This window comes from Rhinolophus ferrumequinum, chromosome 2 (assembly GCF_004115265.2).
Source record: "Rhinolophus ferrumequinum isolate MPI-CBG mRhiFer1 chromosome 2, mRhiFer1_v1.p, whole genome shotgun sequence".
NCBI lineage: Eukaryota > Metazoa > Chordata > Mammalia > Chiroptera > Rhinolophidae > Rhinolophus > Rhinolophus ferrumequinum.
This window is the reverse complement of record NC_046285.1, coordinates 31,530,083-31,602,171: the sequence shown is the minus strand read 5'-3', so window position 1 is coordinate 31,602,171 and position 72,089 is coordinate 31,530,083. Positions and strand designations below refer to the sequence as shown.

Genomic DNA, 72,089 nt, shown 5'->3' with positions numbered 1-72,089 from the left:
AAAATCATTATTCTGGATATCTTTTTAGATGTGCATTCCAGAATGCACGATTATATATGGAGTGTTTGTCATTGCATATTACTGAAATACAAATTAAGGATCATTAGCATTTTATTAACAGCATGCTTCCTTAATATTCAGTCTAAAAAAGCAAATTAAACCAAATTGATATTCTTCACTGCATTACATAAATGATGAGAGTAGGTCTCCCATTTGATATTTGACCAAAATAATGTAGCATAGCCAAATTTGTCCTGTACCTTGAGCTTTGTCACCAGTCAAAAACAAAACACTTCATATGTGTCATAAATGCTTTCAGTCTCGTTATTTAAAAAGAAAAATTAGCTACAGCCCTTCTGACACTAACCCTCACCCCACTCACATAACTTTTTTTTTTCTGGTAGTGACTACAAATTATGAAAACACTACTGCAAATCTCTCAGCTTTTATTGTATTTTTTCTTTATTCCATTACTTCTGGTTTTACATTCCATATTTTCAGTAAGATTCTAAACTTTATATGATGTGATAGCAAAATTTTAATTTAGAATTATTTCCAAGTACCAAGGCAGCCTAAATTTTTCAATTTGTAATGATAAAATCATGTCTTCTCCCACTTAAGATGATTCTAAATATTTTTATTGTTTTTACCTTTTCACCTATAAATCCATATACTCATGCATTTATTCATTCATACATTCATTCTTTTGTTTAATAAAATACACAGCTTAAAAGAATCTTGACAGTAGTAAAGAAAGCAGTCTGACAATTCAGTAATCAGGTGATTGCGCAGTTGAATGATAAGCATTATTATGAATCATCAGTCATCTTCGATATTAGGTCAATATTAGTTCTAAAAACATAATTATCTTATCTTGGAGTATTCCCAATATTCCATTTCTTCCATGGATAATATTTTCTTGTTCATAATAGACAGTTTCACGTAACCAGTTTTCAGTCGTTGACTGTATTCATTGTCAAGTTCAATCAGTTATAATTTACTGAAACTTCTACATATCAGTTCATAACCACCCTTAGGTTTTATGGAGAGTCATAAATGTTGCTTTTTTAGGTAATTCAATATTAGTTTGTTGTTTTTTCAACTGTATTAAAAATATATATATTTCTTATGTATGCTATCCCTATGTGGAATGTGCACTATTGTCAAACATATAAAGTTTTCAACACAATGTCTTAAATTCCTCTTCTATTTTTTTCAATCATAAATAAATGCTTGTACTCACAAAAATAAAAACCTGTATTTTTGAAAATCAATTCTAAGCTATTAACATTTTAATATATTAATATCATAATTAATATAATTATGATTGCATTAGCTCGTGGAATGCTTTAGAAATACGGTTTGATCTCTGGATAAAATATGCTTATTAAACTTACATTACTTACTAAGTTCACTCATTTCCTAATTAGAATTCCAAGTGCCATGATCAATAGCAAACGCAGTAGGAAATACACTAGATGGCAACATTTCATTCTTTAAAAAAAACAACCTGGTTTTAATTGCATATCTGGTACATTGTGGGTACAATTCAACCTCTAATACATTTGGTGGCCAATACTAAGTCTGTCTTCTTTCTCAGGTAAGTGTATCATCCAAAAGTAAGTCTGCATACGAGTAGTAAGTAACTTCAGATGGTGGTTATTCATCAGAAATCATGGCACTTGGAGTCATCAAAGTAATAGAAGAATTAAATTTAAATAGATCAATTTTAGTTTAGTATTTTGGAAGATTCTAATATCTTTATGAAGCAGTGAGGCTCATCAGAAACCTGAAAGCCACTCATGAAAAAGTACCCAAGATCTTTGGACAAGACTTTCATAGATCACAGAAATTCTTCCTTTCATTTCCAAAACCCTCACCATTTTTAACCACACCACACCTAGTCTATCCACACAAAATGCATGAAAGAAGAGGATAGTATGGTGTGAAGGGTTTTTTTGTTTGTTTTCTTTTTTGGAACTCATGCTCAGAATTGAGTTAATCATTTTTATCCATAATTGATCTGGATTATGATTATCTGCTTTTCTTTTATTAAATAATTATCCTCTTATTCTCCTCCAAGCTCCCACTCCCACAAAATCAGTTTCCATCTATCTTTCAAATATTTTTTTTTTTGGATAGTGTTATATCCTTGAAACTATATTGCAGCACAGCTTGTGGGCATTTATTTGAATTGTATTATATTTATAATATCATTCTAGTTTTTTTCTAGTATTATGTAGTGGTAGTTATTGCATGCTCGCCAATTCCTGCTATCACCCAATTGTGGACATAAATATCCCACTACATGTTCTTATTAGGTATACAAGAAGGTATATTTTGAAGAAATATAACCAGAAATGAGAATGCTAAATAACAGGCAGCTTAATTTCACTTGATATGGCCAAATTGCTCTCCAATATTTATACATCTAACAGCCATGCACTGGGGTTCCCGTTTTGCCATATCCCCACTAGGCTTAGATATTATGTGACTCTAATTTTTGCCATTCTGGAGAATGCAAAGTGTTCTTTAACTTTAACTTATATTTCTCTGATTAACAGTAAGAATAAACAAATGCTTACTGGTCTTTCTGATTTCCATCTCTCTGAATTACTGTTCATCTTCTAAATTCCCTCTTCTCTAAAATAACCTATTATTTAGAAAGTTCCTTAAAACACAGACAATAATTTAGTGATTATCAGGGGGTAAGGGTGGTGGGGGTGGGAGATGAGGGTAAAGGGGATCAAATATATGGTGATGGAAGGAGAACTGACACTGGGTGGTGAACACACAATGGGATTTATAGATGATGTAATACAAAATTGTACACCAGAAACCTATGTAACTTTACTAACAATTGTCACCCCAATAAACTTAAAGAAAGAAAGAAAGAAAGAAAGAAAGAAAGAAAGAAAGAAAGAAAGAAAGAAAGAAAGAAAGAAAGAAAGAAAGAAAGAAAGAAAATAAAAAGTTCCTTAAGTGTTCTTCAGATCTATACATCTCATACCTTATTTTGATACTGCATATATCTTCCTGTGATCACCCTTCCATATACTTCCCTATGTTTGCCTATGTTAAATAGAAATCCTTAATTTCAATGCAATCAAAGCTTTCCATTTTTTAATAGTGCCAGATCACAGTCAAATAGTCTAAGAAGATTCAGTACCTACGTTTCATTTTAGAAACACAAATGGTTCTTGCTTTAAAAATCATCCTTGATACATCCTTGAATCTCTTCTTATGTTCAGCATTAATAGAACAGATGAATTCCAAAATATGTAATTCCTATTTATCAACTTGAAGAAAAGTAAATATCAATCTATCTAAATAAGTGAATTATCATCTCATGACATTATTAACAGAAAAAGTATAAATGGCTATAAACATGCTTAATGCAGAGTGACAGAGCTCTAATGTAATATAGCATCTGAAAAACAAGGGAGAAATGTTACTTGACTTTTAAAAAACCCTGTTTTTGAAATACGATGTTCCAGATTACCTCCTAAATTTCAATAAACCTGTGTGTGTGTTTTCACTTTTTTTTAACCTAGGAAAATGATGATAAATATCATTTTGTACTCCTCTCATAATTAAGATGTCTTCTTTAATATCCTAAGTAACAAAAAAAAATAAGTTTTTAATTTTTAAAACTTGATAAAATTACTTTAGGTGAAAATTTATTGAAATATATTAGACACTTCTTTGTGTTTAAGAGCACAAGAAAATGGCTTCTGCTGTGTAGTGCATTTCGGGATTATCACATATTTCACTTGGCAGCCCCTCCACCTTGTCTGAAGCGGTCATTGAGGGATGCCTTGACCTACAATCAGTAACTACAAACCTCTGCTTTTTTAACCTCATAATCAGTGTGTGAAGCATAAATCAATTTATATACAAAACATTTATAGGGCTTGGCCCATAGTAAGTATTATGTATGTATCAACTATAGGCTATAAGTTTTATTATGAATGACATTTTAATTGTTGTCTTCAGTATGCCTCTATATAGCACTAACCCCTGTAATCAAATTTTCTGTAGATAATAAAATAAATAGCGAAAATTGTTAGCACTGTGTATGAAGTTATATCAAATCTTCTCTAAATGGTTCAACAGTGTGATGTCAGGCAAAATACATAGATATTAGGTTGTTGCGAAAGTAATTGTGGTTTTTGCAATTACTTTTAAACCACAATTATGTTTGCACCAACCTAATATAATACATTGTATATATTTGTATGTAGGTATATACCTTCCCATGAGGAGGTTACAACTATTATTACCTTTGTTTCAAAGATGAGGAAACTAAGGTAGAAAGAAATAGTGGCTTACAGTCTGATACTGTAGAAAAACTACAGTGATTAGGTATATATCATGTGTGCATGGATGTGTGTTTAAAAAAACTTTTTTGTTTTAATTTTGCATTCTAGGTTGGTTCCCAGACCATTGTAAAAGCTGAATGAGAGTCTCCTGGAGTAGAGAGGTATTAATCAAAAGGCTAATTTTGATTTTGTATACTTAATACACAAGCAACTACATAGAAGCAATGTTACTGAGGTTGCAAATAACCAGCCCCAAAGAACTTCAGCTCCAATAGCTTCCAACTCACTTATCCAATCTATTCCACCACCCAAACATTTGATTACCCATTTATGACATAATAAATTCTAAATATTCACTGTCTCATCTATTACAAGTAATGGTTATAAATGTAAAATATAATATTCTGAAATCATTAAGTTCTCCTGTTGCCATTACACTGTCATTATAGTGATGCCCTTTTGGAAAGAGAACACATCCAAAGCATGGAATTTAGGCAGCTATACAATGTAACCTTAAGATAATGAAGTCAAACTATATAATAAAACCATAAAATCTGTCATGAACCAGTGTTTAATAAAGTTTTCACTCTGATTATTAGCAAAAGTGTTCAAGTCCTGAGAACCTGAAATGATAGAAGGGCATTCTGAGGGCATCCTTTCATAAAGGAGAATTCAGAAGTCATAATCCTTACATTTGTCCACACTGCACTGAATGGCATATTTTTAGTCATAGAGAATTTATTTTTTAGAAACCCTGCATAAAGCTAGCCAGTGACACCAAACGACAAGAAAGTAAATCCTGAGCTTAAGTATTCTCTTTGTTCTTGAATCAGTTCACTGTGTCCAGATATCACTGTCTATATGCTCAATAAGATTAAGTACTTTTATAAAACGTCTGAAAGGAAAACTATAGTCTGTCTGAGAAAAGAGGGTTCTGAAAAATGCATATGGTTGTTATCTGCTTTGGAAGATGATACAACAAACCTGTGAGCCATTTACCATGCCAGTTTTCCAGACAGTTGTTGTGCCAACAATATCAGGGCATTGAACAAGGCTCTAATCTCAGCTCGAGCTGAGCTTTGGCATCTTGACTGAAATAAAACGTTCAAGCATTATGAGCCTCTGTCTCCTCCAATGATATCATCAGCTTTACTCTCTCTCTTGGACCTAGGATTGATTCCTATGTACAGTGATTCCATGGTATGCAGGGCTACCGTAAGCGTGTATATGTTTAATCACTTAAAAACGGCACATGAAAGATTCTCTCATCTGCACACTACACATAATATGACCAAAAATATGTATATATTCCCATGAATGATTTCCCCATCAATCATCAAAAGGTATGGGCATAAACACAACTAAAATTCTATTCTACTGCCACATGAGGAATTAAAAATAAAATTTTAAGAGAATGAGTGTACAAGAAATAAGCAAACCCAAAGCTGAAAAGAGTTCAGTAGTAGGCCCCATATCCGTGGGGGATATGTTCCAAGACCTCCAGTGGATGCTTGAAACTGCGGGTAGTACTGAACCGTACATGTAGTATGTTTTTTCCTATATATACGTATACATCATAAAGTTTAATTTGTAAATTAGATACAGTAAGAGATTAACAACAATAAGTAATAGCAAAATAGAACAATTATAACAATATACTGTAATAAACGTTATATGAATGTCGTCTCTTTCTCTTTCAAAATATGTTAGTGCACTGTGCTCACCCTTCTTGTGATGATGTGAGATGATACATGATGAGATGAAGGGAGGTGAATGGTGCAGGCATTTGTGGTGTAGCTATAGGCTACCATGCAAGTTATCTGAACACAGGCACTGAGATACCATGACATAGGATCTAATAGTCCAGTCGGCTACTAAGTGACTAACAGCGGGGTAGCAAGAATAGTGTGGATATGCTGGACAAAGGGAGGATTCAGGTTCCAGACAGGACAAAGTCGATGGCATGAGATTTCATCACATTACTCAGAACGGCATGCAATTTAAAAGTTATGAATTATGTATTTCTAGACATTTTCATTTAGTATTTTCGCACTGTGGTTGACTGTAGGTAACTGAAACCGCAGAAAGTGAAACCATGAATAAGGGAGGACTACCGTATAGCATAATAATTCCCAGACTTCCAGTATAGAAATTATTAAAGAAAAGATACCTTATCCTGAGATATTTTAATGCTGTGGGTCTCACTGGTAATTCTGGTGTGGGTAGTCTCAGGACCACATTATGTGAAACACTGTTCTAGCTGATGTCTATTAGCATGGTCATTTCGCTGGAGAGCATATATTGCATTTTAAAATGTACAAAGTCAAGTATAAATTTTTCCTTTAGTTTGTGTTTACAATAAGGCAGTACTCATTGCACTGAACATGAAAATTAATGACTTTAGCAGATTTGGGAAACAGAAGAAGGTGAACCTGTTCTAGCCATATCCTTCTAAAAAGTGCTGGCCTTATATAACTCTAAACAAAACCACTCCAGCTTCACATGGTCGGTGTGTCTGTCTACCCCATGTCAGAGCTATCAGCCAGCCTCTAACTTCTTCTGCAGCTCAGACTCCTCTATGGCTTGTCCCCGGCAGTGTGCTACTTGTCAAGGATGCTTAGGGGATCTTTCCATTGTTTGTTAGGCAACTTCCCCAAGGTTATGGCTACTCCCTCAACCCATGTGTAAATTCAGTCCTGAAGCGTGGGTCAAAGCCCCCTGACTGCTCCTGGCAGCTCTTCTCTCAGCTGGTGTGTTGTGGGAGAGGTTCTCCATATTTCTTAGGAGATCTTGGGGAATCACTCCCCAATATCCACAGGAGCAACCTCAACAACACAACTGAATATTGATCTTTTATCCCTCCCTGTCTCATTTTCTCTCTTTCCTAATCTCTGCTTCTTAGGGAAGCCAAGGCCTTGTCTCAGGTTCTGCTTTCAGAGGAACCCAATGTAAGACACTTCCCTATGTCTTCACTCTGCTTCTGACTCAGGTTCTCCATGTAACATAGAACAAGCAGCTCATAGCAATCCACGTCCTTATCCCATTACCCTTTCTGGGTCCAAAGAAATTATCTATAATTTTCTTGAAATAATTTTTTGGATACAAGTTTTTTGGGTTTTTTTAAATAAAATTTAACCTCTACATATGTTACATAAGTTGCTACATATTTTACATGTGTTATTAAGCTCAGTTGCCATAACACCTGGGCGTTATATCTTAGTCGAAATAAATGACAAAACTGTGATTCAAGGAGTTGAAGTAACTTATTTGATGTCATCAAAGTCATAACCAGTTTAGTCAGGATTCAAATCCACTTCTGTATAGCTCCAAAGCCATTATTCCGTCCATTTCATTTGCCAGATTCTCTGGTAAGCAGTTGGTATGCAGCAATGGGCACTGGTAAGGCTGCAGACTTTATACAGATTATAATGTTTACAGGCACTATGTAGATATTTTAATCACTGTGTGAGCTCAGAGACCTGAACATTAGGTTCTGTCTCAGTTTGCCAAACTCTAGCTTTGTGACCTTGAACTAATTAAGTGACTTGCCTGGACCTTGGGTCCCTCTTCTCAAAAAATTAGAGTAGCATCACTTTCAATGATTCAAATATTTATGGAAGAGTAGGACATAAGAAAGAGAAGGAAAAATATGATAACCTCACTTCTTCGTCTCGTTATCTAGGTCATACAGTATTGTAAACTCAGTGAGTGTTAGTGAAATATAATAATAATTTGTGGAATTTGTGTGGCATTTTAGATTGGTTGGTTAGACTCCTATTTAATCAGAATTACTTCTTCTGCTCAGAAACTGACATAGTGGAAGCTATCTGAAATAAGTGCCAAACATCACACAAATCAGAAAATTACAATGAAAGCATCTGAATCATCCTGTGGCATGTCCACCAAGAAGTTTTTCCTGTCTCTTTCATGATGAGTCAATACCTGTTGGTTAATCCCAGCTCTGCCATATCTGAGTTCACATGTGCTGAGAGAAATCATCACCCTATCTCTAGGCAAAGGTAAAACCGCTATCTAAGAGACACTTGACAGTTACAAAGTACAAAAACAAAAACAAAAACCTTTGGTTCCTAGATAAACCTAATGGGTAGTATATGCCATTTCACTCATTTGAAAGGTTGTAGTTTTCTCCTCTGGTGAGCAGAATTCTAAGATGCCCTCAATTACCTTCACCTTATAAAATCCCCTCCCCTTCAAGTGTGGCAAAAGTCTGTAACTATGATGATATATCACTCCCATAATGATGTTACATTATATGAAAAGAGATTTTTTACAGGTGGGTTTAATCTCATCACATAAACCTCTTCACTTTAAAGCAGCTTTTGTTAGCTTCTGAGAAAGGGAAAATGAGGGAGATCGGAAGCTTGAGATTTGTGGTGCCTTGGTTGATTTTAAAGATGGAGGAGGCCACATTGAAGAACCTGGGAGCAACTTCTAATTGCTGAGAAGTGATTTCCTGCCAACAGCTAGCAAGGAGATGCAACTTCAGTTCTACAACCACAAGAAAGTGAATTATGCCAATACTTTGAATGAGTTAGAAGTGAATTCTTCCCCAGACCTCCAGATCAGAGATCAGAATAGCTGACACCTTGATTTTGGACTTATGAGACTGAGAACAGAGAAACTAGTCACACTTACTTACCCCAAATGCTTGACCTCTAGAATTGTGAGATACCACATTGGTGGTGTTTGAAACTGCTAGTTTTGTAGTAATTTATTACACAGCAATATAAAACTAATACAACTCCTTTAGGAGCTGATGATTGTTCATCTTAACTGAGATTCTGTTAAGAAATGTTATCTGAAATTTACATCTACTTGCTTCCACATCCATTCTATAATACATGTATGCAATGTAATATCCATTAAAGTAACTTTAAAAACAATTGCAAGAACCACAGGCAACACTACGGATGAATCTCATAAACATAACATTAAAAGGAAAAAAGAGCCAGACACAAAAGGATACTTATAATATAATTCCAGTTACAGCACATTAAGAAAACAAGTGAATCTGAATAGTGGTGTTTATAGAATGCATACATAAGTGCCAAATATATTTGTAAAAGAATAAAATGGTCACAAAGAAACTCAGAATAGTGCTTAACTTTGGGAGAACGAAGGGAATAGTGATGGGAAAGGACCCTGGGGACGGGGTGGGTTCCTTTGTGGCACTGACAGTGTGCTACGTAATGACTGGGGCAGTGATTATATGTACAAGGTCTGACAATTAAGTTCGCAAACTCATCCTAGAAAAAGTGCTACATACCTCATTGCTGAATATCACTATGGTCACCTTTGAAGTACTCTCCTTGGAAAGCTATGCACCAATGTCAGGGCCTAGTGCAAAGCAATTTTGGAACTTTTTTCTGGAATGGCCATCAGAGCTGTCATCGTATTACCCTTGATGTCCTGAATCTCATCAAAATGTCTTTCTTTCAATATTTGCTTTATATTCGGGTAAAGAAAGAAGTCACTGGTGGCCAGATCAGGTGAGTAGGGAGGGTGTTCCAATACAGTTATTTGTTTACTGGCTAAAAACTTCCACACAGACAGTGCCTTGTGAGCTGGTGCATTGCTGTGATGCAAGAGCCGTGAATTGTTGGTGAAAAGTTCAGGTCATCTAATTTTTTCATGCAGCCTTTTCAGCACTTCCAAATAGTAAACTAGGTTAACTGTTTGTCCAGTTAGTACAAATTCATAATGAATAATCCCTCTGATATCAAAAAAGGTTAGCAACAATATTGCAATAAGTTCATGAACTTAATCAACAGACCTCATATATTTGTCTTTTGATTATTCATTAACAAGTAAAACTTGTTTTGTCTACCTTTTTGTATGTTGTACTTTAAAATTTTTACAAAGCCAGTGAACACTTTCAGGGGGTTCTGCTGATTCTTTTGATCTTCTTTCTTTCATTAGTTTCAGGCGTACAAAACAATGAAATGGTTAGACATTTCACCCCTCACCAAGTGATAACCCCACTCCCCCAATCTACTACCCCTCTGACATCGTATATATCTGTTACAATTCCATTGACTCTATTCCCTATGCTGTACTCCACATCCTGTGACTATATATATATCTATATATACACACACACACACACACACATATATATGTGTATATATATATATATATATATATATATGTATATATAGGTATATATATATATACATATATGGTTGACACTTTTTTATTATTCAGCTTCAGCTTCAGGTGTACACTACAGTGGTCAGGAACCTACACTGTCCATGAAGTGGTCTCCCTAATAAGACAAGTGCCCATCTGACACCCTATAAAATCTTTACAACATCATTGATTATATTCCCTTAACTGTTTTTCGTATCCCCGTGGCAATATTGTGGTTACCACTTTGTGCTTTCTAATCCCCTCACCTTCTCCCTCTTCTCTCATCCCCACCCCCTTAATACGTAGCGTTGGAGGCTCAGGAAAGCATTGGGAAGGAAAATGTGTGAGAAGCCCCATGCAACAGCTGCTGTAATCCCAGAGCCCTGATACTTCTTGAGTTAGGGATGCATTTCTTTTGTCACATCTAAGAAATGTACTCAAAGGCTCCACTTTCCTAAAAACCCCATATCTTTCCTTACTTTCTCTGGGCTCTTGAAATGGACTATTTTCTGCTCTTTATTTATTTTATTATATGTTCTTTAGTAAGGAGTCACCATTTTTTGAGCATGAACATAAATTATATCTGAAGGAGCTGACGACTGCTCTGATTCACTATCTCTGCTATTTTCTTGAATCATCTCATTTGCTTCCTGTTGTTTTGCTTCGATCCAGAAGGCAGCTGAATTTTTGCCTGGGATACTGGTGCTAATGCCTCCTGCACTATTACTTCACTGATGTGTTAGCCCCTTTTATATTAATGTGACTGCAAAGAAGTAGTAATAAACATAAACTGCTGATTTGCTTTGTTTCTTCTTTAAAACAGATTACTTAGTACTTAAAATAGTCATGTTCTATTTCATATGTCTACCAGATTTGTTTTGCTTTTAAAAATATCTAAAATTGAAATTTTATCACCATTAATGGCATGCAATATGAGAGGATCCAAGCTATTTGGCAGGAGAGAGGATGGATGGCCATTAACCCTGGTATCGGCTCAGATAGATAAGAGCTTTCTATCTGATTACTATAAAAGGAAATGAAAGAAATGCCTTTTTCTTAAACTTACAGATATGTTGGTACGGGTTTCTAAGAAAGTTCAATAATAAGATGGAATAAGCAATGCGTGCAATGATTGTAAAGCCTGACAACATCATGATTCAACCTTAATTCCATCTCTGTGGAATTAAGCTGATCCTCTCCCACGCAATCCCTGATCATCCCTACTGCTAAGTGGACTCAATGGATTTTTTCATTGCCCCCCTAATTTAAAGTCCCTCCCTTCATCCCTTTTCTAATCCAAATTCTACTTATCCTTCAATCACAGTTCAAGGCTCACTTCCTCCCTAAAACCTTCTCTGAACATATCAATATATGGCTCCTCTAATATGAGTTCTCATCATTCTTTAATCACACTCTATTTCATTGGTATCTAATCATGTTTTACACATTACAATATATCATCAACTCCTTAGGAGGCAAATATTTTTTTTTTCATTCATGATCATCATTTAAGGACATGCTAGATGCTGAAAGAGGGAGGTAGTAGAGAGTCATGGGACCATGAGACTTTCAAAAGAAGTTCTTCTTTGGAGGGAAAAGTAATCTCATCCAACATTAAAAGTATAAATTATAGAAACTCAAGGGAAATATGACTGAGCCAAGTGATTCCTGGCACGTATAATTGTGGATAGTTGGTAGATGGTCAAAAAGTCTTGTTAATTGGATTGATTTACTATTGGAACAAGAATATGGCTGGCTTTTCCTGGAAACACACAAAAGGGAGAGAGTTTATTATCTAGGGGGACTGAGAAAAGAAGAAAGTGATCTGAAATCAAATGAGTTAAGAATAACCCTCACTTTTGGCAATGACTAAGATCTGCCTCGAAGAAGGAAAGCAGGGTCGCTAGGCATTGTCACCATCCACATAGTCTTCATCAGCAGCATGTATTTAATATGGACCCACATATTTTACATGATGCATCTCATTTGATCTGCTCAAACATTCTAAGAAATAGGAATCATAACTTTCATTTTTTTTCATTGAATTGAACACAATGAAGTTCAAAAAAGATATATTAGCCTCCGATTGCTACTATAAGATATTACCACAAACTTAGTGGCTTACAATAACATGAACTTATTATCTTATACTTTTGGAGGCCAGACGTCTGAAATTGATTTCACTGGCCCAAAATCAAAGTGTTGTCAGGACAATGCTCCTTCCAGAGGTTCTAGGGAAGAATTTTCATGGTCCCTTCTTCCATGTTCATGGTCAGCAGCACACCATTCTCTCTCTCTCTCTCTCTCTCTCTCTCTCCCTCCCTTCCTCCCTCCCTCCCTCTTTCTATCTCTCTCTCATCCTTAAAATTACACTGAGTCCACCCTATCTCGAAATCCTCAACTTAATCATACCTGCAAAGTCCCTCTTGCCATGTAAGGTAGTATATTCACAGTTCTTCAAACGCATCCTTCTGTGATTGATCTACAACACTGTGAAGTAAGCTCACTATAGGTATAGCTGGTAAAGAGAAGGACAGCCAAGTGCCTGCAGAATCCGTATCCAGGAGGGTGGAAAGCCAGTCTGATGCTAGTAAGAAGGAAGTTGTTAACTAAAGGAAGGTCTAAATTATGTTTCTTGAAATGCGGGCAACCACTTCCCTGGAATTATCTAGAGAGATTTTTTTAATGCAATTCATGAGATTATCCCAGCATACTAAATTAAAATCTTATCATTATAACAAGTTTCCAAGGAGATTCTTATTCATGTTAAAGTGTGGGAGCTACTGGACAAGGAAAAGAAGACCAACAGTGAGGGAGGGGTGGCCAACAGAAACAGGTATTACAGGCTCTAAAAAGTTTCATAGTTAAGAGTGTTCAACATTTAACATGAGCAGCACTGATAAGCACATAAAATTAAGCTACATTGTCAGTGTATACTACCCCCTACGTATGATTCCTATGAACCATTAATATTAACCACAGCCCACAAGAAACCCAGATGATACCCAACTTTTTTAGGCAAGGTGACTTTGCTTACTGTGAAGCCTCCATAGAATGCACACATTCACGAAATCTTCTCTAATCATGTACACTTGTGAAGAACCATGGTCTCTGAATTTACAAATGTTAAAATGATAATTTCTGAATATGACCACCCTGCTAAATAAATGGATTAAAAATAACCTTGTTTTATCTTGCACATTTCTCTCAAGAACTCAATACATTGACAGATCCTATTTAGTTGCTGTTTTAACCAGCAGAATCCAATATTTACTATTGTTGCTTGAAATATGTATTTACTGGGCATGCCAAAAAAATGTATGCTAGTGAACACTTTGGTCAATGTTGCTCAAGCAGTAGCTAGCTCGCCATAACCAGAAGTGTCTGGACACTGATGGTAACCACTTTGAGCACCTTTTCTAGTTGCAGAAGTCAAATGAGATTTATATTAATCTTTTGTTATTGGTATATATTGAGTATTACAATTTTAATAGTTTTCCTTTCTTAAAATGTGTACACATTTTTTTTTGGCACACTCCGTGTGTGTGTGTGTGTGTGTGTGCGTGTGTATAATATCATACATATATATACACATATATGTAACATATTATATATGTATGTATATATGTACATGTGAATATGTGTGTGTGTGTGTGTGTGTGTGTGTGTGTGTATATATATATATATATATATATATATATATATATATATATTTTTTTTTTTTTTTAGAAGCTGCTGTATCATCATGTTCACCTGTGATGGGTTTCCCACTCTGGAAAGCAATTCAACAACAAGGTTTTCTGCCACTCTTTGATAGTCTCATTGTGACAGACTATATTTTCCAAAGATGGTCAGGGCAAGCTTGAAATATTTCTCTCACTAGCAAATATCCTATACTCGTGCATGTGATAGTTATGTAAACTTTGCTCAATAACTGAGATCGACAGGCAATCTTGAAGAATAGAGACGTGATGTTTTTTCTCCTGTTAAATTGCAATCCAAGTTCTGAGAATCCAAGTTCCAAAACAAGCAAACACACACACACACACAAGAAATATTTTAAATAGCAAATGAAGATTTTATCAATGTTTTCTCATTTCCCCCCTCACCCCTGTCTCTCTCTTTGGCTGCTTAGCAGATCTATTGTGTTCTAAGTCACAGCAAGGTGTCTGAGAGACCATAAAGACTCAGATCGTTCTCAGAGCATTGAGGTCTCCCATCATGGAAAACTGTCAAAGCCTATTAGGAGCCGAGCAAAAGAATGGGCACAGTGGTGGCTTGGTAAAACACCCTATAATATTTAAGGGGGTCATATCACTGTGATGAGCACCACAAATATAGTACTATTTGCTGTAGGAATTTCCTTTCTCCATTATGAGAGAGAGAGAGAGAGAGAGAGAGAGAGAGAGAGAGAGAGAGAAGAAGAGAGATTTCTGTCTATTGTGTCTCTAGCAATTCATTTTCAGATGTTCGCAAGGACTCTAGCATGATTCCTGGAGGAGGGAAACACTTACGAGAGCATCATGTTTTAATGGCCGTATTATCACTGTATAATGTGGTAATGTCACGTACTCACTGAGCCCATGTTGCTGATCTCAAAAGATATCATCATAGGTCTTGCTGTTAAATGAGTCATCTATTACCGTCAGAACTGCTCACCAGTGAAATGGGATTCATATGCTAAATCCTGGTATGACTTCGCCCTTAGTCTACACCAACAAATACAGACTTACGGAGAATGTCAAATAAGAAAAGACCTAATATCCACAAGCCAATTATTAAAACATATATCAAAATCATATGACTACATTTGAATCAGAGAGAGGAGCCATCATGTAAGATTATCTAGATTCTGAAAAGCAACAAAATACCCCTATGCCTAGACCTCACAACTGCACGGCTTCGTTTATAAGGGGTGGGGGCAACTACTGAGTGGTACCATTTGAGGGCTCAGGAAAAAATAATATATATCAATGACTGAGACTCAAGAGTAATTTAAACATTTGTTTACTCATTCCTATAACATTTATTGAGACTTAGTAGGTGAAATGTTCTATTTTAGACACTTAGGATACCATGATGGGTAGAATAGATACATTCCCTACCCTTGGCCTCTGGGCTTTTCCAAAGCCCTACATAGCAACTACTTCTAGAAGCAGTTATGCCTTAAGTCATAATTACATATTAAGAGAAGCAATCATTTCCCAAGTTCATATAAAAAAGCAAAACTTTACTCTGATAAAACAAAAACCCCCTTGAGAAAGGGACGTAAACTGACAGGGATGTGGGAGGACAATGAAATGGATGTGCCATGAGCCAGTCTGAGCTAGAGAACTTGCACCTGCCCAGCTCACAGCATTTATCCGTTACGTTAGACAATTTCTTTTAGATCTCCAATAAGGTTGATGACTGTTACTAGTGATTCACCAGAAATGAATTTGAGGAATAAAAATCATTTCTTTCGCCAAATGTGGACTAATCATCAGTGGAGTGAAGCCTCCCTAAGTGATAACTACGCAGGGCTAAGGAGACAGTTGGCACACCCAGAGCACACACTAGTCCTTACGAGTGGGGACTAAGTAAAGGTTCATGTATGGAACAAGTGTCAGATTTGGTAAAAACCCAAACACCTTTAAGTCTCTCTATCTTTCTATTTTTTTCCCTAGAAAGTTAAGAATTGCGTTTCATATAGAACGTATTTGATGGTTCGTCACTCCACTCGTGAGTAAATGATCATATAGGTAAAGCCCTAATAAAGACAGATAATCAGTTTATACCACAACAGCCTGTCATTCTCAATTAATAAGAGACAAGCTCTGAAGGCCTTAAGAGAGCAACATGGAGGTATGATTAGAGGTCATTGTATCGATTTGCTCTCTAAATGTTGTCTATAGACTGAGCAAAATATATTTCACATACTTCTATGCTCTCTATCATATAAATTACAATGACTTGGTGATTAATAACATTTAAAATATTTACTTAATGTATAGTAAACGTTAGTCATCGTATTTTTTTTTAAGTCAACAAATATTAAAAGTGTAACTGTTATCGCAGGAAGGGGGATATATTGTCTGGAAATTTTATTCATTAAGATAAAGGGCCTGGTTCTTAAGAACATAGGGAATGACTTACAAAGTTAATCTCACACCAAAACCCAACCACACAAACATTTATACCATTCACCTAACTGAAAAGAAATGTAGAGGAAAAGAAGTATAGAGGAAATAAACAAATAAATATTCCTGGAGGCCACAGTTAAACTCTTCAAAATTAAAAGACATTCCAGCAGAGTTTGTAATTGATTTCCTATAACTGATAGGACAGATATGAAAGACTTGGCACCTTTGTTATTTCAGATCTATATTGGTCTTGTGATCTTTAAATGGGGGGGCAGTCTGGCACTGACTGATAACAGTGCAGCTATCCTCACTTGCAAGCTTTGGGGAGAGGGCTTTGTGGCACTTGAAATTCACTAAAGAGGCCTGCTTTAAGAAAAGTTATTTTAGTGTAAAAAAAAAAAAAGAAAGAAAAGTTATTATAATGATAAAAAGGGGTGAAGAATTATAAATATTGTCCACCTAGCCCCACTGCGTGATTAAAATAGTAAGAGACCTATGTCTAAGCCTTCCCAAACTTTACCAAGAACCAATATTTACTCCTTTAAAAAAAAAAAAAGTTGATTTGATGTAAGGAAGTAGAAGATTTGAGCAGAGGGGGAGGACAAGTAGAAGCAGCAAAGTCTGGTCAGATTCTTTCAGGGAAAAGATGTGAGAGAATAATGCTAGTAGGTTTGAGACCAGAAGTTGAACTTGTTTTGTTCATGAGATAAAGTTTTCTCAAAAACAGCATTAGTAAGTGATACCTAGTGCTCCAATCTACATTCTAGCTATTCTTATTTTCTTCACCCCCCAATGAGAAGAAAAGTACAATGTTGGAAATTTAAGGAAAAAAATAAAAAATCCTTTCCCCCTCCGCATGCAGCCTTAAGGAGAACCCATGTGTGTTTTTAAGCAGGGGAGCAGCACACATTAATGTGACAGGAGCCAGCAAGAGACCCAGGGATGAGGTTGCTATGTGACACGAGGAATCTTATCTCTTCAGAAATGAGTGTGGCAATTATTGCAAATAATTACTTTCAGAAACAAAGCTTCTTTTGGCAAGTCAGAGTTAATTTATATATTTGAGAGCTGGTGCTACCTCAGTGCACATTACAAAAAAGTCATAAAGTTGAATGAAAACAGCATTGAACCAAATAAAAAAAGAGGGGCAATAGATTGCAGGAGGGGGTTACCACTTTGTGAGGGGTAAAATGTCTAACTATTATATTGTTTTGTACACCTGAAACTGAAAAAAAAACAAAAACAAAAACAAAAAAAAACAATTTGAAGTGTTCAGACCCAAGAAATACTGAGGTAGTTTGGTCCAATTGTCAAGCAAGGTGTCACGTGGGGTCTCTGGTCCTGCTCCCCACATAAGAACGCAGGACATGGTGAGGCCAAAAAGGAACACCCACAGAACCATAAATACAGGAGTCATACCATTATAGTCTCGCTGGTAGCTGGGTTGGAGACACAGGAAGCAGGATCCACATGATCTGCAACCTGCCGACCACTTCTCTGCCAACCCACCTCACGTCCTAACTGCAATCCGCTCTTGCCAGTTCAGCCACCATCTTCTTGCTAGCCCCCATTTGCTGCTAGCGTAGCCATAGCAGGTATATTAGTGGCCAAAGGCTCATTGGTTACAGCTGACAGCCAGCTAGCCACAGCTGATGGCCATCCAATCACAGTTGATGGTCATTTACTACTCGAGTGAGCACCTTTCCTCGTGAGGCCGAGAGCCTGGAAACTGCACTCCTGGCTCTGTCCCCACAACATGTTTTGATTAAATGCACCTCTCTAATTTCCATAAGCAGGACACAAAATAGCATAATTTCTGAAATAGGATGAAAAAGGAAAGCCCAAAAGATATAAGCTGAAGATTAGGTGGTCCTCAATTGTAAACAATTATATCACAACACATTTTCACATAAGTCTGAAACTGCCATGCTCCTCATGCTGTTCTCTTTTTATCTTCTATTCTGTACAAGTGGAGAGTAGTTATCCTGAGACATCCTTGCTGTCATGCAGATACTTAGACTGATTGAATAAAAATGTTCCTTGATGGTTCCTGGGTATAACCCCCAACTAAACTCTAATAAATACCCTGCTTTTTATCTATGCTGGAAATGGATGCTGCTACTGAGAGGGGAAGACTTAAGAATTACGAGAGCAATTGCCCCATAGAAATAATAGGGCATATGATGGTTAGATGTATTTGAAACAATTCTAATATATTAGGTACCTTGTGTGTTAAAGTGACTTTGCAACATTGATCAAGAACATAATAATCATTCATTATGTTATTTATTTAGAAAAATGCCTTCTAAGATCTGGAGCCACTCACTGAAAAATGATTTTTAGAAGGCTACTTACTCGTCAGTCAAGAAAAGTCTGGCTTGGATAATAACAGAATGTTTTGGCACACAGGAAATGATCCAGGATGCTTCCCTGCTGGCACAGAATTGCACTAGTATATCTTGCTAGTTCATCCTCATTTGAAATGTCCTAATTCCTCTTGAAGGAAATTTTTATATGGTTCCTTTCTCTCTCCTTTCATTCCAAATACATATCAATTGTCTTAATTGTTTTTTTTTAAATAATAGGTAAGCAAGATGAGAGACAGAGCAAATGGTATTATTGAAATCATAGAGATAATGTATGTGGTACAATGGCCATTCTAGAGATGTCTCACTATCAAATTAGTGGGGCTTTTCCCCTTCTCTACTAGATGAACCAAATGAAAATTACATTGTGAACATCAAAACTGGCCAAATATTGACTATTTCATTCATTTCTGCCTTGATTAATAAGGTCTTATTAGATAGACTCTAAGATCTCCTGATATCCTATGGCTATATGAGTCCATTCTTGGTGAGATACAAGTAGTTCTGAGAGCCATGGAGATTTCCACTTTCTGAGGAACAGGGTTAATTAGTACACAAGCAAAAGAAGCAGCCTTTTCAGAAAGCATTATTCCTAACTGCTTTACATTCACCAATCTTCATTTATACTCAGGATAAGAAGATGAACCCCGGAAGAGAGATGGCTTAGCATGTTTGGCTCATGGAGAGTGTACCGTGGTCTGTAATAAACCATCTGCTGCTCTTTAAAGAGAAGTATCACAGGGCCACTGTTTCAGTAGATCTAGAAAAATAACAAAAGAAGGATCTAGAAATAAGTTCATCATGGAACCCTTATAAATAAAGAAAAAATTAAACCATGAATTAAGAACTGAATACCTTATTAATATAGACAATAAGGTTGTGTATATCTAGAATGACAAAGAAATCATTAGGTAATTATTCTATCACTAATCATTAGGGAAAATAGTGAATACATATTCCTGAAGAAGGGTGAAGCAAAAACATTCCCTTTCAACATGAGCCATATCTATTGAGTTTACCAAATCAAATATTATAATGGTGAGGTTGACATTTTCCATTACCCTCAGATTATCCAAGTATCAAGTAGCAGATCATTTGCAGTTGAGTAATTTTGTCGTATTAATGGGCAAATTAAACCAACTATTAAAGCAATGAAAGTGATAACTTGGTACTGAACATGAACAATTAATAACCCAGATAAAGGCTCTGAAAAAAAGAAATAGAATAAAAGGGAGCAATGTTTATAAGACATAAATATGGGCCTTTGAATTTGGAAAAATACACCAGAAAAATTAGTAGACTGGATAAGCTCTCATAGGGGTGAGCGAGAGTCAATAAGCAAGGAATGTAGGGCATGTTTGTTAAGGATGATTTAAAAATTAGCAGTGGATCAAATAATTATTCTAAAACAAATGACTCTTCTGGAGTCTATATATTACAAAATAACAAGAAGTAAGATAAGTAGATAAATTTGGTTTCTGGACCCAATCCCCACGAGTGTGTGGGTTTGGGAACTTCCTACACAATACCAAGAAATTCTCAGACACCAGCAGGGACTCCTAAAATTTAACTCAATTCTGACAGTCTACCAGGTGATAACATCAGAATCCACAGGTTAAGGGCTCAATCCTACAATGCTGTTCCCCAGCACCATATCAGCTACAGACTGAGGTCCCCACAACCACCTCCTTAAACTTCAGATGCCAGTCATGAGTCCAGGTTGTTGTATGTACTTCTGACTGACTGGCTATAAATCAGAGGTTCCTATGACCTCTTTCTCAGATTTGATTAATTTGCTAGAACAGTTCACAAAATTCAGAGAAACATTTTACTTATTAGATTACCTATTTAATACAAAAGGATACCATTCAAAAATAGCCTGATGGAAGAGATGCATAGGTCAAGGTATGGGGAAAGAGCTCAGAGCTTCTACGCCTTCTCTTAGCTGTCCACTCTCCCCAAATCTCCATGTACTCACTAACCCAGAAGCTCTCTGAAGCCTGTCCTCTTGGGTTTTTTAATAGAGTCTTCATCACATAAGCACGATTGATTAAATCATTGGCCATTGGGGATTGATACAACCTCCGGTCCCTCTTCCCCCTGGAGGCCAGAAGGTGGGACTGGAAGTTTCAACCCTTTAATCACTTGAGTGGCTCCATTGCAACCAGCCCCCATCCTTAGGTACTTTATAAAAGTCACCTAATTAACATAACAAAAGATACTTTTTATCATTCTCAACACTTAGGAAATTCCAAGGGTTTGGAGAATAATGAGCCAGGAACTGTGAACAAAGACCAAATATATATATATATATATGAGAAATCTATTTTGGTTTTCAGAGTGACTAAATATAGACATCTTATAAATCACAATATTGCAGTAAGAAGCAGGAAACATAAATAGAAAAAAGCAAGTGAATCCAAATACAGAGAGCAAGTAGGGCCAAAGTCAAAAGAGTTCAGGAGATGATCTCAAGCTGAAAGGAAAAACAGAGAAGCTGGTGGTATCATCAGTAAGAGACTTTCGTCATCTCAGAGGGTTTTATGCTCCCAGTGGACTACACGAGAGACAACAGAGAAAATTCATGGAGGACAGCACTGGAAAAGGTGATGAATGGACCAAGAATAGATTTTTCTGACTTTCTATATTCAGTCTAGAAAAACTCAATAAGGAAATGTTTGGTGTATTATTTTAAAATAAAAACGAGGTTTAGGCTTTTGTAGAAAAGAAAAACACCAACAAAATTTATTTTAACATGAACTTGTTTCACTTATTTTAGAAATGAAATAACGGTTAAGAACTGCTTAGCCAAGAATAATGGTGTAGGAGAAGAAACACTTAAAATGGAGATTTGAGGCCTATCTCTCAAAAAGCATACATTTTTAGTGGTGAACTAAGATAGAGATCCTCAATAACTACAATTAAAGATATTACAAACATGGATACAATGAAATAATAGAAAGTGCTTTAGGGATTGAAAAAAAGCGATATTCTCTTTATTTTCAACTGAAGGAATTAGCACTACTGCTGCAGAACAAAGAATTCCAAATTTCAGTGGCTTCAAAGAGTAATCATTTATTATTAAGACTCACTTGTCTTTGTGTCTAAGAGCCCTTTGAAAGTGTAACTGCTAGGAAAGTGAAAAAAAAGTAGAGAAAAATAAGACAAGGGGAAATAAATTGTGTTGTGTTTATAAAATGGAATCTTAACATAGTGAAAATGAATAAATTACACCAACAAAAAATCTTAAAAAGAATAATGTGAAGACAAACTAAGTTTCAGGGAAACAATTATATTATGATAACATTTATATGCTTTAACAACATAAAATATTAAATATTGTTTCAGAATACACATATGTAATAAAAGTATAAACATACATTGCTTTGATAAATAACAAAGATATCAGTTATGCCTGGAAAGGAGAAAAAATGGAAGAGGGGATAATTGAGCAGTGGCAGTCAAATGAATATGTAGTGCTTAATTAAAATATCAGAAGCATACATGACAAAATATTAAAATTTTATAAAACTAGGTGATGGTAGATAGATATTCATCATGATTTTCGTTATATTTTTCTCCATGCTTAAAATATTTCATAGCAAATAAATGTGTTACGTATGGAGATGTTCTTTATTCAGAGAACAGTATTACTGACAGAATGAAAAGCTTATTTAAAAATGTTAAAGATGCTCTTAAGAAAAGCTGGCATATTTTCTACTCAGACTGGCACTGCTCTTGATAGAGGCATAGTTGTTGTTTGTCCAGTGATATTCGAACATGCCATTGAATATTTTTTTAGAGAATTCTAATATGCATAGAGGGCTTAAAATCAAGTACTGAAGAAAATATGTTTCAGGCTACTGCAGATGTTTTCAGTTCAACTAATATTTTCATGGCAAATTGTATGTAAGCTAGAGCCTGGAGCAAAAAAGAATGGTTGAATGGATTTGCATCATGACTTTAAAATAAATAAATAAATCTCCCTACCTGAATCAGTGCTGGTGCTAAAAGAGAAGGAGAAGGAGAAGGAGAAGGAGAAGGAGAAGGAGAAGGAGAAGGAGAAGGAGAAGGAGAAGGAGAAGGAGAAGGAGAAGAGAAGAAGAAGAAGAAGAAGAAGAAGAAAGAAGAAGAAGAAGAAGAAGAAGAAGAAGAAGAAGACATTTAAATATAACCATAAACTTAAGAGGATGTTTCAGATTAGGTAAAATTCTGTGAATATTGAGAAAATGCAACGGTTATCAGGCTTACCGAAGAAACAAAATTATATTCTAAATGCTTAGCTTTGAGAAAATAGGGTGTTAAAGCACATTCTAATATATTCTCTATGTCAAATAGAAACTTTAAGTATAGTACGAAATAGGTGTTCTTGCACACAAATCCAAAATGGGTTGGGGGTGCCCCACACCAACAAACAATTCTCGGACACCAACAGGTTGTCTAAGAATTCATCTCAGTACTGACAGTAAGTATCTGGAGATAGCATCAGATTCCACAGGTTATGGGTTCAGTTCTGTAAGACTGCCACCACTCCCTCACCCCCACTGCCAGTTGCGAGCCCAGGCTGTACCTGTGTTAATGACCAACTAGTTATAAATTAGAGGTTCCAGTAGACCATTTCTTGGCAACTCAATTGAGTTTCATTTGCAAGTCCAGGTTGTTACATGTACTTCCTACTGACTGGCTATAAATCAGAAGTTCCCATGACCTCTCTGCCCCCTCCTTATGTTCAATTAATGTGCTAGAATGGTTCACAGAACTCAGGGAAACAAGTTACTTACTAGATTACAGGTTTATTGTAAAATAATATAACTCAGGAACAGCCAGATGGAAGAGATGCATAGGGCAAGATATGTGAAAAAGGGCACAGAGCTTCCATGTCCTCTCCTACCTGGCCACTTTTCCTTGCATCTCCAACCCACAAGCTCTGGACCCTGTCTTCTTGGGTTTTTATGGAGTCTTCATCACATAAGTATGATAGATTAAATCATTGTCCATTGAGGATTAATCTAACCTCCAGCCCTTTTCCCTTCCTGGAGGCCATGGGGCTAGAACTGGAAGTTCCAATCCTGTAATCACTTGGGTGGCTCCATTTGCAACCAGCCCCCATCCTTAGGTGCTTTATAAAAGTCACCATATTAATATTACAAAAGACACCTTTATCACTCTCAACACTTAGGAAATTCCAAAGGTTTGAGAAGCTGTGAGTCAGAAACTATGGATGAAGATTACATATATATGAAAAATATATTTTGTCATCTAAATGACCAAATGCATATTTCATATAAACCACAGTATCATGAGTTAGATCTACTTATTCCCACAAAGATTTGGGTCTGTAAAACTAGCCTTACACATAAGTAAAATATATACTTATTGTATAATATGAGCAGTACTGTTTTCGGAAACATGAGTTTTTGGTGAATATCACAGGAAAGAATTCAAAGATACACTGAATAAGCCAAGCAAGCAAAGTCAAGCAAGCAGAGGATTTATTAAAAGAAAGGAAGACAGGACACGCTCCCAAAATAGTGGGAGTGATCAGGCCAGGAGAACAACAACTGCCCCGAAGAACGAAGAGGCTTCAGATTTTATTAGAATGAGGGCGCGAAATATTCAAGATTTAGGGGTGCTGTTAGAGGCATTCCCCAGGCTTATCCTTGCTGGCTACACCTTCCCATCAGGAGGTGGGATTCCCTTGTCCTTATTTGGCCCTTGTTGGAACGGTCATGGCCACACGGGGGTGGAAATATTTCCCTGCTCGTAGTGTTAATAGTCCATTACAATTAGCTAAAGTTCACCTGGAGGGGCAAGATGGCGTCCTGAGTCCCCACAATCTGGTTCTGACCAGTCTGGTAGCTGCACCTTTTCTTAAGAATGATCTGATCTCCTTCCTTTGTCTCCCCTCACATCTTCCTTTTTTCCCTCCCTCCCTCCCTCTTTCCCCATCGCCTTATTCTTTCTGGCTATGGTAACAGTACAACCTGAAAGAAGTCCTGCCCAAATTTTTCTTCTCTACTGGCTAGTCCCAGCCCTGGAACTCTCTTCAAGCTCTAAGTACGTTTGGGATTACCGTATTTCCCCAAAAATAAGACGGGATCTTATATTAATGTTTGCTCCAAAAGACGCATTAGGGCATGTTTTCAGGGGATGTCTTATTTTTTCATGTACAACAATCTACATTTATTCAAATATAGTCATGTCATCTTCTTCTGGAGCATTGTCATAACATACTAAATGCGTCCATCTGGCTGACAATCTTAACTGGGGCTTATTTTTGAGGTAGGTCTTATTTTCAGGGAAACACGGTAGTTATGGTAGAATGATGAGGCTCCTCAATGGAAATCTGTCCTAGGGAAAACAAAGTCAAAAGGAACTGGGTAAAAAAGAAGCCAGAGGGTAGAGACAAAAACAAAGTTGCTCCTGGAATGAGAAGGATAGAGTATATCTATATGAGAAGAATGATAACAGGACAGCTAACTCACTCAGGGAGCACCACAACTATGTGGTTACTTCTGCCCCCAAGGAAGAGGGCTAATTTTTCTCCAAGGAAGATGGTCTGATGTGTCCGCAGAACACGTTGCTTTAGGTGGGAAACCCGGGTTTTAGCTGGAGATGTGAAACTCTGTAAACTGCTCTCTATAAGAAACAATGGGAATTTGAGGATGCAGACAGTCTAGTAGAGATCGGAGGGCAGGGCGAGAGCAGAGGTGGGCAGAACAAAGAAACATTTGGAGGCAAGATCTAAAAGAGAACCAAGAAAATTTTCTCCTCATCCTTTTCACATTGACGGGCTGGCCCTAGGGAATTCTGATACTTCCATGCTTAGCATAAGAGTCATTTAGACAGAAAAAAAGTAGCAACTCTGCGTTGCTCAGGGGTCCTGTTTCTGTCTGCTTCTTTGTTCTTCTGCCGCTGATTCTGAATCCTCTATGTATATGCCCTCTCTTTCCCACTTCATTGGAACCACAATAAACAAAATTTTCCAGCCAAAGGATTATATTACTTGAATTCATTAAATAGTAATGATTGTTAATTATTATGACTGGTAATGTTATCAATTAAATGTTACATTCATGCTGTCTTGATTCAAATTAAAATGAGTATGTCTGGTAGAAATAATTAATACAACAAGTTGACAATGGTCAACAATGCACATGTCAAAACATGTTATTCTAAAAATTGTTGGGAAAAAATCAATATTTGGACAAAATTTAGATCTTTGAAAAATTGACATAAGGAAATTCAAATAATTATTAAACACAAAAGAGCCACAAAAGAAAAACGAAGAGCTACAATTGATAGAATTTGATATGGATAAAGGTACCAATCTCTGAGATAAATCTTGTTATCAAAATTTAGCCTGCACAAAAACTGCCAAAATTTTTAAAATTAAAGAAAATAACAATAAAAATTAAAATGATTTAACTGCACTATATAAAAATAGATCATTTGAATTACATTTGATTAATTATTTTCTCCATTTTACTGCAGAAAACACTTATAAAGTAAAAATCTATTCATACTAAAATAATTCTGATAAAATGTTTTTATTCAAAAGGTCCTCAGGAACAGTGTGATCAAAATATGCTGTACCCAGTAGAGCCCCTGGATAAATTTTTCCAGTTGGAAATTTACTGGCTGTTGGTGCAAAGGATAAGATGGTAAGAAAAGAACTTTAAAGAACAGGGCGATCTAAAACTTTTTACATGAATTGTTATTTGTTACTGCAATGCCACCACTCCCACCTCCTTTACTCTAAAGTATGATCTGGGGTATCTACAAATGCTCTGTGAATGATATGTGAGAGAACTTAAAGTCATAGGCAATGCTCCTTATTTCAGTAGATTATGGAGAAAACAGTTAGGGGAAAGGACAAACAGGTAGATTAAATTCAGAGTAAACCAGAATTAGAAGTGACCATAAGAATGTACACTCTTGGCAATTCGCAGGAATGTTGGGAAAAGCATTGGATTTTTTATTGGATATAAAGTAAAGAATGCAAATCAATTTTAAATGAATCTCAAAGGAAAGAGTAACCTCTAATGTCATGATTATAGTCAACAGCAAGAAAATCTATCTGCTTCCCAGAGTAGACCTAATGGACTCCAAATATGTAACTATAAAAATAAATAACAACCCCACTTTGTAAATGCATATAACATAGCAATATATATGTAAATATTTATAGCGTAGCTACTTCTGGAAGGAAAAATGGCAGGTTTCTCTATATAAATAAGTCCCTTTCCATGTCCAAATAAGAAAACATCATAAATATGTAAGAGTTCTACGTTTTCTGAAATAATTAAAACTTTACCACTGAGACCACATCTCATGAGAGGACCATAAATAAGCAGAGTAGCACCATAATCTTCATGTTCAGGAAGAGAACTAAATCCAAAGGAAGGTTTCATCAAATCGATATGTCCTCCTAAGACAGAGTGAGTCTCAGGTTTATCAATCCTCAGCGCACAGTCCTTTAATATCCTTATAGTAAGACAGATGATGGAGCACGTCTTAGTTTTGAGGTTGGAAGACTGTTATTTTGAGAATTGCAAATCTCACTTCATGTTCTAGGATAGAATTAACATTGGTTTTAGGGAAGACTGCTCTTTGATTTGCTTGGGTGCCACTTAATTTAACCTTCAATTTCTACATCTATAAGGAACAAATACTCTATTGTTCTTGATGAAAACTTGAGACAGAAGGGTTTGATCTTTGGTCTGTTAACTTGAATAAGTGTCCTTAGCAGAGAAGTACCCATAGAGTTGGAGAAATCCTTTAATTATGAATTTATTTTGTTTCCCTCTTAAAAACATCTCGATTTTGTAAATCATCTCTACTTGGCACACGTGTACCTTTGCAAAGAAATCTGTGTATTCCCATTAACACCCTAGATCAGACTTTGCACTGAGAAAGATTGATTCCTGACCTTACGTACACCTCATGTAACAGAAAATAAAAATAAAAACAAAAACTATTCAAAAGAAAAAGCATGGACTTGGCACAACTCCAAAGTAGACTAAGCAATGAATGTCATAATTTAGGATTCAAAAACTCAGTTTCAATAAATATACTACAGAATAGAATGACTGACTTATCTGGTGAATAAAATTCACTGCACACATTTGTAGTGAAAGGCAATAATAAGCATAAGAAAAATGTCAGGCTGTTATATATTCTGTGACAAGACACGAAATAGACTGGAGGAGGAAAGAACGTCTGTTTTGCAGAGACACAAAAGGAAAGCAGATGAAAGAACTGAGATGTACAAGCCTCAGAAGTTCCCATTGTGGAGACTGAGTTTGCCCTCCCCCCTCAACTCCAATAGCACTGGGAAATCTTGCAGGAGTTGGGCAGATATCCTGGCAAAAGTTTTGATCAAGTGAGTAATCACAAATAATTATGTCTCGGACAATTTTTAAGCTAGTCTGTGTATGTTTCAGTACTGCAAATTTTCAGTAGTCTTGTTAAAATTCCTATCCTGGTCTAACTTCCACTATACAAAAAGAAAGGGAGTGCAGTTCCCTTCCTTAGACAAGGCTATGCAATATCTAGGATGAAGAGACAGGATTGGAGAAGTCTAATGACCCAGAAGGTAAATCATATGTCAAACTGGAAAGAAGAGGTGAGGATGCGTGCAAAGTATAGGCCAGAAATGGATACAACCAGTACATCAGAATAGCCGACAGTGAGTCGCTTTGCTTAGCCCAGGGCTTGCTCACATGGGTCAACAACAGTAGAAACAACTGGGTAGTGACAAGAATATCAGACATAATACCAGGTCAGAGGAAATAGAGGACTTTTGCCAGAGCACAGTAAATTTACTACTCTAGGAAACTTCCTGGAATAAAATGGATATATCTTCAAAGGGGTGTACTTTCCCAGAAGGAGATCAGGGGATAATCACCCCCTAAACATTTGGGAAAAAGTGGAGATAATCTCATTTTCTAGTACCCGGCTAGTAAAATAGAAGCATATGGTTAAACAACAAAAGACGTTTGTCAACTGTTCAAGGATGTATAGTTGCTTTAGTCTGACATACCACTTCCACAATAGAAGTGAGTACTCCTAAAAGAAATGGTCAGATTTTACTCTTGGCTGACAAATACATAACAACCTCACCTACCAGATTTCAACTCTGTATGCTACCCACTTCCCTACCCTGCTACTAGATCTGGCATCTATCCTCAAGGCACCCTTTGGACTCAAGGCAGGAGTTTGCTTTCAGCTTTCTTGGTTTTCCAATTTTGCTATCCCTTCTCAGGTATGCTTCCACAAAATGCCTTAGGCATCTTTTCCCTTCACTTCAACTGTCCAGGGATCCTCAGACTTAGGTAACACCCCGAAGGATAGGGATCCAACTTAGCGGGAAGAACCGAAATCTAAACCATAATTAACCTATACCAGAGTTTTCCAAAGCAAAAATCTGAATAATTCCTAAGTAAATCATAACCTTATTAAATATACTGGTGTAACTGAGATTTGGATACCTTAATTTTTTAATACAGAAATCAATTCCAGTGACTGCATCTTTAGAAAGCCAGAGACCCAGAGAATTAGGGGAGTGACTGCAGGGGCAGGAAGACTATCAGAACTCTGACATCCATAAACCAATCTTTTTATGATGATTTCACTCACAAAGAACAGACATTCCTACACTCTTGACAGAAATCTTGCATTCCTGACGGAATACTCCGATTAATCCTAATACATAACTTCAAAATTTTTCTGGAGCAAATTTTATACTTTATAAATGTTTGCATTTCATTTTGGAGTCATGAAAGAGTATCTGATATTTTCCCCTCAATATGGTTTATAGTGGATTTGTTTTTTGCCTTTCATCTGAATGTTCTTGGCTCATTTCCTTTCTCTTTATAGTTATGCTTTGTTAACCTCCAATAATCCTGATGTCTCTCTTTGGCTGTACTCAGAGACATTTAGCCACATCTCCAAGATGTTACCCATAATTAAACATATTATTCTCTTTAAATCAGTGATAAATAATCCTTGCCTTAATTATTTATTAAATCCTGTGATTTAAAACATCCACAATTAAATGCAATTTGGCCTTGAAGTCTACTGTTAACTGGTACAAAAGAAATACTTCTATTTCAGAATGTCACTAGTTTAGCAACAAACACCAGAGCTTTGATGCTTGGCTTTATTTGTTTTCACCAAATCTGTGTTGCTTATTGATTGACTTTCAACACTGTCACCAGGGGGCTCACAGGGATGTCCAAGACAGGACTCAACCTGGAGCAGCAATGACTGGATTCTTGTCTCCATGCAAGAAAGAACTCAAAAGTGAGACAGATGCATGAAAGTGAAAGTGATATATTTAAACTGAAATTACACACTTGAGAGGAAAGTGCATCAGAACTCAGAAAATGAGTCCGGAGGAAGTCAGGATCAGGGGTTTTTATCCCTTCCTTGTGGGAATTGATAACGTCCCATTTACATAGTTCATTCACCTCCTCCCTTCGAGCGGAGCCCTTGTTTCCTGGTTTTTCTTACTTATTTGGTTTCTCTGGAAATTTCATGACATCAAATGCATGATAGGAGTCATAGTAACCACAATGTAAATGAGATTATAATGACATTATAATTGGCTAAAGGTCAGGTGCTGGTCATAGGGATCAGCTTAGCTGTATGACACTGGTTCTTGTTTTTCTCCAGCTACAGGTACTAGATACAGTCACTTGTTACTTGTGTAACCAGTGAGGCACCTCATGTTGTACCCTGGAGGGGACTGTCAATTTCCTAGGCTACCTGTCCTTCCTCAACACCATTAGATAATCAGAGATATTCTGTTCTCTGCAGCCTGAATGGGATCCCAGGGACGCTTCATGAAGTACATAGACTTCTAGAAGGGAGCAAGAGGCGAGAGGATTATGAAAAGAAATTACTGGTAAGGGAAGTGGGAGCAGATATTCTATTAAAAGGAATGTACTGAACACTGTTTTGGCAAGGCTTGCCTTGATATATCCACAGTAGTTAGACATAGAGTTTTAAAGACATAATTTCAATATAAGCCAACACATAAGGAAACAATATGAGGAAAATATCTAACTCAGTTTTACGTTATACTAATTTAAGGACAGTGTCATGTACAGAAAAGTAACAGCCTTAATAATAACTTCTATTATTAGAGGCTACTCAAAGTAAGTTGAGTGCCAAGTTCCTAAGTCATTTTGCAAGGGTGAAGTAGGATAGGGAAAGAATTAAATTTTGTTTATCATCTACTACGTGGCAGCCACTGGGCTAGACAATTGCATACCATGTTTCCCCGAAAATAAGACCAAGCTGGACCGTCAGCTTTAATGCATCTTTTGGAGAAAAAATTAATATAAGACCCAGTCTTACATTATATTATATAACACCGGGTATTATATTATATTATATTATAATAAGGCCAGGTCATATATTATATTAAAATAAGACCGGGTCTTATATTAATTTTTGCTCCAAAAGACGCATTAGAGCTGATGGTCCGGCTCAGTCTAATTTTTGGGGAAACACGGTAAACTAACACATGGAATGCAATACTTAAATCAACCACTGGCATAGGTATAATTTTTCTTTTTTGGATATAAGGAAATTTAAAGTGACTAAGTGACAGAGCTTTTAAATGAATTAAAATCTAATGACCATGGTTTTGCATTTTTTACTACTGAAAAATTAAAGTGATCAACATTTCTAAAAATGAAAAAATTATTAAAACAAGTTTTATGAATGCATGCAATAAGCACATCAATGCATCTCTCTTTTCAATAATTATCTTTCTTTAATATCCTTTACAAAGGAAATCATCATCTCATATCCCTCCCAACTGGTTGACTAGGAAGGGTTCGTAAGCACTGTGCGTTCTTATGGCTGATCCCAACACTGCAACCATCTGCTCTGTGCTAATTAGTCACCATTCTAAACTTCTGTATACAGAAAGCTTCCTTTCAAAGGATAATGGCACAGGATAAATGAAAGCAGGCCCCATAAGACTATAAGAATGCTCACTCTTTTAATAAAACATTGGGCTAATTAAATAATGTAAGAGAAAAAGCTTAAACTTACATGTTAATTACTAGTGTTCCAATTTTCCAAAGGAAAAGAATCGTCTTTTCCTAAATGGAACCATCTCAAGAAGATTTCTTTATGACGATCTCCCATGCATCCAAGCACTAGCCATGCTTCCTGGGTGTACAGTGTATGGAAAAGAAAGTTTAAGTTAAAAGATAAATTAATTTGGCAGTTCAATTGACTGATGAACATTAGCACAATAGTTTATGATATCAATAGTGAAAAAAGCTTCTGATAAAGAGATTTCTAGTGTTCCTGAATGTGAGTAATTCTATTTAAATTTTTAATATTCTGTTGTCAGTATTAAAAAAAGGAAATCATTAGCAATAAGATATTTTTATTCAGGGTGGAGATCATTTAAATAATATTCGATATCACTTTTTAAACTTTTTTCCTTTAGGTATAATTTTTCTGAATTCATATTACTTCTCAATTTTATAATTTATAAAGACTTTTGACAAGTTTATAAAATTTCAATATTCTCTCTGCTATAAATTACTGCTTCTCCTAAATCTAATTATCGTTTATCAATTTCTGTAGTTTCTATAACCATTTTTTCTAAAAGGGTTTATTTCATCTTTTTATGTCTTTTTCTTAACTATTTTAAAATGCCCTCTTGTTCTCTTTAAACTCTTTGCTGGTATTTTCTCTTTCCTAGGAGCTCTAAAGGATATCAGCTATTTTTAAATTATCGCTCTAATTTTTTTATCTTCTAAAACCATCATTCAAGTTAATCCTACACTTTTTTTTCAATGAAGATACTTATTTTCCTGTTGACTTCTGATAATTTCATGGTGAAGACCTATTGGAAGTTTCTAGCCCTTTATTGGCAGAACTGTAATCTGCTTTGCTTTAGTTATGATGTCCTTTAGAATACTCATGAATTTTAATATTTCCTCTCAGTGAAATATAATAACTAGATACTTTAATTTCTGCAAATTTGATTTATTGGAAGCTAATGGCATTGAAATGCTGTTGTATGTGATCTTATTTAACATTCTAAATTTTAATATCTTGTGGACTCTAAGTACAAAGCTTGCCTGATTGTAATAAAAGTATCCTAATGTGAGAATTTTTAGAGGTCATCCGTTCTCATTTCTTGCTTTGGTAAGATGATAATGAGGCCATATTGAACAAGGGTGAAGCTACCTTATCTCTCTAGCTCACTAAAGGACATTCAAATTATAGCTAGTAGTTTAAAATCTCTGTATGTGTTATGGAATTATTTAGAAATTGACACAACACTCTCTCAAAAACTTCCACACAAAAACATCAGGTTAATTCACATGGAAGCCTGTTATGTCAGTCTTAACATTCTGAGAAGAAAATGGTCATTAAATCAGGCACTTTTCCTTTGCGCTCACTTGGATTTCTGTGTGTCTATTTTACCCACATCTCTTGTACTTTTGTACACATATCAAATATTACATGTATCTTTCTACTTTCAATTTGGTACATCTTGATGTCCTCCTAGTCAAGAAGCATTACATTAAAAATGAGTAAAGTAGGGATGTAAGAAACATGGTGATGTGAACAGGTGCCCCTTGATCTCTCCGCTTGAAGTTACAACAAGTTGAACAATTATAATTCAACAAAGGATTCCCTATACAACACACAAATATGTCTGAGAGATCCATACATCAAAACATCCAAAGGTGGGTGAATCGGAGCAAATGGGAGGAGGGAAGGGAGAAGAGCAGAAATGGGGGCTGCCGGAGCTCACTGCACTCCTACCAAAGGGGAGAATCGAGAATGCAGGTGCACTCTCTGTGGCCCCAACAATCCTGCCTAAGGCATCAACATATATATGGCTGAACCCAGTGATTGTGGCAGAGATCTCAGGGTAAAGACCGAATACACAAGTGTGACAACTGTGGTCTAGCAACCATCACTGCTAGGCAGAAAACAAAGCCATGAAGCCTGGCTGCATCTCCCCTATTCTCCCAGAACTTGCCTCCCACACACCCTTCCAGTGTTAGCAGTGAGCCCCAGGAAAAAAAAAAAATGATAGTAGTATCAGATTAAAAAGCAGAATATCTATTGCCCTGAGAACTGGAGAGAGAGTTCCTGAGTGTCAGATTCACACTACTGCTGATTCCAGTGACAAGGGAGGAGCTATTGGGTGAGGCGGCTGTAGTCTAGCTGTTCTTGTTACTGAGAGAAGAACAAAGCCATAAACACACCAGCCACGTCTCCCAGTCCACCCCACCCAAACTTTCCCAGCTAATCCCAGCAGGGACACCCAGGGTGGCTGCTGAGGTGCACAGCTCTGCATCTGGCTACAGGGGCAGCACTGGGACTTCAGGGACTCAGTACTACATTGCCCACCACATCTTCCCATGGGGGTGGTGTCCTGAGATCGAGGAGGCCTGATCACAGAGGAGACATGCACCTCCCCAGGAAATCTTCCACCGCAAGAAACTGGAACAGGGCAAGAGAAAATAAAATGCTCTAGCACTACTTACTAGAAAACAACAAAGACCTCTTCATATCAACCTGCTGCAGAATTCACTCCCATAAATGCCCAGGAAGATAAATAATCCATTAATTACCAGGAATTACTAAGGTAACAAGGCAGCTCAAAAAGGAAAATTAAAAATCTCAAGAAAATAAACTTAAAGACATGGAAATAGGTGACTTAAATGACAGAGAATTCAGGGTTGCAGTTCTGCAAACTATTGGGATGCAGCAAAAGCAGTATTAGGAGGGAAATTTATAACATTGCAGTCTTATCTCAAGAAGCAAGAAAAATCCCAAATGAATGACTTAGTATTACATCTTAAAAAACTAGAAAAAGAAGAACAAATGAAACCAAAAGTCAGCAGAAGGAAGGAAATAATAAAAATTAGAGCAGATTAAATAAAATAGAGAACAAAAAGACCATAGGAAAAATTAATGCAACAAAAAGCTGGTTCTTTGATTAGATGAATAAAATTGGCAACACCCTGGCAAGATTCACTAAGGCATAAAGAGAAATGATACAAATAAACAAAATCAGAAATGAAAGAGAAGTTGCAACGGATAGCACTGAAATACAAAGGACCATGCAAGAATATTATGAAGGACTATATGCCACCAAATTCAACAACCTAGAAGAAATGGACAAGTTCTTACAAATATTTAACTTTCGCAGACTGAATCACAAAAAACTGGAAAATCTAAATAGACCAATTAACAGTAAGGACATTGAAACAATCATCCAAACCCTTCCCAAAAGCAAAAGTCCAGGACCAGATGGTTTCGCTAGTGAATTCTACCCTGCATTCTAAGATGATTTAATACCTGTCCTCCTCAAACCCTTCTAAGAAATTGAAAAAGAGGCAATATTTCCTTACTCATTTTATGAGGGCAACATTATCCTGATACCAAAACCTGGTAAAGATAACACAGGCCAGTATCTCTGATGCAGTCACAAAAATCCTAAACAAAATTCTAGCAAGTCAAATACAGCAATGCATTAAAAAGATTATACATTACAATCAAGTGGGGTTCTTTCCAGGGGCACAACAATAGTTCAACATATGCAAATTGATCTATGTGATACACCACATACACAAAATGAAGGTTAAAAATCATATGACCATATTAATAGATGCAGAAAAAGCATTTTGACAAGATACAACATCCATTTATGATTAAAACACTTAATAAAATATAGAAGGAAAGTACTTCAACATAATAAAGGCCATATGTGACAAATCCTCAGCTAATATCATACTTAATTATGAAAAACTGAAAGCTTTTCCTCTAAGATCAGGAAAAAGACAGGGATGCCACATCTCACCACCATTATTCAACATAGTATTGGAAGTCCTAGCCAGAGCAATCAGACAAGAGAAAGAAATAAAAGGCATCCAAATTGGGAATGAAGAATTTACTTTTTGCAGATGACATGATTCTATATATAGAAAACCCTAAAGCATCCATGAAAAAACTACTAGAAACAATAAACAAATACAGTAAAGTTGTTAGATACAAAATCAATGTACAAAAATCTATTGCATTCCTATATGCTAACAATGAAATTTCAGAAAAAGAAATGAAAAAAAAAATTCCTTTTGCAATTGCAACAAAAAGAATAAAATACCTAGGAATAAACTTAATAAAGAATGTGAAGGACCTATACACTGAAAACTGTAAGACATTATTAAAAGAAATTGAAAACAAAACAAAGAAATGGAAAGATTCTTCATGTCCATACATTGAAAGAGTCAAGATAGTTAAAGTGGCCACATTACCAAAAGCAATATGCAGACTTACTACAATCCCCATCAAAATCTCAATGACACTTTTTAAGGAAACAGAATAAAAAATCATCAGATTTGTATGGAATCACAAAAGACCCCAAATAGTGAAAGCAATCTTTAGAGAAAAGAACAAGACTGGAGGTATCACACTCACTAACTTCAATTTATACCACAGAGTGACAGCAATCAAAACAGCATGGCATTGGCAGAAAAACAAACACACAGACCATTGGAACACAATTGAGAATCCAGAAATAAACCCACATATATATGGGCAGATAATATTCAACAAAGGAGCCAAAAACATTCAATGAAGAAAAAAAGCCTGTTCATTAAATGATGCTGGGAAAATTGGAAAACTACGTGCAAAAGAATGAAACTACACAGCTTTTTGTCACCACATACCAAAGTTAACTCAAAATGAATCAAAGACCTGAACATAGACCTAAAACAATAAATTGCATAGAAGAAAGCATAGTTACTAAAATTATGGACCTTGGGTTCAGAGAAGATTTTATGAATTTGACCTCAAAGGCAAGGAAAGTCAAAGCAAAAAATAAATGAATGGGATTATGTTAAACTAAAAAACTTCTGCACAGCAAAAGAAACCATCAACAAAACAAATAGGCAACCGACCGAATGGGAGAGGATATTTGCAAACAACACCTCTGATAAGGGGCTAATATCTAAAAAATATAAAAACTCATACAATTCAACAACACCAACAACATAATCCAATGGGCAGAGGACCTGAACAGACACTTCTCCCAAGAAGACATATAAATGGCCAATAGATAATATGAAAAAATACTCAACTTCACTAGCTATTAGGGAAAAGCAAATCAAAACCACAGTGAGATACCACCTCAGACCTATTAGAATGGCTATTATCAACGAGACAAATAATAACAAGTAAGGGAGAGGTTGTGGAGAAAAGGGAACCCTCATACACTGCTGGTGGGAAAGTAAATTGTTATAGCCACTGTGGAAAACAACATGGAGGTTCCTCAAAACATTAAGAATAGAGTTATCATACAACACAGCAATCACTCTTCTTGGTATCTACCAAAAAAAAACCTCAAAACATTTATCCATAAACATATATGTACCCCATGTTCATTGCAGCGTTATTCATGGTGGCCAAGACATGAAAAAAATCAAGTGTCCTTTGATAGATGATTGGATAAAGAATATGTGGTAAATATATACAATGGAATATTACATGGCCATAAGAAAAGATGAAATACTACCATTTGTGATAACATGGATGAATCTTGAGATTATCATACTAAGTGAAATAAGTCAGACAGAAAAAGTTGAGAACTACATGACTTCACTTATATGTGGTTTATAAAACTAAAAGCAACAAATAAACAAGGCAAACACTCATACACACAGACAACAGTTTAGTGGTTACAAGAGGGTAAGGGGTGTGTGGGAGAAGAGGGAAAAGGGGATCAAATATATGGTGATGGAAGGAGAACTGACTCTGAGTGATGAACACAGAGCAATATATAGATGATGTATTATAGAAATGCACACTTGAAACCTATATAATTTTACTAACCAGTTTCACCCATTAAATCTAGTAAGAATAAAAAAAGTGAGTAAAGTGGGATATTTTCTTTTATAGTATTGAAATACAGAATTTTTTTCTTCATTACATATCTAAAAGTTGATAGATGCTGTATTTATTAGTCAGGTTTCTCTAGAGAAACAGCACCAATTGTGTGTGTGTGTGTGTGTGTGTGTGTGAAGATTTATTTTAAAAAATTGACTCAGATCAATATAGATACTGCTGTGTCCAAAATATGCAGTATGGATTGGAGAAGGGGTTCAGAAAGAACCTTTCAAAAATGTGCCACTGGATTATTTTGAGCTGAAGATATTCAAGGCCCAAAAGACTAGGGAAGAGATTTTTACCTCCCCCTTCACTGTCTAAATGAATTTAGATACAGGGACTGCTCCAGGAAGAGAGCTATTACCAGAGATAACCAAAAAATACAGGCTAGTTGTGGTGGCCTGGACCTGTTTGTTCAAATTTCTCTCTGCATCCCATTGTCTCTGCATGGCATGGCAAAAGTTTATTTACCTGACATTTGCTCTTCCCATCTTCCTGTGAATTGTTTTCCTTCCTTTTGAAGCCCCAGACCCTTACTCTCTTCTCAGGATGACATATAAGCTTCAGTTGCCTGATTGTCTTTGGGCCTCCAGGTCTATGTGAGGCTCCCACACATACGAAATTATTTTTTTTTCTCCTGTTAATCTGCCTTATGTCAATTTAATTATTAGAGCAGCCAAAAGAACCTAGGGGAATAGAGGAAAAATATTTATTTGTCTACACTGGCAGTCTGGAGGAAACCTAGGGAAGCAAATGATGCAAAGAAGTCTGAAGGCAGCCTGATTGAGAATTCCCTCTTTCTCTGGAATAATGACTTTTTTGTTATATTTGAGCCTTCAGCTGATTAGATGAGGCCTACCTACATTATGGAGGGCAATCTTCTTACTCAAGTTCACCAATTTGTATGTTTATCTTATCCAGAAACACCCTCCAACTTGACACATAAAATTAACCATCACACATGAATTAAGATGTGTAATGATAGGTATAATATCTCATATATTATCTGTCTGAATATTATTGCAGTGATAGAGATTAAATTGCAGGTGTGATCTATAATTTCTCAATCAGGGCATTCTTTGTGGTAATCTGGGACAACAATCCGTGAGTCTAAACAGTGCCATGATACACAACCTAACCACTCTATTAACATCAGTTCAGATTTCAGATTGGCATCACCTCCTTACTCGAGAACTGAGTAAAATCCACCAGTACAGACAGAACCCAGGGACAAATAGAATTTCTTAGCAAAGAACACTTTTTTAAATTAGTCAATAGAAAAATTTATTCTTTAGTGTGCCAATAATCTCATAATCACACTGTTTAATAGGATTTAGAGAGAATCTAAATCGTCTCCGTTGTCCTTCTACATTATCTGTAAGGTACTAGTTTGTTAATATAACAGACACATTTCCTGTGCCTTTTTCTTACATGACTGGCAATATAGAACGAGGCTGCCTACAATGGAGATGGAGGGAAGAATCTCCCACCATAACTGGGACGCCTCCCTCAGAAAGTGGGCAAATATCAGAAAGGACTGAGTACATGGTGTGCCAAGGGAGTTTGGAAACTAAAAGCCAGAATTAGCTGCTCTAGGTCTGTGAATGGCAGAGAAGCAGAAAGCCGTTTGATTTTAAGGGTTACTGTGACCTTAGGCTGAGCATAATAATGCATAAAGTAGGTCACATAGGCCATATGAGTCCTCTCTAATCAGCTGCAAAGTTGAGAAAGAAAGGAAACCTAAATAATAACTGAGATCGAATGTAGACCCAGAATCAAATATAATTAAACCAAATAAGGCTGTTTCCCATGTTTATGAGTGTAAAGGTTGAAAGTCACACTCATTATACAAATCTGTCTCTAACTCATGTGGCAATTCAGTAGAATGTGAATAAGAAATTGGCTGAGTGACCCATTTTCTTTTCTTTTTGGCTTAGATGTGGGGAAGAAGGCAATGGATATCAAGTTCCTGGACTTGTGTTAGGTATCTAATTCACAATTATTGCGTTTAGTATACACATGCAGCTTTGAGGTGTTTATTGGTGTTTCTGTTTTACAAATGAAAATGAAGGCTTAGAGTGCATAATTTAAATCACACATCTTGTAAGTGGTTGAGATGTGATGTGGGTGAGAGACATCATCAAAATGGCGGCATGAGGTGAGCCTCTGAAAATCTCCCCTGTAATGTATAACAGATTGAAAAACTATAACTCCACAAAGAACTCCCTGCACGGCAGACAGGCAAGACGAAGAGTCTCACTACTGAATTCACCTAAAGGAGTAAAGAGAACTGCTGAAACGCACGGGCTCTGAATCTGGTGCAGGAAGAGCTTTGGAACTTCAAAAGCTCTCCACATCCCCACAGGGACTCGGTGCCCTATGATCCAGGCGAACTGTTAACAGAGGAGAAGCCCGCCTTCCAGGGAATCTCCCCATTGTGTAAGAAGCTGGAATAGTGCAGAGAAAACATAACACTACAATGTGAGAGAGAAAAAAGGCTGCAGTCGGAGAGAAAATAAAACATTCTACAAACACGTACTGGAGATGTGATGTGAATTAGAACTCAAATGCCTCTTATTCCCTTTGTAAAACTCTGCTATCTTGTTCCAAGGCATTTGTTCTGTCTTCTGCTGGGCATCTGGCCTGGCACGAGGCTGAACTTTTGCAGTGTGGCTCGACAAGATCTCTTTGAACTCTTGTTAAATATTAAGATTTCCCAAACACTGACAACTCAGACACCATGCCCATGTACATGATTCCTCACTGTCTAGCTGTCTACTTTTCAGGCTACTTCTGCTATTTCATTTTTTTGCAAAATTTATGTCATTTACAATGTCATCTGTAAATGGAGAAATCTAAATGTACATCCACAGACAGAAATAGGGAAGCTATTTTGATGAAATAGGCACTTTTTTTTACAACCAGTTTATTAAGATAGAATTGATACTCTCTATAGCTTTTTGTTATTTTCCAAGTTCTCAAAATTTTTATTTTTACAATTTTTTTCCAGTGTCCTCATTGCTTTCATAGATGAGATTTTTGCAGCTCCTTACTTTGCCATTCCAGAAGTCTTGATTCTGAAATGGACAAGTTTAAGTATTTTTTCCTATCTGTTTTTCCTTATTAGATGAAACAAAAGCATTCCTCATTCCAAAGAGCTAACCACAGACCCAACTTTTTAATGACTAAGCAATAAAATACTTAACCGTTCTAAGATTCAGCCCTAGAAATAATAGCACAAAATGTTGATAATGGTATAATTATACTACAACTATTTTTTTAGTCAATAATTATACTACAACTATTTGGTTAGTCAAATATCCTGTCAAATAAGAAATAATAATATAAAATGCCAAACAATGAAAAACTGAAAATCTCTTTGTATAGTTGATCCTTTTGTGCTTAGGTTTACAAAATAGCTAAACTATGCAATGTGCACATAAAGTAAAATTTCTAATCACCTCATAATCTCATCCTGATGTTCTGTGTAGACAGAAAGCGTTCTAAGAAGACTGCCTTCTTTAAATTATTGAGACAGACAACATATCTTATCATGACCAACAGAATGAAAACTGAAAACTCACAAACCTAACCAAAATCTATAAAAGTTTTACTTTCATGCCCTCTGTGTAAATACTCTCAAGTTAAAGTAATTAAAATCATATTTTCCAAAATTAAATTTTTAAAATCTAGCTGAGTTCACAAAAGATAGTAGGATAAAAATGGAAAAGTTTCTTAATTGTTTCTTTCCAGTATCAGCAGCCCCAAGACATCAAGGTCATGATATAATCAATAAAATTGTCACACCCTAAATTCTAACATAAGACTGGGTAGTATTAAATCTCCTGATGCAGAAACTCTGTAATGTATTCAACAGATTTTATTTTTCGCCTGAAATATATTGCTTTTTGCTTGACTAAAAAAAAAAAAAAAAAAAAAAACACACACACACACACACACATATATATGAATGTAACTTAGCTATTGATACACAATGTAGTCCCCCTAGTCAAAGAACCTAAGAAAATCAATAAATATAACTTGACCCCAGAATTCTAATTTGTAAACACTTTGTAAGGGTTATTTCTCATTTTTAGTAACACAGAAATGTAAAGCTAAAATAATGGAAACAAAATTGCTTTAATGATAATAAAATATTTGTAACTTAAAAAAATATTTATTTTTACTACAGAAGCAACATTTAAATAATTTAACTGCTGTGAGCAAAATTAAAATGGGGCTGTAATTATTCAGATTTTCAGCATCCTTTCCTTTATGAAAAGAAAGAATTGCTGCTGCTTTCCCCATCACAGATATTTTTACACTGCCAAATCAAAAGATTAAAAATATGTGCCAGCTGCAGGAAGAGTGAACCTGCAGCAAATTAATGACATACTGGTGACACCTTTTCCAATCACTCTTTCTTATTAATGTGGTATCTTGCAAATATGTAATTCATTAACTCTATAACTATATACATGAGGGATACATCAGTCTTAGGTGAAAGCTAGAAAAAAGTTAATATATTTTCAATTTTGAAACCCTTTATCATTGACTTTTTAAGAAGCACTAAAAATAACTTTCTTAAGTCAAAACAACAAAAATAAGGCCCCAAAGTTATCAGAGTGGTTCCTGCTCTTCACTAGACACCCCCTTTTCCAATAATCTGGGAACCCCTGAGTATTAAGTCTAGCATCTAGATAGGAAAACAAAGATAATGACTTTAAATATCATTGTAATGCTTTTTCTAGGGTATTTATAGATGATGATTTTAGAATAAAGTAATTCTTCGAAGAATGAATCTTTCCACTATTCTCTATCACCACTCCTACCCCTCTCTTCACAAAAAAAAATTATTTTCTTAAAATGTATCTTCTACTAATGATGATTATCTTCTAGTTCCTACTCTCTTTCCTTCATCTATTCATTGTTTTTTTCTGTTCTTTGTTCCATACTAAATGTAGGCCCTCTCCCAAATCTTTGTCACATGCAAGTAACCTAGAATCACTATTATTTTAATAGCCACTGATTTCTATATTGTTTAACCGGATCTGTCTTAAATTTCAGTGGTATATTAAACCTTAGGAAGAAGGACAAGTATGTATATGTTGGTCCTTATATTCACCCTTTGATGGAATTACTCAGAGGATCCAGGAGAGCGAATCCTAATCAGGAAAAAATGTTTATTATCATTGTCTAGCTACATGGTGGTGGGATCCAGATGTCAATCATGCAAATAAGAAACATGTCAGGGATGAGATTGGAAGCTTTTGAATCTTAACACTCTTCTACCAACAATTCAAAATCTATAATTCCACTATGAGTACCCATGTCTTATCAATATTGGTTAAATAAAATTAATGATATAATAATCTATTCTCAGGAAGATAATGTTTTTTTTTTCCCTTTTACTTGATAAGTGCATCAAAATAAAAGTCGTAAAAACTAAGGCACTGATGGAAAAAATTAAAGAAGACACAAATAATGGAAAGATATTCCACGTTCATAGATTGGAAGAATGAATATTATTAAAATGTCCAAAATTACCGAAAACAATCTGCAGATTCAATGAAATCCCAAACAAAATTTCAATGCCATTTTTCACACTAATAGAACAAACAATCCTTAAATTGGAGAGGACAATCTCTTCAATATTGGTTTGGAAAATATTGGGAAAACTGAACAGTTACATGCAAAAGAATGAAACTGTACCACTATCCTAAACCATACACAAAAGTTAACTCAAAATGAATGAAAGGCTTGATGTAAGAACCGAAACCATAAAACTTCTAGAAGAAAACATAGCAGGTAAGCTCCTTGACATAGATTTGGTCGATTGTTTTTTGGACCTGACTCCAAAGGCAAGGGAAACAAAAGCAAAAATAAATGAATGGAAGTACATCAAACTAAAAAGCTTCTGCAAAGTGAAGGAAACCATTAAGGAAGTGAAAAGGCAACCTAGTAAATAGGAAAGACATTTGCAAATCATATATCTGATAAGGGGTTATTATTCAATAAATATAAAGAACTCCTACAACTCAATAACAGAAAAAGAAATCTGATTTAAAATTGGGCAGAGGATCTCAACAGACATTTTTCCAAATAAAAAATACAGATGGCCAACAGGCACATGAAAAGATGCTCAACCTCACTAATTATCAAATGCAAATCAAAACCACAATGAAATATCACTTCACACCTGTCAGAATGATTATTATCGAAAAAACAAGAAATAGCAATTGTTAGCAAGGATGTGAAGAAAAGGGAACAGTTATGTACTATTGGTGGGAATGTAAACTGCTGCAGCCACTATGGAGTTTCCTCAAAAAAATTAAAAATAGAACTACCATATGATCCACCAATTCTGCTTCTGAGTATTTATCCAAAGAAATGAAACAATAGTTCAAAAAGATACATATGCTCCTATGTTTATTGCAGCATTATTTAAAATAGCCAAGGTATGGAAACAACCAAAGTGTCCACCAATGAAGGAATGGATGAACAAGAATGGAATACTATTCAGACATAAAAAAAGAAGGAAATCTTGCCATTTGTGACAACATGGATGGATCTTGAGGGTATTATGATAAGTGAAATAAGTGAAACAGTAAAAGGCAAATATCATATGATTTCACTTATGTGTGGACTCAAAAAAAAAAAAAAAAGAACAAGTATAAAACAAAACAAGACTCCTAAAAAAACAAAACCAGACTCATAGAGACAGAACAGATTGCTGGTTAGCAGAGCAAAGGGAGGCTGGGGAGTATGTTAAATGGGCAAAGAGGATCAAAAGGTACAAACTTCTAGTTATAAAATAAATAAGTCAGAGGGATGTAATATACAACATGGGGATTATAGTCAATAATATTGTATTAATTCTGTATGGTAACAGATGGTAACTAGACTTATTGTGGTGATCATTTTGCAGTGTTTACAAATGTCGAATCATTATGTTGTACACCCAAAACTAATATAACATTGTATGTCAATAATAAAATTAACTAAAATAAGGCACAAAAAATTAAAAATAAAACCTATCATTGATTTTCTAAGTTCAGAGATTCATAGGATTGAACTCCAGGAATAATAATGGAGTTTAATTTGTCCTCCTGCAATTACCTTCTAGAAAATGATTCTAGGGAGCACTCTAATTGTTTCATATTGTCCCACTCTGATTGTTTCATATTGTCTGGGAAAGACTTTTCATATTGTTTCATATTGTCTGGGAAAGACTTTTCAGACACACACTGAATAAAAATCTGTATTCTATAAGATCTCAGCCAGCTCTCATCTTTGAGCATATTTAAATTAGTCAAATGCTTACCCTAAAAAGCACTGATGTGGGAGTACTCAACATCTAAGGCATTTTGGATAAGCACTAATCAGCTGCTAGCCTACTGCTACTAGTTAGCTGTTGGTTTTCATATGAGTTCAAACTTAAAATTTGTGGAAGTTTATATTTCAAAGTTCTGCAGATATTTAAAGTCTCAAACTCAACATTTTTAAACTCTTAGAGTGGGGAAAATAAAACAACAATTTTTTTAGTAGTTGTTCCTGAACAAATAAATTCATTGTGTTTATGAAGGGTAGTAGAGCTGTACAATGCAGGCAATTGCCAAACAATCAAAGTCCCTCCGTCCATAGTGCAAACTTTTCTGGGAAATAGAATGAGTACATTCAAGACTAAACTGTTCAAAAGAACAAAGGGTCATGATACAGGAATACACTTCACTGCATCAAGTATACATGTTTCACAAGAAAACTAATTCCTGCACTTCTTGTCCTCTTTTCCTTAATTAAAACACTTTGAGCTCTTATTATGAATAGAATACTATTCATTTTCTCTTTCTCAAGTGCAGAAGAAATCCTTCCACAAGTAATATATACCAATCAAGGGACACTCTTTTGAAGACTTGTTTTGATAGCTATTGTTTTCTATTTATTTCCTAAGTCAATCAATAGAGTCTAACCTATCTCTGCCTCAGTTTGACCTGTGGTTATATTATACTTTAGATGTACAAAGCTATAATAATACAACAATGACTTTATAAATTCTTGGATGCAGGGTCCGTATACCTTCTGCATTGTGTCTGGACATTCTCCAGGTAAGTGAATAACATTCACCAAGTACCTATGTGCTCTAAACTGTAAAATGATACTTAATGATTAATGCTTAAGTGCGTACTTCTGAATTTTCTAGGTAAAATAACATAGGATAAGTTCAGTTAATTTAAGACGTCAAATATCATCTCCATTTGAATCGAAGGGTAACATTATGTAGTGGCCATAGTAAACTGTCTGTCCTTGAATGTAATAGCTCTTATTAGTTTTGTGTCTTTGGCAAGTTTCTTAAATCTCTTCAAGTCTCAACATCTCAGTTTCCTCATTTGCAATGTAATGATAATAATAATAAATCGTTAATACATTAACCTGCTTAGAATTTTGCTGTAACATAGGAAGTGATTAATAAATACTAGCTATCATTAAGGTTATTCTCACTAGAAAACTCCATGAGGCATCATTGCACTTTGCTCATAGTAAGTAGCAAAAAAAAATTTTGTAACGAAAAATTTCAATCTTGTTTGGGAAGATGTGATTATCAGGTATATAATTCACAATTTATAATAGATGAAATAAACCAATTGCTCAGAAGAACAATTCATTTTGGTGGTAAGATCATACAGTAATTTCTTCTAGGAGTCCTGATAAAAAGGCCATTGTATGATAAAATAAACAGCACTCCTCACAACAACCATGTAATAAGCATAACGGCAATTTCAATTCTCAATATAGACTAATGTCATCATACCGGAGCCCAATTCGGAATGGTAATTCAGGACAAGCAATTTTGGAAAGGGGGTCTTGGGAGTTTGTAAACTTGGGAGCTTCACAGGTAAAATTTTAAACTGGCCTTCTGTAAACATAGGGCAAGGAGAGACCAAAGAAAAAGACGGGCCACTCCAGATTGGTTGGTGGCAGATTTAATAAGCAATACAAAGCTTGTCTTGTGCCGCTGCTAGAAGAGTAGATCTCAGCAAATGCCTGCCAGAATCTTAAAACTTTTATATTGAAGCCCTTAACTAGGTTCAATCGTGTATTCAATTCAGATGGTCTCAGTAACTCTGTACTATCTCATGGTTATGTCCTTCAAACAGCTCCTAAAGGCGGAATGGTCAGTAGAATATACAGTCTAAGGACAGAGAAGGGGTTGAGGAAGCTCAGATTGCCCTGCTCCAGCTCGCTGGTAAATCAATGGTAATATTCTCTCCAAGACCTCCTCCAAGAGGTGCTGATGAACTAGATGATCTGCTTTTTCTGTTTTAGCTTCTTCTAAGAATATGATCAACATCATTCTTAAAGGGAGATGAACTAAAAATTTGAGCAACCCTCCTTGAATAACTTTCCATCAAATAATGTTTTGAAAAATGAGTGAGAGAGCTTGAGATTGTATTCTAGCAAAAGAAGTCTTCAGTGCAACTAGTCCATGTTGCCATTTGAGCACGAACACTTCTTTATTAAAAAAGAAAAAAAAAAAAAAACAGAAGGTAAAATCATATTGTAGAAACCAAGGTGTATAGTAGAGACAGTTATCTAAATATAAGGCCATCCTGTCTTTGCTCTGTATTGATATTGCCAGGTATTTTCTACAGATAGGTATACTAAATACAGCCCAGAACACAGGCAAATTAGAGATCAAGTGTCCAACATTTTACTCCAAAAACAAAGAACTGCTTCTGGCAAAATAAACTCAATAGTGTATCCATAGAATGCCTACTGTTGAGCAACATAACTTCTAGATAGACTGCTTATGAAAGAACATCAAAGTAACCAAATGAGGTAAATTATTTTATGGCTTTATCTTTTATAAATGTCTGTCAAAGGTAATTGGCTCTGTTTTAGAATCAGTACTGTGTTTTTCTTGGAAAAACATTGGGGAGTAGAGTAAATTGTTTCTGAACAAATCAAATTCAAGCTGACAAAGTTATAATAGACACATTCAAAAAGTGATGTTAAATCATAAAAAACACATTTTTGAGAAAGAAAAGAAACATACTTTTTTACCCTTTTGAAAACTTAACTCTGCACCGGAAGACTGTTCCTACCAGTTGTCATTATTGCATTACCACTGAGATGCTGCTTTCCATGAACCACGAATGGTTCTGTAACCATAATTTTGGCCCACTTATTACTAACTGATTGTCACACAGGTAGAAGTTTCAAAAACAATATGTATATATTTTCCAGATGGGTGTTTCCTTGAGGTGATAAAGAGTGTAACAGGAGTAAAAGTTGTCTCTGAAGTCTGCCTGATCCTTGGGTAAATATCCTGAATATTCAAGATCAGACCAGTGCCAAGCAAGCAATACAGTTTGTTTGGGATAGCCAACCAATTGCTCTATACTTTACTTGGAATAGGGGTTTCCTTTTTGAAATGAAATAACCATACTCTTATATGGTCAATCGGGCCATGTCTGTTAAATTAATAAATATAAAATAATTAATGATAATCTATAAGTTTCTTTAGCAGCCTCGGACAGGGGGAGAAAGGAGGGAGGAAATCCTTCCTGGATGCGTTATTAAGACAAATATTTTATGATCATAATGAGGAGGACCATTAACGGAATCCACTGGAAAATTACACAGAATTTACAAAATTTAGGACCCCTTTATCTGCTTTTGTAGAACGAGAAAGAATGAGTCTCCAAGATATAATTAGAAACATAGAATTCCACATTCTCAACCCCTATGTTTTCCTTAATACCAGATTTAAAACCTTTAATCACATTATTCAATATGGTGTGTACTAGCTAATTTTTTTTTGATATATGCAAGAAGCATTAACTGTTATAGGGTCTCGTATTTTAAAATCTTATTTTTTCCATGATGTTTCACTAACCTCACTAAAATATTTGGGCCTTCTGGTGGTCCTTGTAAAACCAAGTAGCCAATGGAGTGTTGAAGGGAGACGGTATCTTGTTCATTGTTTCATCTCCAGAACATTTGGGTAGCAACAGTCTCTATCTATTGTTTTGGAACCATGAGCTAGTATGCTGGGGCTGATACTTGTTCTGACATTTTGGAATTTAGAATTATTTTAGTTTATCTGACAGTCAAGAGAAAAGAAATTTTATCCTCAAGACACCCACATGGAGTTTTACATGATCCTCTGCCAAAAAGCAGTCATGAACAGAGATTGAATACCAACTCATTTTCATCATTTTTCCCTAGCTTCTCTAGTTCATTCAATTTGTTCCAATAATACTCTGACATAAAAATTATCAGACTCAAAACAAGGGAAAAATAATCTTTTCTTTTTTAACTCAATCTGAAACATGCATTTTAAAAGTGGTATGGAGCAATAATGCATAGAATGGTTAACACTATGTAATCTATAATGTTATCTCTCTAAGTCAATACATAGATAACATTTCCCTTACATCTATCCTATGTAATATTGTACACCACCACCAAATACTAATAAAAAATGAACTTGCTGAGAAGTTTCCTATTAAGAAGAAGATATGTATTTCTCTGAATGCATGCCTTGCAGTGAAGCAATACTTTCATTCCTGCCCAAAGCAGAGCACTTTCAAACCTGACACCAATCTTGGTACTCAGAAACCTATAAATGATTATCTCAGCCATGGGCTGCATAAAATAAATTAAGTTTTAAAGATCATAAAAATAAAACCATGTGTCTAAACATATGGCATGCTCATTGGCAGTGTGAATGCTCATCATAAGAGAAATCTCATCTAGTTTGTCAGGAAACGGAATCAAATATTTCCTCTCATGCAAGCTAGAGAGCTCAATAGCAGTCTCCCTGAGGTTTATGGTGAATATACCCGTTGAAATACTTACTATCACTGACAGCACAGAGGTAAAAACCTAAACCATAAATGTGCAAAATAAAAATTCTAAAATCAATATTTAGAGGAAATGCAAACCTCAAATGGATGTTCTTACCCTACCAGGAAAAAAAAAATTGAACAATACTGGTTATTAGTAAGTTGGATGAAGACTAGAATAAAAATGGTGCCAGGCATTTAGCCACAAAGCATCTGTACATCTTTATATTAATGTTCCTTAAAAGTTTTAAAACCATCTGGTTCCACAGCTAAGTCAACACAGGAGGAAAGAAACTTGGAGTTCCACCTGTCATTTCTTAAATGTGTTGACCCTAAAAGTGTTACACAATATTTTTCACTTATATATCATTAGCCAGATCAAATCAAATGTGATTACTATTTTCCCAGGTGCATGGAAATAGAGCAAAACTGGATATTGGCATAAGACTCAATGATGTTATGACTAGATAGCACTTTGAGGCTGTGAAACTAGATAAATTCATTTTCTGCCCCAACAGTACCTAGCTACACCCTTGATTTACATGAAAGTAGAGTGGCTTCTTTGCAAAAGTATTTAAACTATGTCCACAATTGTATGTGGACCCAATGGACTTAAAGTAAATTGTGTATGTTGAAAAGAACTCAAACTGTGTAAGGAAAAATGAAAGGGAAGAAAGCATCTGGCATTTTTGAGTCAGTCTCAACAGTCAGGGCTAAGGATTTTAAGCAAAGGATAACTCCACAAATGGTTTAGTGATCATTCCATAACGAGCATGATATTTTTTTCTGTAAGAAAAATGCTTCTTTAAAAAAGAAAGTTTCTAGGGTATCATAAATTTCCACGGAGTCAAATGTCAGTGTTTCACATTTCTATATCAATAAGAATATTGCCTTATATAATTTCAGAGTAGTAGATGAGCATTTGCTCTTCCTTATCAATAATTCAATGGCAGTTGCTTATCACTACTGAGTCAGTATAATTTTAAATACATGAAAACGTGTAAAAATTGCCTTTGTCCCACATTTCTTCAAAAAAGAAACCCAGTTATATTTCTGTTTCTTTTTTCTTTTTATTTATTTATAACTCTTTTTTAAATTGCAAACTACCAGAATACAATCCTGAGAATAAAACAGAATATTATTTTTCTAAGTGTAAAGATTACAAGACATAGTCAAAAATGTATTTTCTCAAACTGATATAACGTTTAAGTTACAACTTTTTCTCTTAGAAAAAGAGATAAGATATATGTACCGCATGTTCATTGCAGCATCATTCATGGTGGCCAAGACGTGGAAACAACTGAAGTGTCCATCCACAGAAGATTGGTTAAAGAAGATGTGGTACATATATACGATGGAATATTACTCGACCATAAGAAAAGATGAAATACTGCCATTTGTGACAACCTGAATGGATCTTGAGATTATCATGCTAAGTGAAATAAGTCAGACCAAAAAAGTCAAGAACCATATAATTTCACTCATACGTGGGCTATAAAACTGAAAGCAACAAACAAACAAAAAACTCATATACACAGATTAGCAGTAATGAGAGGGAAAGGGGAGAGAGAAGGAGGGTGATCGAAGAAGGTAAATGGGGTCAAATATATGGTGATGGAAAGAGAACTGACTCTGGGAGGTGAACACAAAATGCAATATATAGATGATGTATTATAGAATTGTACACTTGAAACCTATATAATTTTACTGATCAATATCACCCCAATAAATTTAATAAAAATAAAAATAATAAAAGAGATAAAATAATCCTAAAAAAGGAAGTGAAAATAATCAAATATGTAAATAAATGATTTAATCCTCATAGTGAAATCTGTGTCTTGACTTTTCTAAAATATAATTTCATGGGAAAACAGCCCAAATTCTAACTTATTCCAGGCAATGGTAGCAGAATCTTTTAAATCAAAACACACACACAAAAAAATCTAGTCTCAAAAAATAAGGAGATTTATAACTCTTACTTTCTATTTCAAAAATCCGTGCTTTGCAATGACCTAAAGTTTCCAAATACCAAAGATGATATTAAGCTGAAATTTCACATGAGTAAATGTGTAAATAAATAAATAAATAAATAAAATGAAAATAAGTGCTAAATTTCTGCAAAGTATTGCAACCTTTATAGGATTGACTCTAAACTCTTTCTCCATAAAATTCAAGTGCTGCCATCAGAATTCAAATTATGTCTCCATGGAATCATAAATAGCATGATAAATACGCTAGTCAATTTGGGGTGTTTTTTTTTTGTTTTTTTTTCTCTTATAGACAATGTTTCGGAAAACAATTAGAAACTGAAGCTGAACAATAGTGTCTCAGAAAGAGAGGAACAGAGGGAGGAAGAAAGGAAAACTTCAATAACTAACAGTTCAGCACAATGATTTTCAAATGGCTTAATTTATAATTCATTCAAGATCATTTTGATTGACACACCATGCTGAAATGTGTTCTCTTTACAATAATGCTACATCTCAAAAATCTATATTACAGTCTTCAATATCATATCTTCTTAAAAATATGATGAAGTTTTATAATTAAATGGTACTTTTACAAAAAAGAGTTAAAGATTGAACAAAAAATTATATATGGGTTAAAATAAAGGAGTGATAGCTCCATTTGGTGACTATTCCTTATTATTCTTTCTTTCTTAGAACTGTAGTAAAGTTTCTTGTTATAGATCATTATAAAAAGTTATTTTCTCTGTGTTCTAACTGGAACAAATAGACTTAAATTAAAGCTCATGGGATTTAAGTTAGATATCTGGAAAGATCGGCTGACAGAGGGGTCTGTTAAGTTATGAATGTAAGCTTGGAAAATCTTTTTATCTGCTAGCCTTTAAAAGGAGTATGTAATGTTTGTTTCCAACTAAGTCTGCCTAAAGACAGAGAAGATAGACTAGCTGACATTTCTCAAAACCTTTCCTGCACTAATTTTTTTCTGATTTGGTGATTATGTAATTAGATCCTTTTCATAATATTTCCTTTATGGTTTTTTTCTGTATTCTTACCCATTCACCAGCATTCTTCACCATCCATGCAAGTTCATATATATATATATATATATATATATATATATATACACACATATATATATACATGTATATATATACATGTATATATATATATACACACATATATACACACATATATGTATATATACATATATATATAGCAAAAAAAGCTTCAGTTTAAAAAAAGGTAAAGAAATTCAATTATTTTAAATAAGTAAATTTATTCTATAGGGTTATATATATTTCCCAATAAGTAAAATTAATAAGACTTTCTGTGACTATCAATATTTAGGGATACATATGAATTCATACCTACCCTTTGTTAAAATAATTGAAAAGCCTCACTCATTTTCTATAACTCTGGGGTTTTTTTATTACCATTATTCTGCCTACTTGGCCATCCTATCCATAATTTTCAAATAATATATGTATGAATTGGGAGATTTACCTTTGCACTTCACAGTAGCTGATTTCCAGGGGCACCTGAGTGAATTTGTATACAAACAAAGTTGCTGCTTCTGTATTTCACTTGAGAAGCATGTTGGCAAATCTTTTATAACACTGAGTTGAGTTCGGCCTATTTAATTTGGTTTGGTCTCAGCTTTCATGAATTTTCTATTTGAGCCAGTGATTTTCAAAGCCCTTTTAGGATTTTTGTAACCTTCCATCAACCTTGGAAAGGAATTTTGTTTGCTAAATCCTATAAATTATTTTATTTTACACTCAGAGTGCTAAAAACTTTTACCAGGCAGTAAGATTAAAACTTACAGTCATTCAGCCTACATTTGATTTTAACAATTCAACTATTTTTTTGTATGTGATTGACTTAAATGTAAGCTATCATTCCAAGAGTTCTTGGGTGACCAATTGCAATGCAATTTGTGGTGGGAAGTTGTACTATTTCAAATAGCCTATGTAATCCTTTACTGTGATTAAATGCTTATTCCTGATCTAGGTAACTAAATCTATTCAAAAAAAAAATCTATCTGCAATCTAGAAGCTCATGATGAGTGTCTTTTTCTGTTTTTGAAATTTTATATAGCTGACGTATGTCATAAAGTCGATTCTTCCATCTCTTCTCTTCTAGTGAAATTATCATGCCCCCAGTTAATATTCCTTGCTTTCCCTCTCATAAGACCACAATGGCTCTTCTAATCTTTTTGTTTACAGTAGTTCCACCCTTATCCCAGTTTTACTTTCCTTGGTTTCAGTTACCCATGGTCAGCTGTGTTATGAAAATAATAAATAAAGAATTCCAGCATTAAATAATTCATAAGTTTTAAATGTACACCATTCTGAGTAGTGCGATGAAATCTCACACTGTCCAGCTCTCTCCCACCCAGAATGTGAATCATCACTTTATCCAATGTATCCAGGCTGTATAAACTACCCACCCATTAGGCACTTAGGTAGCCATCTCAGTTATCAGATCAACTGTCATAGTATTGCAGTGCTTGTGTTCAAGTAACCCTTCTTTTTCTTTATAATAGCCTCAAAGACATTCACATAACTTTATTACAGCATATTTTATAGTTATTCCCCTTTATTTATTATTAGTTATTGTTGTTAATCTCTTACTGTGTCTAATTTATAAATTAAATTTTATTATAGGTATGTATATATACAAAAAGTATATAGTATATAGGGTTTGGTACTATCTGCGGTTTCAGGCATTTACTGAGGGTCTTAGAATGCATCCCCCTGCAGATAAAGGGGGACTACTATGGTCCCCAGGCAAAAGGAGACAAGGACGAATGGCATATCCCTTTTTCCTCCCTCTGCAACCCTTTTCATCAAGCTCTACAACTCTTCAGCTTAGAATCTTAGTCCTGGGACCACACAGCTGTGATAAAAGGAGGGATAAATTGAGAGTTTAGAGAAGAAAGGGGAAAAGCCAAAGATACTAAATTTGCCTTAACATGCCTTTGTAGTTAGTGTCTTCTTTCACCAAATTTTCAATTAGTATTTCAACAAACAGCATAAGAGCACATAGAGGGAAAATGCAGATCTGAGCTTGATGCACAGCAAAAATAGGCAGTTGTGATGGTAATCGAGCAATTTGAGATTTGTCAATGAATAAGGGAACTGAAAAATCTGTATATACACAAGACCCTTCCAGGAGAGCATAGAGAGAGAGAAGAGTGGCTGGAGGAACAGCAGTATGAGTGGTAAATGGAAAGGAAGGAAGTGGTGTAAAGGAAGCCTAGGAGAGAAAAGATTGTAAAGAAGGCTTAGTCAATGAGTTCAAAGGCTTCAGGGAGCTCAACTAAAATAAGGCTGGAAAGTATCATTCTAGTTTGCCAGTTGGGAGCAATCTTAGTGAGAAGACTGGAAATAGAGAGTGTTAACCGTGAGGAATTGCATTAAGATAGTAATCCTCATATGAAATCAGCTAGGAAGAATTTTTCAAAATTTTCAAAATACCTCGTTCTCAAAGGAAATGTCAAAATGTAATATGGCAGAGAGAATGTGTGTTTTAAAGAAAGCTTTCTGTTCTAAAGTCTGTCTTCCTAACAAGATGAAAATTAATAGAAAGTAAAGGACTTGGGCCAGCAAGTGTATCTTATGTGCCAAGAACCATGACGTCATTAGAAAGAAAAGCAATAAAACCATAATGAAAGGGAAAAAGGAGATTTAGGAAGAGCTTGCTTTGTTGTTGTTCAGGATGAGAAAGATTGGAGAATGCTGCAGATCAAGAGCTAGTAAAAGAAGAGAAGCTAAAGAAAAATGATAGAGAAAAATTCTCGATGTCTTGCCATGTCCCTGAAGCAGTGAGAAGTGATAGGATCCAGAGTAAAAGCAGATGGGCAAGTAAAAATGTTTTCACACATGAGAAGACAGTTTAAGCAAGCAAATTTGCACAAAAACTGCTATACAGCTTCAATACATGCACACCTCAGAGCTATTGCTAGTTCAGTTCCAGACCAATGCAATAAAGAGAGTATCACAACAAAGTGAATTGTAATCTTTTTGCTGGTGGAGGGTCTTGCCTTCAGTGTGTAAAAAACACAACACCTGTGAAGTGCAGTAAAGCAAAAGGCAATAAAATGAGGTATGTCTGTTCTAATTTCCTCCACTTTGAGTCATATCTGTATTTGAAGAAGGAAAACAAAAGGATAGGCTGATGATAAGCTGATTATAGGCTGGTCTGCATAATGGATTTCTACCCATTGTTTCTCACTGGATTGCAGCATCTTAGGATCAGGGAAAGAGGCACTACTGGTTTCATTTGACATGATGCATAGAAGAAGCAGAGATGAAGTTCACAGCCTGGCTACCAATAACAAAATTAACAGGAGCAGTTCATATGCATAATCTAAGTATTTCATTAACTAAATGAAAGCGAAGCTATGAATTCCTGATGCAGCAGGCTTGGTGACAAGCATGGCTTCTGGAATGCCGCTTAGGGAGTGTACGCAGAAAGTGCTGACTGGTGTTTTATAACCAAAGAAAATATTTAGAGTAAATGTTTTTGTATTTTGTATGTTTGTAGTTGTCTGAGATATATCAGAAATCTTAAGGAAGAGGTAGAATGGCAAGTGTTGAAATTTAATGTTTTTCCCGTTAACACTAAATTTTTATTCTAGGGGGAAAACTCCCTCTAAATGATATTCCAAGATCTAGTATATCTTTAAATATGTGACTTTTGCCTATGAAGATATATGGCTTTGTGTCACGCGCAAGCCTACTCATGGGGAAAACTACTGATAGAATTATCAAGAATGTAAAAGTGCCCTCTAGAGGCAGGTCAAGCACCTTCTAGGTATATTATCCTTAAAATTCATACAGGTTGGGGTTATTGAGAAGAACACAACAAGGGGCTCCAGAAATGATATGTCATTTAACATATGTGTTTATTCAAAGTTCCCACACTGCAATCTAACAGACTACTTCAAGGGAGAGATGCTACTTCAGTTCTACTTATTTTAAAACATTAACTCATGTTTTCAGCCAAGTGGCAGCCCTGAATTGGCTTGTGATTACAGCATTCAACATTCTGTGTGCCATTTAAGTACCTTCAGCATCAATTTTGCAGCTGGCAAACTATTGCTATTTATGTTTTTACTGCATTTGAAATAATCTAGAAGTTATTTTACTTCCATTAGACATTAAGAAAAGAACCAAATGTAAAATCATTGCTTTGCCAATTTACTGTGAAACCCAAAGGAAATCTCTCAAATGTATCACTTACTGAATGTAGAAATGAAAAACAAAAGCAGTTCTTAGAACTAGTTAACATTTACTAGTTGTATATTACCAAAAGTATATTAAAGATTTTGAGACTTTTTGCATTTATAGTGCTATAAAAATAGCTGATCAAATATGTCATATATATATCAAGTATTATTAGTAATATTATATTCCCTTTAATCTTAACAACTCAGCAAGTTAAACATGATAGCTTTTTACACATAAAGAAACTTCATTAAGTTACATAACTAATTAGTAACTGCTAAAATTCTAATACAGATACTTCTGAATTCAAAGCCAATGCTCTTATATCCGCAAGTGAGTTATTTTAGGGATTCAGATATACATTTTTAAAACTTTTCAGCTAATACATATCTATTATATATACAAAGTAGAATTATAAGATTAGAGCTTGGATTCATTAAATTTCTGAATTTTCTTACCTACTAATGTGTGAGATATGACAAAGTACAACATGTGAAACTTCAGTGCTCTGATGATCCGTATAATCCTAAGCTTCTTAGGCCACTCACTGAAGCACAGCAAATCGCTTCTCATCCCTCCATCTCTCCTGAGTTTTGTTTTCCTCTTTCTGCTTGCGCCGAGCATTGTTGGAGGAATATTTAGAACCATAAAGATTTGACCCACTACACATTTATCCTATTAAGCATCATTGTGATCCTGAATGTTACTTGCCATCGTTTTATAACACCTTTAAAACATTTTCCAGGGCCCTCAAACACTTTAAGATTGACTTTTACTTGAAGCCTCCCATTCTGCACCTTTCCACTCTACATTGGCTCCTTCACTGATCATAAATTCTAAGCGCCAGCTTTTACCTTTTTCTTTTATCTTTGTCAGCAATTCAGTTTGTTCCTCTCCACTGAATTCTTCTGCCTCAGTTTACTCATAGCTGTAGGTATTCTGGTAAGCGAATAATGATCTAAAGATGTCCGCATCCTAATCCTAGTACCTGTGAGTGTTACCTTACATGACAAAAGGATGTGATTAAGTTAAGGACCCTGAGATAGGAAACGTATCCTGAATTTTCCAGATGATCCCAATGTGATCACATGGATCCTTAAAGATGGGAAATAAAAGCAGAGGAAGGTCAATGAGGAGATGACAACAGAAGTAAGGTCAGAGCAATGCCCTGTCAGAAGGACTTGACTTGCCTTTGCTAGCTTTTTTTTCAGTTTTCACACAAACTTCTTTTGTATTTCAATGTTGTTTATTGAGGAGTGAGAGACAACTGCCAGACATGCCAACAACACTTCACATTCAAGGGATAGAAGGTGAAACGCTTTTCACACTGAGTCACTGCATAATCCTTTTGGAGAAAAGCACTGAAAAGGACATTAAATATGACATCTTCATGCTTGTTTTTGTCTTCCAATTTTTGGATCTATTGGCAAACCAGTAGAGCCTTTGCTAGCTTTGAAGATGGTGGGAAGAGGCCAAAAGCAAAGGTGGCCCCTGGAAGCTAGAACAGGCAAGAAAATGGATCCTTCTCTGAGCCTATAAGAGGAAATGCAGCCCTGCTGCCACGTTGATTAGCCCCATAAGGCCCGTGGTAGAATTCTGACCTATAGAACTGCAAGTATTATTTTAAGTCACTAAGTTTGTGATAACTGTTACAGCAGCAATAGAAAACTAGTACAGACTTCATCTATCTTAGGAGAATATTTATGGATGCTTCCAACTCCTGTAGCTATTATCTTATTTCTGTAACTCCTACGTTTCAGAGCTCCCTATCTTCTTAATAACGTGCTCCCTATCTTCTTAATAACATGAACTTTTTATTCTCACCAATTAAAAAAAATTTTTTTCCCTCGTGGAGTCCCTTAAAAGGCAGTTTTTTACAAACCTGATGGATATTTCTCTCCTTACTTCTTTGACATCTTCACATTATTTGATCCTGTTGACTTCCTCTTACATCTAGAAATTTCTTTCCTTGGTTTTTCTGCTCTTTAACAGGCTCCTCGTTTTTCCCTAGCCTACTGAGGCAGAGACTATTTTGATTACTCAAGACAGTGTGGCCACCTTGGTATCCTCTGGGAAATACTGAGGCCAGTAGTCTCCTGTTTCTCCTTCCAAGCACTTCTTCACTCTTCAGCAGGGTGAGAAAGGCTCTTTACCTCACTCTGTCCCCAAGCGCTTTACTTTGCTGTCATCTAACCTCAGGTGCTTTGCATTTACTTTAAGATTTTGAAACTAGGGCACCTACAATGATGGAGAGTCTGAGAATTTAAAGGTAGTTTCCTAAATTAATTTTGCCTTCCTTCTAAGAGAGCTGAATCAACTAGATTATATCTGAGAAGAAAATTTTACTGATTTGGGTTTATCTTCTGTCTTATTAAACTACAATTGAAGACTGTAACAAGTAGAGGAATTTCAAACAGAAAGAGTTCTGGGTAATCTACAGACTAGATAATAATTCCTGAGTCTTTGAATTAGTCATTCAGTCATAGTGGATTTTGTTGGCAGTATATAGTCAGTAAGAAAATAATGTTTCTAAATAATACAAAGCAATTGGAAACATGCTAGTCATTTAATGCCAAGCAAAACAATAAGCATTGAAAATGTGTGACTACAGATACGTAAAATAATCCTAAAAGCACACAGAAAGATACTTAAAGAAAATTATCCCAAATGTTAGCAAGAGTTGTGTTCTAGTACTACAGTTTTCTTTAATATTTACATATTACGGTGGTATTTTTATTTTTAAGGAAAGATTGATTTTAAAACACAACCAAAATTCAAATGGAATCTCCTGTCTGGTAAATTGCTCTCAGCTGCATAACCATGGCCCTCCTCCATGGCCCCTGAAGCTTAACCTGTGTCACTCATTTTATTCCACTAGGTATGCTAAGAAGGAATTTTGAATAAACATCGTGGTTATCCCCATGCTATTAATCCTTTAAGAAGCAAGACACACGTTGAATTATTTTTTATCCCATCCAGACCAATCTTATGTGCTTTTTCAGATATGCTGTCAGCACTTTTACAAATAAATAGCCAATTGGGGTGGCCGGATGGCTCGGTTGGTTGGAGCGCAGGCTCTCGGTATTGGGGTTGCTGGTTCGGTTCCCACATGGGGTGATTCGTTGTGCCCCCTGAAGCTGGAGAGTGGAGGCGGCAACTGAACTTGGAGCTGGGAGGCGCCCTCTGCAGCTGGATTAGGGGGCAACGGCAGCTTGGAGCTGGTGGGCCTTGGGGAGGCATGCTGTTCCCCAATATTCCTCAATGGTATTAGAGGGGAAAAAAGATAATCATTAAAAATAAATAAATAAATAGCCAATTAATGAGATGTTTTAATGCTTAATGATTCAAACAATAAAATATCACCAACATGTAATAATTGAACAAAATTTGCCCTTTTCTCATTTGCAACCAGAAATGTATGCTGAAATATTCATCTTTTTAAAGATCAGTATTTAAATATTTAAAAAGTCACCAAATAATCTCTACACAAGTGAAAATAAGTTACAAGAATTACATGTAGAAGAAATTTTATCTTCTAGACAAAAAACCCACCATGACTACTGAAATAACATGATAAATATGGGCTAAATAGCAATGACAGATGCAGGCACTTTCTAAAATAATACAAAATGAGGATTTCAGGGAAGCATAATTTAATTTGCATCCCTAGGGTATATTTTCATTTTCTTGTCAAAGAATTTACATTCATAACCTGCCATGCACGATTTCAATAAAGAGAGGTTTGGGATGTTTTGTTTCTTTTTTTTTCCTTTTTTTTTTTTTTAACCAGGAAGCATAGAACAATAACTTCAGAATGCTGACCACAGTAAGCAAATCATTTGAAATGTTTCCCTTGTCATGTTAACCCAGTAAATAATCCAATTTGCAAATTCCAGAGGTTTTTTAGATTACAGTGGTACTAATGTTTTGGACCATAAGTCCCTGTTGGCTCACACCTTTTCAAATAAGTGTTACTGTAGTCGCTACCCTATTTCTCCCTTCCCACATAAACACTTGCACACATTGAAACAATGAGACTCCTGGTTTACCCATAATCTTTCTTAATCTTTTTTTCTTTTGTTCTGCTTCTGTTCTCTAGCTGAATGAGAAAAAGGGAGCTGTTTTACTGGGGATTTTTGTCTCCTTTTGCCTTTGAAAGGATTTTTTTTTCTTCTGTCTTCATTTTAGTATAGCTTTTTTTTATATAGAAACTGAATATTACTTATATTTCCTTTGAAATTGCCTTTTTAATTTATTACATTGAGGTGTGTTGATTTCCTTCTCAAGTATGCATGTAGCTAAACATAGTCTACAAATGTTCTGCTAAAAGACTAGCCTGCAGTACTGTCCAAACATGATCCTTCATCATTTATTTTAACTGGTGTTTTGACGTCTTCAGTTAAACCCTCCCAAGTAGAACACATTGTTCATAATCCTCTATAGCTATACTGTCCAATATCCTAGCCATTAGCCATGTGTGGCTGTTTACATTTAAATGTAAAGTAATTATATTTAAATAGAACTTATATTTTAGTTTCTCCACCATATTAGCCACAGTTCTAGAGCTTAATCTCATGTGGCTGGTGGCTGTCACATTGGACAGAACAGATATACAGAACATTTCCATCATCTCGTCAAGTTCTATTGCACGACACCACTTTAGATGAAGTTTTATAGGGTGAGAAGCTAGAAATCTAACCTGGCCTTCTTGAAGTGTAAGAAGCCAGAGTTTTGTTTGTTCCTTTACTTAAATTGGTGAATGCAAAATATACTAGGTAGAATGTGTTGATTATGTATGTGGATGGAAAATGAAACTAACCTCTTAGGATTTATTTACCTATAAGACAACAGCACACAAAAGGGAAAACAAAATATCTAAGCTATGACGTAGTTACATTCCCTGTTCCTGATTAAAACTCTGTCTGACTTTTGTAAATAATCCGTGGTACAAATGAGGTTCATTCAGTCCTAACTTTATCACATACCCACAACGTGCAAGTTGACAATTTGCACATTTTGTTGCTTGGGGAAAAAAATCAAGAAAACTCTCTCCCTTCTAAATAGGAAGATAATCATGTACTCAAATATGGTGTGAACAGGGGCATACCCAGGCTTTGTGGGGCCTTGAAACTTATGCAATTTTGAAATTACTGAAAAACACAAGAACCTCCCAATATTGCAAATATATAAAACTATGATTATGTGAACATATTGCCAAGGCTGCTCCCAGAGTTTTGGAAGAAGGTGTAAGTCAGGATTCCTGAAGTTTGAGCTTCATGAATTTACTGTAAAGCCACTTCTGAGTATGAAATAGAATGTAACAAAGGGCTGTGTGCAAACAGCAGGAGAGAATAACAATAACTGAAAGGACTAGAGATGGCATTTTCATAGAAAAAGAACTGAAAGGCAACACTTCATATTGTTAAAATGATAGTGTTTCCTCTTGGCATGAGGAATGTGTGAGGACAGAAAGGGCTGGTTCTGTAGTTGACTTTTTATTTTTCTATAACTTTTATAGTGAAAATATACTCTTGTGTACCTTGTGTGTTGTCAGCCCACTTTTCAACACACACACACACACACACACACACACACACACACACACACACACAACACAGAAAGATGATGCTTCAACCAGGCATTGAAGACTAGCTTCATAAGAAAAGATGGGAGAGTGTCTTAGTTCAGGTTGCTATAGCAAAATACCATAGACTAGGTGGCTTAATTAGCAGACATTTGTTTCTAATAATTCTGGAGGCTTAGAGGTCCAAGGTCAGGATACAGCATGGTGAGGTCCAGTGAGAGTCTTCTGTCTAGCTTGCAGGTAGGTAGCTGCCTTCTTGCTGTGTACTCACATGGTGGTGGGGGGGGGGCGGGGTTGGCCGGAGGAGGCAGAAAGATTGGTTCTCTTCTTATAAGGGCACTGGTTCTATCATGAGGATCCTATCCTTATGACTTCATCTAAATGTAATTATTAGCTCTCAAAGTCCCCTCTTCCTAATACTATCATATTAAAGGGTTAAGATTTCCGGGCCAGCCCGGTGGCTCAGGCGGTTAGAGCTCCATGCTCCTAACTCCGAAGGCTGCCAGTTCGATTCCCACATGGGCCAGTGGGCTCTCAACCACAAGGTTGCTGGTTCAACTCCTTGAGTCCCACAAGGGATGGTGGGCTCCGCCCTCTGCAACTAAGATTGAACATCTTAGTTCAGCTGCCGCTGAGCTCCCGGATGGCTCAGTCGGTTGGAGCGCGACCTCTCAACCACAAGGTTGCCGGTTCAACTCCCGCAAGGGATGGTGGGCTGTGCCCCTGCAACTAGAAAATGGCAACTAGAAAACGGCAACTGAACCTGGAGCTGAGCTGTGTACCCTCCACAACTAAGACTGAAAGGACAACAACTTGACTTGGAAAAAAGTCCTGGAAGTATACACTGTTCCCCAATAGAGTCCTGTTCCCCTTCCCCAATAAAATCTTTAAAAAAACGAAAAAAAAAATAAAGGGTTAAGATTCCAACATATGAATTCTCAGGGAACCCAAATATTCAGTCCATAACAGAGAGGGTCAATCCTGAAGAAAGGACTAGAATTTGCAAGGAATTTGCAAGGATATGAAATGAAAGGTGAAGAGAATGTTGGAGCATCTCTTATAAGGCAGGCTGTGTTCATGCCTCTGTGTTTCCATATCACAAAGTTCTCCACACAGTATAACATAAACCCCATCCACAATCTCATTTTAACATTTTAAAAAGAAAAGAAATGGTAAATGTATAAAATATATTTGAACTTAAAATATAATATTATAATTAACTCAGCTACATAAAATGAGAAAACAGGTCATTAAGCCAGAAACAAAGTAAACTATGTACTCTTAAAAATACGTTTTTCAGTCTCCATGTCAGGCTGGGCCCTTTTCAGGTGTTTGTGTTTCCTTTTTTGACATGAAGTAAAGAGATACAAAAAAAAAAAAAAATACTGCAAGTTTCAAAGTTTAGCTGAGTGGCTATTTTGGAAAAAGAGTATTACAACACTTTTCTCTGGGAATTTTTAAAAAATTTACAGGAATATATATATACACACACACACACACGTATATATATACATACACACACACATATATATACATATATATATATATATATATATATATATATCCTGTGAGTTTCATGTTTTTCTCTGGAGATGCTTGCTTTATAGTTTGATTAGTTCTGAAAGTCGAGAGTCTAAATAAGCATTATAAATCAAAACAAAGTATTCCAGCTTGCAGGTCTTCTAGAGAGTTCCTGCTGAAAAAGCCTAACAAAGAATAGCTCAGTGTGTCACTGTAACCATAGGAACTGCCTAGCAGAGTCTCTTAATTCAAGGTTTAAGTGAACAACTTCAATTGTTTTTCTTCTGGAACACTGATGTTTCTCAAGCAGGATCAAAATTTTGACTATTAAAAGTCACTCTACCAACATTTGTGAAGCACTTACTTTACACAAGACACTCTCCTACACTGAGAATACAAAAACAAAAAAAACCATAGTCCAGCTCTCTAAGAGCACTCCCAGTTGGAGAGCAGAGGCTGAACAGGCAATTACGGAATACAATGAGAAATTCTGTGATAGAGACTGGCACTCTCTCTTTCTAGGACAAGGTGTACTAGTGAGCTCCATGAGGCAATAAAATAAGTAAACCTGGGGCAAAGAAGTATTCATGGGAAAATTATAATTAATACATGATGCTGATGGTATTTTTCTTGAATATTAAGCCTGACTATCATAATTTTACATATTTATTGTATATCCATATTTTTGTAAGACATTGCTTTTAGTTCATAATTGAAATTAACTATTTGGACAAATTTCAGTATTTATTAAAAAACGTCACGTTTCCCTGAAAGCACCACTAACTCTAGCTGCTCCCACCAATTCTATTCAAATGTAGAATTGCAAAACATTTTTTCAGCTTGACAGATTTCCACAAAATTTATGTGTATTGCAAATGGCATATGTTTTGCTTTAGACTCAGCCCCTTCCCCTTCATCCATTGGAAAACCAACTCCACCAAAACAAATTATGATTTTTGTCATTTTATTAATAATATTTGTGGTAAATTAGAAGCATCACTTTTCATGGATCACAGTATTTCATTAGAAAAAAAAAAATTCCATGAGGTATGAATCTTCTCCCAAGACACTCATCTTGGGTACCAATCATGGTGTTTTCCCTTTCTTCTGACCCAGCAGGCAGCATACCACAGCCTAACCTTACTCTCTCTTTCTCCTGTTCCGTACGAAATATCTTCATCCTGACATGTAGGAAACCAGAATGCAGAATACTTATAAATCTTAAAGAGGGCTTCTCAAATATTATCTGCTAGGATAACTTCTTCCATATCATTATAGAAATATAAGGCCTAATTTAATTAAACTCCCTAAATACATAGGACTATATAATCTTAACTCTGACACTATATAACTCTAACATTATTAGAAGAAATAATAATAATAGCTAATATTTTATGAATATTTACTATATGCCAGACACTATTCTAAGTTTATATAAATAACGTTTATCTAAGTAGTTACTTACACAATTTACCCTTGAACAGCATGGAGGTTAGGGGTGCCAACACCCATGAAGTCAAAAATCCATGTATAACTACAGTCTGCCCTCTGCATCCATGGATTCCCAACTACAGTTTGAAAATATAGTTTTCTATAAGTAATGTCATTTAGTCCTCAATTAATTTTATGATCTACATACTATACCCACATTTCTAATAAATCCACATTGTATTATATCCACATTAAATAAATCAGAAAACTAAAGCACAGAGGCTAAGCAATTTGCCAAAGTCACTCAGCTAGATTGGTAGAGCTGAGACTTTAACCAGAGACTCAGGTTCCAAAGAACAATGAATCACTTTATCATAGTGCCTCAGCCGATAACTAAACACTTAGCTATATTCTAATTTAGTAGGGGATATTTACAGGCAATTACACAGATTCACAAGGCAAATGTTCAATATATAGCACTTCTGTGTAAGAAAAGGGGCTTCAAAGTGTAGCTCTGAATCTTTGCTCAGAAAAATTAGATGTTGAACTACATAAGTAGTCTGGGTAAATAAGAACCAGAAGAAAACATCCACAAGATTTCCTGCAATCTATAATACTTGTCATTAAAAGACACGCTCGTTTTCATTGTCCTTATGCCATTTAACTCATATGCGATAGCTTACAATTAAAGCAAGAATGGTGCTTTTAATTTTTTTTTCTCTTCCAAGATCTCACAAAATAATTTTTCACAAGTGAAAAAAATCTATAAATACAGTGAAAGGAAAGACAGATGAAGATAAAAGTGAAGTTATGGGAAAGGAAAGAAAGTAAACATAAGCATAGTTGGCATTTGTTCAACAATATTTTTAGATCATCACTCTCAAAAACCTTTATGATTTAGAGTTTAGAGGGACATGATTTTTCTAAGGTGCTTATATCTCCCACTTTTTCCTTTCAGAATGCCACTTGGTATAAATTACTATTCATAAGTTTTTTATAATGACATGAGCTGAAAAAATAAAACAGGATGAAATTAAGATTGAACAATTTTACTATTTAGGCCAAGAGTTAATAAGAGGTTCACCGAGGACAAAGGGAAATGTAATTGGATAAAGTGAGATTTTGAGAATTGTCCTGTATATTGCAATTATACTCGGTGCTTTTAAAAACACAATGGTAAATATACATAGCTTTTTTCCTTTTACAATGCATATTCATATACATTTTTGATGTGTTTCTCAGAAGAAACTTATAAAATATTCTTTGAGGACATCAAGGAATAACTGAATAAATGGAGAGCAACTCAGTGGGAAACATAAATATCACAAAGATGTATATTTCCCCAAAATTAATCTAAATATTAAGTGATACTGCAGACAACTTTCCAACAATGTTCCTTATGGACTGCACAATCTGATGTTCAGATACGTGTGGAAGAGTCATAGGTATTATATTGCCAAGGCAGATCAGAATATGAAAGAGAAGAAAACATCCCACCAGCTCTCAAGATTTTTATAAAATTATTGTGATTTGGAAGGAGGGAAAAGGTGATATTGATAAAAGAATACGTAAAGTTGGTGAGCTAGAACAAAGACCTGTACATTTATGGAAACATGTTATATAATTGAGATGATATTACACATCAGTGGGATTGATTCAAAAAATTATTTGGGGGCAGACACTACCTAGTCCAGGGCCTCGCAGTTTTGTTTTTCTGTGCTTCCAGACCTGAGCTCACTGCCACAACCACGCTGTGCCAAATCCTCGTTCAGGCCAGGAAGCATCCACGCTGGATCCCCCTGTTTGTATTTATTGGAGCTAGAGGTACTGGAGCAGCACTGTATGTCATGTGCCTAGCGTTGTTCAATCCAGATGTCTGTTGGGATAAAAAGAATAATCCAGAACCCTGGAACAAACTGGGTCCTAATGATCAACACAAGTTCTACTCAGTTAATATAGATTACAGCAAACTGAAAAAAGAACGTCCACACTTCTCAATGAAATGTTTCACTGTAAAGTTGCTTAGAATGGAGGTCTTCCAGAAGCCATCCACACAATTTTCCATTTAACCAGGAATATTCCCCCTCCAAACGCATGAAATCATGTTGATACATTATGTTGCAGTTTACACTGATTAATAAATATCTGAAACTTGAAAAAAAATTATTTAGGAATAACGATTATTTCCTGTGGGAAAACAATAAACATATAACCTTATATCAAGCAAAGCAAAATTCACAATTCACAGAATAAGAAATAATAATGTCCAAAAGATATTTGAAAACATGTTTATCCTCAACAGTAATCAAAGAAACAAGTCATAACAAACATGAGATCCGTTTCACACTGATCCGAATCAGATTGGCAAAATTTGGAAAGTCTGATAATACTCAACTGGGCAAGAATGTAAAGACAATGGAAATTCTTATACACGGGTAGGAACATAAATGAGCATGATCACTATAGAGAACAATTCAAGATCTAATAAGATTGGAAACACAAGCTCGATGAGCCAACGACTCCAGGTCAATACACTGTTGAGGACCGCTCCCACACAGGAGCAAAGATCCAGTGTGAGACTTTCTGTGGAACGTTGTTAGTGATAATAGAAAAAGGAAAACAAAGAAAATGCTCATCAATTGTTCCCTTTCATTTGGAAAGCACATATATTGTTCCTTCTGTGTGCTCGCACTATTTAACAGAGTTTATAACTTATTTGATCCTCCTAGCAACTCCACGAAGTAGGTACTCATATAATTCCTATTATGTAGGTGAGAAAAACGAGGCACACAGAGGTTAAGTAACTTCCTCAAGTTCCCACAGCAATAAATGGTATAGCCAGGGTACAAACACAGATGGTGTGGCTCCAGAATCTATGCTTTCTCTTAAGCTATGCTATGCTATGCTGTTTCTCATGCATTGGAAAATTAAATAATATCTGTTATAAGATTGTATATATTATCAAGAATAAATCTTCAAAACTACAATGAGGAGGGACAAAGCAAGTTTCAGGATAGTATATATACTTGGATAGCATCTATATAAGTTTTAAAAGTTGTAGGCACACAATATTTTTTCTTCATTGACATAGATGTACATTCATGTATGAAACTGAAAGAATTCATATAAAATTTATAAAGTGACTGATTCTGGGAGATGGGAATAGACTAGAAACTGGGGACAGGAGACTAAAGAGACTTTTAAGTTTATATTTAGCATTATATTAATGAGCACTTTAATGAAATGTGTGTGTGTTTGTAAACTCCAGTATGTTTGTGAAGACCGACTCCAAGAGGTTGTGGCTTGCTCAAGGTCAGAGTTAGAAAATAGAACTAGAAATCAAACTCAAGGTAGAGTTTTATATTCTAAGTCTAGAGTTTCTTCTTTTTAAACTTTGCTTAACCAGATATTTGCTGCACTTGGACATAAGCTGTCCAAAAGCAGTTAGAAAAAGAGATTACTTATAATGAAATGTAATCTATCTCTACATTGAAATTTTTCCCTGTTATTAATTTATCTGTTAACTCATGCAACAATATTTTTGCACCAGCCATTAATTATGTCTAGATGCTGGACATAGGTTGAGAACCTAATGAACTATGAACTCATGATCCCTGATTTACAAAACCAGGGCTCTAATCGATATCAGCAAAAGGAAGTGGTAAAGCTAATAATTATTCATTGTCTGAGCTTCTGGAAGAAAATCTTTATAAATCTGACAAGGAGTTATCTTTACATATTTCTTTCTTCTTAATGCTATAATAATAATTTCAAGCATTATTATTGTTATTAGTCTCTGTAATTATGTAACAATCGTGATATCTCATGCCTAACTCTCCAGAGAGAAGAGGAGAAATCCACTGGGAATATGATGTGAAAGATTAGACCAAATGGTCTTGATAAATTTTCTATTGTAATTTTAAACAAAGCCCTAGACACCATCTGACTAATTGCAGATATTTCTGGAAAGCTTGAAGGTCTCCAAATAATTAGGTTGAGAAGAAGGAGGAAATCAGTCAGAAAGTTGATATCTCCCTGGACACACTGTTACACACTGGCAAGTGGCCTGCAGGCCTCAGGGTGCTGGCGTTGTGAGACCAGACGGCCCATCTTAGAAGCTAATTTGGTCTCACAAGCAATGGCATGTCTAGCCAATTTGCGAAAGCATGTTGGCCATGAGAAGCATTTCAAAGCAAGGTTCACAGAGAGAAGAAAGAGGAAAGTGGAAATTAAATTGAAAACATCTTTGTTATAAAGCTGAACAAACAACAATTTTAGATGCACTAACCAAAATGCTCTGTCATTCTTCATCAGCAACTGTTACAGTCAAATTCCTTTGCTAAAGTACAAAAAAGTGTCCAAGGAACTAGTAAATCTTTATTTGCCTCATTAAGTCTGCTGAAAAGAAAACCAAAGTTGATAAAGGCATCCTATGAAGATCTCGCTATCATTAGCATTCTCATCCAGCAAACAAATCTGATACAGTAAAAGAAACATCAATGTAGTATTTTTACATTTAAGGAAGATATAATGATAAATACCAGTATTGACAGCAGACAGGATATGTTTTACTATAAGATCCAAAGGGAGGAAAAAAGTTCTTCCTTGCCAACAGTCTTCATTTTTTTATTTGAAATACTGAATTTCTTGCATAGATCCATTTCTTCCTATTTAGAATACTGATACTGGCTTTTGTAACAGCCACTCAAGAGTAATATAGAGATCTGGCTTTTATACCCAACAGTTTCAATACATACTATTATAGCCTATATTCTAGAGTCTTTGTATATTTCAACATGGGTGTATTAGTTTCCAAGAGCTGACATAACAAACTAACACAGATTCAGGCTTGAAACATCAGAAATTTATTTTCTCACAGTTCTGGAGGTTAGAAGTGCACAATCCAAGTTTGACATGGCCATGCTCCCTTTGCAGGGACTAGAGAAAAATCTTTCCTAACCTCTTCCTCACTTTTGGTAGTTGCCAGCAATCCATGGGGCTCCTTGGCTATTAGCTGTATCCCTCCAATAGCTGTCTCTGTCTTCATATGGCTTTCTCCCTTCTGTATGTGTTTGTATGTCTCCAAATCTCCCTGTTGTATAAGAGCACTAGGCATCGTGTTTAGGGCCCATCCTAATCCAGGATGACCTCATTTTAACTTGATGATATCTGCAAAGGCCCTATTTCCAAATAAGGACACAGGTACCAGGGGTTAGGACTTGAGCATATCTTTTTTAGGGGACACAAGTCAGCATGTTACAATAATAGGGTTATACGCATGTCTGGATTTTTCTGAACCCAGAAGGCAGGAACCCATGAGGGAAATGGCTTTGAGAGCAATAGCTATCGATTCAATTAACAAATGTAATCGTGGGTTTACAGGGAAGGAAATCTTTCCATATGGTTATATAAAACAAAAACAGACATGCAACCCCATGAATCCTATATCCCACATATAAAAAAGTACAGAGGTGTATATACATCCATGTCAAACAGCAAGACCCTACCTAGCAGGTCACAAAATATTATACTTAGACGCTGGAAATAAATTCAAGGGATTGCAGTGGGGAACGGGAAGGAGGTCTATTATGTCCATTTCACAAAAAAGGAAACTGAGGAACAGAGAGGCTACATAAACCATTCAAACTCAAGCAGCTAATAAGTAGAAAGACTGGAATTCAAATTTTGTCAGTCTGGCTCCAGAGTTCTTATGTTCTTCAAAACTATATTTCTTCTTAAAGAAATACTTCAAAGGAAATTATTGTAGTCTTACTACCAACACAATATCAGCTACTCCTTGTAAGCTAATCCACACATGTGCATTTGCCAAGACCTTTCCTGGGTGTCTAATTCCCAAGGAAAATCTCTTAAGATATTCTGTGATAGTAGAAGTTCAATATTCCTGTTCCTATATTTCTCAACCTGTCTGTACCAGAGACACAGCTGATGAATGCTTTCAGGTCATGTTGTAAATATCTGGGCACAGTTCTACTCCAGACAAGCCAATTACTTTCATGTACCGCAAAGTCCCATGACTCAAGACGACTGTGCCTTGTCTAAGCTATTTATCCTATAAGGATTCATCACCCTTTTCCTTTTGCATACCTCTTTATAAAATTACTTTTAAATATGTTCAACAATCAACCATGAGCTCCTTCAGGTCCAGAACTATGTTTTTGTTCTCTCCATAAGCCTGGAACCCAATTCAGACCTGGCACATGGTAAGGGTCCAATAATTAAAAAATGAAACGCTAAATAAGTGAAATTAACACTAAATATTAAATAAAGAAGAATCCTTATAATCTATAAGAAAATCCGAGTCATATTGTTTTAAGAGATGGTATCCAAACTAAATAATTTTGAAGATAGAGGTTTGAAAAGTCCCTCTTCTACCATGGAAAATTAGGCTTCCTTGTCAGACAGTTGCTCTAGTAGGATGTTAAAAGCACTAATTTCAGTTGGAATTTCAGGTGCAACTGATAAGATAACTGATAAAAATAATAGATGCCACATTCTAACTACGGTGCAAAATTAATATTCAGGACTTACAAGAGGAGATTGTAGGAAAAAGAATTGTGATCTTATATTAAATGGCCATCCT

At 35.5% G+C, this 72,089-nt stretch overlaps 1 protein-coding gene across 1 annotated transcript; it reads left to right on the top strand.

Annotated features, from left to right (window-relative positions):
- The first annotated feature begins 40,058 nt into the window (after positions 1-40,058).
- On the top strand, positions 40,059-67,557 carry LOC117032495 (cytochrome c oxidase subunit NDUFA4-like). Its single transcript, XM_033124069.1, has 2 exons — positions 40,059-40,063; positions 67,215-67,557. Exons 1-2 carry the CDS (start codon positions 40,059-40,061, stop codon positions 67,555-67,557), a joined length of 348 nt encoding a protein of 115 aa, XP_032979960.1.
- Positions 67,558-72,089: the final 4,532 nt, after the last annotated feature.